The 72,089-nt window shown below is 36.7% G+C and overlaps 5 protein-coding genes across 5 annotated transcripts; 3 read left to right on the forward strand and 2 right to left on the reverse strand.

Moving 5' to 3' along the window:
* Positions 1-18,531: 18,531 nt before the first annotated feature.
* LOC107798305 (putative E3 ubiquitin-protein ligase ARI7) lies at positions 18,532-32,979 on the forward strand. Its single transcript, XM_075243507.1, has 16 exons — positions 18,532-18,683; positions 18,771-18,962; positions 19,871-19,995; positions 20,239-20,344; positions 20,481-20,571; positions 21,162-21,334; positions 22,647-22,751; positions 22,833-22,921; positions 27,353-27,460; positions 27,774-27,864; positions 28,011-28,100; positions 29,416-29,463; positions 29,873-29,944; positions 30,755-30,854; positions 30,955-31,081; positions 32,397-32,979. The coding sequence occupies exons 2-16, from the start codon at positions 18,783-18,785 to the stop codon at positions 32,557-32,559; spliced, it is 1,668 nt and encodes a 555-aa protein (XP_075099608.1). The 5' UTR covers positions 18,532-18,683; positions 18,771-18,782; the 3' UTR covers positions 32,560-32,979.
* A 511-nt stretch (positions 32,980-33,490) lies between these two features.
* Positions 33,491-37,263, reverse strand: LOC107798303 (calcium-dependent protein kinase 24-like). The gene is made up of 9 exons (XM_016621274.2): positions 36,721-37,263; positions 36,101-36,443; positions 35,528-35,651; positions 35,264-35,407; positions 34,942-35,094; positions 34,646-34,761; positions 34,350-34,517; positions 33,954-34,187; positions 33,491-33,832 (listed from the first exon to the last, which is right to left on the reverse strand). The coding sequence occupies exons 1-9, from the start codon at positions 36,900-36,902 to the stop codon at positions 33,686-33,688; spliced, it is 1,611 nt and encodes a 536-aa protein (XP_016476760.1). The 5' UTR covers positions 36,903-37,263; the 3' UTR covers positions 33,491-33,685.
* A 710-nt stretch (positions 37,264-37,973) lies between these two features.
* LOC107798304 (succinate dehydrogenase subunit 7A, mitochondrial) lies at positions 37,974-41,985 on the forward strand. Its single transcript, XM_016621275.2, has 4 exons — positions 37,974-38,132; positions 38,242-38,310; positions 40,430-40,532; positions 41,677-41,985. The coding sequence occupies exons 1-4, from the start codon at positions 38,079-38,081 to the stop codon at positions 41,748-41,750; spliced, it is 300 nt and encodes a 99-aa protein (XP_016476761.1). The 5' UTR covers positions 37,974-38,078; the 3' UTR covers positions 41,751-41,985.
* A 2,758-nt stretch (positions 41,986-44,743) lies between these two features.
* Positions 44,744-46,556, forward strand: LOC107798308 (small ribosomal subunit protein uS13z/uS13y/uS13x-like). The gene is made up of 4 exons (XM_016621280.2): positions 44,744-44,885; positions 44,966-45,126; positions 45,908-46,096; positions 46,239-46,556. The coding sequence occupies exons 1-4, from the start codon at positions 44,883-44,885 to the stop codon at positions 46,342-46,344; spliced, it is 459 nt and encodes a 152-aa protein (XP_016476766.1). The 5' UTR covers positions 44,744-44,882; the 3' UTR covers positions 46,345-46,556.
* Positions 46,557-47,199: 643 nt separating this feature from the next.
* Positions 47,200-54,705, reverse strand: LOC107798307 (uncharacterized). Its single transcript, XM_016621278.2, has 8 exons — positions 54,394-54,705; positions 52,981-53,156; positions 52,837-52,899; positions 52,255-52,321; positions 52,023-52,123; positions 50,443-50,487; positions 47,866-48,336; positions 47,200-47,660 (listed from the first exon to the last, which is right to left on the reverse strand). The coding sequence occupies exons 2-8, from the start codon at positions 53,110-53,112 to the stop codon at positions 47,490-47,492; spliced, it is 1,050 nt and encodes a 349-aa protein (XP_016476764.2). The 5' UTR covers positions 53,113-53,156; positions 54,394-54,705; the 3' UTR covers positions 47,200-47,489.
* Between the last annotated feature and the right edge of the window lie 17,384 nt (positions 54,706-72,089).

Raw genomic sequence — 72,089 nt, forward strand, 5'->3', positions numbered from 1 at the left:
ACAAAGAACGACTAATCCACCATTTTGCTATTATGTGGTGTTTCTCCACACCATATCTCCTCCAAAATTCCATTAAACAGTAGCAAAATAGACATCCCAAAAGCAACACAAAACAGCCCCCAAAATAGTCCACTACAAGTCAAATAACTCGAACTCATAGCTTCCAATCACCGTCATGTGAGTTCTTACTATTAAGAAATGAATTTATCATCCTTTCTTGATATTTAAAAGCGTAAATACAGAAATTAGGCATTTTCGTAACTATTAAATACATTCCAAAACTCAAAATACAAAGAATAAGAGAGGCGATATAGCGGTACTTACGTCGTAGGGATCATTTTAATATTATCGCTTCTTGATTTCGTGCCAGGGATAATAATCTTGTTTGAAGCCCTTGTAGAGAGCTTAAGGGTAAGGTTAGGGGTGTTATTTGGTCGTTATATCTGGAAAAATAGAGAAAGAGACGAGATAAGGGGTGTAAATATCCCATTTTTTTAAAAGTGAAAAAGGTGCTACTTGGCACCCTCGCATTGGCCCTTCTTTAGATGCTTATATCGTTTTATCCGGATGTCGTATGATCGAACGGTTAAGACCGTTGGAAAATGCATTCCAAGACCTTCAATTTGGTATATAATATGTCCCAAAAATACCCCATATAGCACACAAAATGTATTGCTCAAAAATCTTTGTTACATGGCAAATCCTTAGTCGGTTTTTCCGCAACTTTAATCCGATTTTTCACAAACTTTATATTTTCTATCCAAATATCATATATAGCCATATTATGACTTTACACTCATTTAAATTGTGATTAAAAATTCTCATATTCATTACGTCACCTTGGGACGCATAGGGTGTAACATGCAGTATAGTACGTAAATTAACGCGTACCCAATAAATATCTAGCCTAACCCCGGAGAAGTAGTGATGAGGGGTCGGCATCAACACTTACTAGTGGTCTAATCAATCAAATATGGTAAATCATAAACAGATAAGAAGCATAACATAAGTAGCGAGGTAAATATGTGTAACACCCCGAAAAATTTCAAAGTACTTAAGTTTAAGGCCTGGTAAAATTTGCAAAGAAAATAATATTTCATGATGCCAGACTAGGCTTAACCTTTTAGGTTGAACAATGCACAGGAAAGTAAAGGAATATTTTTGCCAGAAAAGTGCGCTTATGCGGTCCATTATGCGAGCGCATAATCACTTTGCGGGCCGCATAATGGCCGCAGAAGTGAGCAGGAGAGGGCTATTTTGGAAGCAGTTATGCGATCGACTATGCGACCACATAGTGACCGCATATGCATGCAGTTCTTTTGGCTATTTTATAACCAATTATGCGACTGATATGCGGCCGCATATGCAACCACATAACCTGTTCTGGAGCTCCATTTTGGGGTTTTTAAAACCAGACCATATTTCGTTAATTACACTCTTTGGGTCATTTTTGAGCTATTATGTGACATTTTAGAGTGAGAGAGGGTGCCCTAGAGTGAGAAGGTGTTCTCTAATATTTGTTCTTCAATTCTTGCTCAAGTTTTGGAAGATTAAGAAGCGAAGCTCACTAGGCCTTCATCCTAGAGGTAAGATTCTACACCCTAAACCCTAATTTCGAAATCTTCTGAAAATGGGTAACTAACAAGATAGTTTTTGGGCATGAGAATTGTTTATTTTACATGCATGTGTTATCAAAGGGTGTAGGAAGATTGTTGAGCTAAAAATGGTAAAGATTGGGTTGTGGGATGATGGAATCCTTCATAAAAAGGACATTGAAACCTTATGCACACCTAGTGTTTGATAAAATGCTGAAGTGAACTAGAACCATGATCATCTTCCAAATTTTGATTCAATTTGTGATATTTCTACAATAGATTGAAGTTGCTAGGAATTATGGAACATTTAAAGTATAAGGAAGATCAAGTAAGGTATGTTGGCTAAACTCTTCTCTTAGAATTGAATCCCACGATATTCATGTAAACTATGTAAGTCCCGAGTGATTCATTATGAAACTGGCTATTCCGAGTAAGATTTGGTTGAAAGAAATATGTTCAACAAGCATCCCAAATGCTTTATTCATGTTATGTTACCAATTGAGGATGTGTTAAAAATATGGGCTGTGCATTAATAATGTTTCGACTTTAAGTCAAATTTAAATGAAGGCTATTATGTCATATTTTGTGAAATATCTCTATGTGCCTTAAACTCTAAATTGCTCACATGTGTAATACACACCTTGATTTGAATTGTATTTGTTGTTGATGATGATAATGATGTTTGAAATTGATAAGGTGAGCATCAAATACTGAATATGGCCAACGTGCCAAGAATGATCTTATAATTATGGCCACTAGTGCCAATAAAATGAAAAGATGTTAAAGTATTATGAAATGTGATGATTGATATAAAAAGGTTGATGTCTCAAATAAGACAGCCTAGTCGATCGGGTCGTGATTGGACATCATGCCGCACACATAGTGGCGATTGTGCTGGAAATTATAATTGAAATGATAATTGTGGTTGATGTCCCTAATGGATAGCCTAGCCGATCGGGTCATGATCGGACTCCGTGCTAAAGATGGTGGTATTGATATTGAGAGAAATTGTGATTGATGTCTCTAATGAGATGGCTTAGCCGATCGGGTCCTGATCGGACTCCGTGCTAAGAGTACGGTGGTACCGGTTTTGCGAATAATGGTATGGTGAATAATGGCACTGGTATTGTGGACAATGGTATATCGATACTAAAAATCTCCCAATGTGAGATATAAAAATTAATTTGAACACTGTCTTGATCCTAAATTGAGGTTTGATGTTGATTAAGGCTTTCATTGATATTATGATAATCTTGTTTGTATTATTTGTCATTCTATTGAGAGGGTGTTTAGTTATACATACTAGTGCTATTCGACGGTACTAACGTTAATTTTGCCAGGGGCGCTGCATCTTTAAATGGATGCAGGTGGTTCCACAACAGGAGATATTGATCAGTGATAGTAGTGCACCTTCTTCCCAACTGACTTGGTGAGCCCCACTTCATTCCGGGGTCATGTACCTTTTGTACTTTGTGTATTCGGTTTGAGGTATAGTCGGGGCCTTGTTGCCGGCATTATCATTGTACTATTCTTTATCTATAGAGGCTCCGTAGACATAGTGTGGGTTGTGTATTTGGTGATGGGGAAAGACAAACTATGCTATGTTGTGGTTGTATTACTTGTCCATTTGAGACTTTAAAAATGGTGAAACTTATGGTAAGAAATTGGTAATTGCAAACATGGTCACTTTATTGTTTAATTAAGGAAAATATATATTCTCTTTATTCATGAATGAGTTTGGGTAGAAGGAATCTAACAGGCTTGCTCGGTCGGGTTCACTCGATTGAGCGTCGGTCGCGCTCCTCGATTTTGGGGCGTGACAAATATGTAACTAACACACTCTTCCAAAATTTCTTTAAACGATATCAATTTCTCATCTCGTATTATACTCAACAGCTCAGAAAATATCCAGTTCCAATATCAAATGAAAAAGAAATACCATATAAAATGCAAAGCATCAATGGAAGGAAACATCTCGTGAATATTCATATTGCTAGCGATATAACGCACAATTATGCTTACGTCGTACGACCAGATCTCAGAAGGAATATGATACAACCGAGGCGATCATCCCGATCCCACCATAACGTGTACACTGTCGAGGGTTGAGCAGCATGAACCATAGATGCATCTATTATACTACTGAGGCGAACAACCCTCTCTCATGAGAGTGTGGTACATAATCCTACCGAGGCATTCGACGCGCTCTACAAGAAAGGAAAGGAATTATCGAATTACGAGACACGAGCTTACGATACAATATATGAACACAAGGTGAGTATAACCTTTACCGTTTCTCAAATGACTTGCCAACAACTCAAGGTAATAAGGCTCGGCCTAATATATATGTACATATTTCTAAATCAAGTTCAATTATAATTTCAATTAGTTAAGGCAGCAGAATGAGTTAAAATATTTCAAATATTACATGGTAAAGTCCTAAGTCTACCCGAGCATAAACATACTTTAGCCATGTACGGACTCTCGTCACCTCGTACATACGTAGCACCCACAACTAGTAGCACATAACAATTACATCACATAAGGGGTAGTTTCCCCCTCACAAGGTTAAACATGAGACTTACCTCGCTCCAAAGTTCCATAACCGGCTCCAACGCCTCTCTTAACTCTTCAATTCAAAGCCAACGATCTGAAACTAGTCAAACAACATGCAATTCGATCAAAATATACTCCAATGCTTATAATTAAATCAATTTATAACAACTCCCAACTCCGCTCGAAAAGTCTATAAAGTCAACCCTCGGGCCCACATGCCCGGATTCCGAAAATTTTTAAAGATAAACTTTACACATAACATTATGAACTCAAACATATGATTTATTACAAATTCCATGTCCAATTTTATGGTAAAAATCCAAATATACCAAATTATAGGTTTTCTTCAAAATCCCAGAAATTTCCAAGTTAAATCCTTATAGAATCCGTGTAATTAACTTACAATATGGGCATAAATTACTTACCTTGCAATAGATGATGAAAATATTCCCTTGAAGCTCTCCAAAAATAGCCCAAACCAAGAGAGAAATGAGTGAAATGAGCAAACTCCCGATTAAAAATAATCTGCCCAGGCCCGTCCTTATTCGCGATCGCAGGAGCACCTTCGCATTGCGAAGGCAAAAGGTCACTGCCTCCAAATTTACTCTACGCGAATGTGACCTTCATGTCGCGTTCGCGAAGCCTACTGACCCCCGCCCTTCCCGATTGCGTAGGAAGCACCGCGTTCGCCAATGCTAAAAGGCTACAGGCCCAGCTCTCGTTCATTTTCCGCGTTCGTATAGGTTCCTCAGGCTCTTCTCTACGTTTTCGACCTCTGTATAGCATTCGCGATGAACAATTTCCACCTTCCCCAAAAATTCTTCTTCGCAAACACGATAACTACCACGCATTCGCAATGAATGACACCAGAACTAGCATCAGTAGCAACAAAACATGGGGAAATGACCTGAAACACACCCGAGGCCCCCCAGACCCCGTCGAACACACCAACAAGTCCCAAAACATGATACAAACCTGCTCGAGGCCTCAAATCACACCAAACAATATCAAAACTATGTATCAATGAGCGAAACCTTTTTTAAAACTTTCAAACTTTGACGACCGCGTCCGAACCATAACAAAACATTCCGGAATGGCGCCAAACTTTACGCACAAGTCACAAATCACGATACGAACCTATCCAAGGCTCAGAATCCCAAACGAACATCGATAACACCAAAGTCCACCTCAAACCAAACTTAGGAAAATCTAAAATATTCAAAATGCCAACTTTCTACAACAAGCGCTGAAATGCTCCCGGGTGACCCGATACTCTACCCGAACATACACCCAAGTACAAAATCATCATACGAACCTATTGGAACATTCAAATCCCTATTCCGAGGTCGTTTACTCAAAAATCAGACCTTAGTCAATTCTCCAACTTAAAGCTTTCGAAATTAGAATTTTTCATCTGTATCAACTCTGAACTTCCCAAAATTTGATTCCGACCATACGTACAAGTCATAAAATATGAAGTGGAGCTACTCAAGGCCTCAAACCGCCGAACGGCGTGCTACAACTCAAAACGACCAGTCGGGTTGTTACAATACACCACACATATTGAATTGGGAAATGGCAGAGAGGCCAACACGTGAAAACTTCTCTACTGGTTTCTTCAACAGCACAAGGAATAATGTACTAACTTTTATGTATTGGGTTATACATATATGATACACTGTAATTCATTGTCATACATCAAATATACAGTTTTTATTTCTCTTTGATACATCTAGGACTGAAGCACTTTTTGTTACATTTGCAGTTTAAAAATATTTCTCCTACAACCGAAGAGCTAAGGAGATTTACTTTGCCTATTGAAGTTAACAATGAGTATCGAAAATATTTGACATCACATAACATGGGAAAACTTCCTATTGATGATAGTGATGATTTTGTCACGCCACCCCCGAAACAGATTAAGGAGCATGTCCCACCAAAAAAACCGTCGGGTGTCCAACCTGTTGATTATGACCGTGAGTTGCAGAAGTTGAAAGCTGATGTTAAACAGGTTTGTATTGGGTTTTTTTTTTGAAAGTTTTGTTAAAAATGTATATTCAAAGTCTATTATTTTTCTTATTTGTTTTCTTTTGTAGCTCCATAAGCAGTTAAAGTCCTTCATGGAATATATTTCTGATAAATTCAAAGAAGTCTTTGAGTTGATAAATTCCAAGGTATGTGTTTCTTTTCCATTGTGTATTTCCTTTTTTTTAGTTAACTTACTGTATTTTTTTAAAAATAGTTTGGTGCAAGCGAAGACAAATATGGTGCACATCCAGAGGAAGACACCAGTGGTTGTCAAGACAATAATGATTTTGTGAGCAATATGGAGTTTGGTGGGAATGAAGATGTTGACATGGATGGTTGTAAGGTGTCTTTACTTGTGCATTCTGCACTTTTCCTTTTTTTTTCTTTGTTATTTTTGATAATTCAATTCTTTAAAAAAAATAGGTCAGTGGAAGTGAAGGCAAGAATGTTCCACATTCTCAAGGAGATACTAGTGCGCATCATCGTAACAACATTGTGCTCGATGCGGCAGATCAGTTAGGTGTCAATATCATAGAAGAATCTTCTAGTGTGAAAGTTAATATGTTCATTGCTAAAGTAACTTTCACACCAGATGTAGCGCATGTTGGCGCTATTGGTGAGACTGCAAATGAGGCAGCAGGGGAGATAAAGGCAGAATCTGAGAAAGAAAAGGCTCCCGAATCTCAAATTAGCGCAGTATGTGTGACTGCAAGTGTGGATGGGGCGGCATGGGAGATGAAGGAACAATCTGAGAAAGAGGTTCCTGAATCTCAGATTGTTCTGTACTAGCCTGAATTACTTCCTGAAGTTTAGCCGCAAATGGAAAAAAGAAAGAGATGTCCTGCAAAGGCCGTGCAATCTCCGTTCATTACTGTATTTGATTCAGGATCCAGTACTAGTGTTGTTACAGTGAAAGAAAAAAGCAAATTTATGATGTTAAGCATCCTTTTCAAAGCAAAATCGAAACTGACGTTAACAACTCTTTGTTGAATGTATTTGCTGCGTGGGTCAAAGAAGGAAAGTCCAGAAAGAAGTATGTTTCCAATTTATGAGTTTTGTCCAGTTTTATATTTTAATATATTGTCATTTGTAATATTATTTTATATAAAATCATTGTATCTCTTTTGTGTATATTTGTTACCATGAATGAAATTTACCTTAACCATGTTAGTGAACTCAAACCTACTTATGATCTTGGTGTATATCATATTGAAGACAAAAAATAGTTTTACACTTTGGCATATAATGGTCAGCCTTTGGATGACTCGATATGTAAGAATTTATTTTTACAGTTTTTAAAATTTTAATTTTAGCTAGTGTACACTTGATCAGGAATCTTAAGTTAGAACAAATTATTAATTGCTATCTTGCCTCGCACAAGAAAAGTAGTGAGCATTCATTTTTCTTTATTTTATGTGAATTTGGTTTGAAAAAGTGTAGTTGCTTAAACCTTACGAGCCTTCAGTGATTTTTTTTTTTATGTTTTGTTTCAGCACATTGATGTTTTGTTCTATTATTTTAGAAAGAAGGGGAAGTGTGACAAAGACCTACCTGTAACATTCACCACCACATATTGGTACTTCGACGAGAAAATTAATGAGTTGTGGCAGGCGTTTACTAATACAGATGGAGATAGTTAAGTGTGCAACCCGAAACATATCATTGTAGAGTATATTCAGGGGTATGTCTTGGATGCCAATATTTCATGGCACACTGTCGCGCACGTCTTAATGCCAATTAATGTTGTGGAACAATGGCATTGGATAATACGTGTATGGCACTATGCGCGGTGGAGCTGCTCATCAAGCCAAAGTTCATAACACAATGCGCAAGTATTATGTGTTGCTGCCTCATTTTTTCGTGCACACGCATTTATATTTAAATAAAAAAAATATCAATTGGTGCATTGGTGTCTACAAATCAAAGGACTTGATTACCTTTTTTGATGTAAAACTGGTTGAAGGACTGCCTCAACAAGTCAAAGCGTATGAATTTCTTTCAACACAATCTGTTTTGTTTTTAGATTTTGCAGTTTGGTATTTTTTATTTTTTTATTTTGTAGTAACTGCGGTGTATTTGCGACACCATTTGCCGAGTATTTCATTGAGGTCAAGGCGCCTCCTAAACAATTCAATGCATATGCACACCGGCACAGATTTGATGCTCTTTTGTGGGATTATGCTAGAAAGAAGATGGAACTGGACGCGCAAAGTGATGATGAGATTATTGGTAGACAGAATAAGTCATGGAAGAGGAAGAAGTAGTTACCTTTGTCATTGTTGTAGGATGAACTCAATAATTTCATTTTGTATTGTGTTATGTTATGTTGTCATTGTTGTAAGACGGATCATATTTGTTTGTGTTTGAATTTTATGAATACTTTTAATATTTGTAGGAAAAATGAGATATCTGCTCTGTTATAAATGTTTAATGAGTTTTAGTGCAATATTGGAGTGTTGCAGTTTAGTTTATTTTGGTGTTTTCTCCATTGATTTTGTGTTGTGAATTCAAGATATAAAAAATATACGGTAGTTTGTGATACACTGTCTCTTCTAGATACACGCATGATATACATACGATATATATATATATATATATGATACACACGTGATACATAGATGATACAGTCATTTTGGATTGTTGCACAATTAGTTTCTTCACAATGAGTTCTGCAGTTTGTTTGCTTTTGAAATATGTATTGATGAAGCCACACTCTTAATTGAAAATTTCTAAACCTATTTGCACAGTTTTCTAGCTGCTATAAATGTTTTCCATTAGTTAGCTTTGTTATTACACAAATACAGACATGAGTAAGAGCCGGTACATAGGTGATACACAAGAGATACATAGATGATACAAATATGATACATAACTGATAAAACTTCTTTTTTAATCAAACAAGTGTATAATTTACCGACACATAGAAATACATAGGTGATGCACAAGAGATACAAATATGATACATAGTTGATACAACTTCTTTTTTAATCAAACATATGTATAATTTAAAAATACACTTACAACACGATTTTAAATGATAGATCAAATATTTATTTATATCTAAAATTCAAATGACATTTTACACTGATACAACCCTTGATATATTGGATTCTTCTAAATCTCTGTGATATTCAGTAAAGTAAAATAACAAGTCATTCTAAATTCGACATATTTCATCCTCTCTTTGGATTATTTCTACAAGTTTTCTTGTTGTGACCTTGTTCTCCACATTGTCCACATGAAATCGACATTTTTCGTTCCCTTTCAGATATTGGCTTGCACCTCCCCTTCCTTGGCCTTCCTATTGATTTAGTCACGTATGGTGGCAGGACTTTTTCATCTAGAACTTTTGCAAGAATTTTCCATGTGCTTTCACTAGGAACCGGATAAATTGGAATTTTATAGGTATTCAATAGGTACTTCATGGTGTAGTACACCGAGCAATACTCAATGTGATCAATGTATTTGTATTTTAATATTGCCCAAGCATGTGCACATGGCAGCTCATCCAACTGAAATCATCTACAGCTGCAAGTTCGTTCTTTTAGGAACACCATTCTCTACTTACCCTAGTCAACTACTGAATATAAGTAACTCGTCAAATGGGTCACCTGCAAAATTTATCAACTATCATTACTGGTGACATAGCAGATGCCCTCAAAACACATATACTGGAGAGCCTACAAGATTCAAAATATCTTAATAACATGTCAAACCAACCAATATTTAAGCAGTGGGGTAGGCATAAATGCTACATTAAATTGAAAGTCTTATACATATGCTAGTAATCGCCTAAAAGTTGAACAATTTGCTTACATAATGACTAATTTCTCGCATGCCTCACAAGAAAAAGATAATAGAGGTAGACCAACCAGCTTTGAACAGAAACAGAAATCCTGAAGCCTCGGGTAATAGAGATAAGATCCTTCATTACTTAAACACTGTAATATTGCTTTTGTTCAAACAATGAATATTAGAAACATTAGATTTAATCAACTTGGTCTCCCTGTGTCGTGCAGGTGGACACTAATTTAACAGAATAACATAAAGGGTTCAAGATATAACAGATCCGTGAATTCAGCATGATAACGTCCCATCGTTCGATCAATTGCCTTATGTACTTCAGCAAAGGCAGTACTGGGAGTTACCTAGCAACATTGAGTGCCTGCATTGATCGACTCTGCAATGTTTGAAGTCATTGTCAATGTTTTGTTGATAGTGGAATGTGCTCTGGATCATCTTTCATACCCAATATTGATTAAGTAATTTTTGACCCTCTTATCAATTCTCTCTACCTCTGCCATGTGGTAATCAAACTTCTCAACTGTGTATGCATTGGCCATAGCAAAGAATATGTCTTTGAACTGTAAATGGTTCTTCTTGTAATTTTTTTACATTATTCCATAGATGACATATGCACACACAGTGAGGTACTTGTGGATACAATGTTGCCGTTGCATTTTTAATGCCTTTATGCATGTACAAGACTATGCACATTCCCTCCCTTTCCCCAAATACATCCTTAAACCTCGCGAAAAACCACTCCCATGAAGCATAATTCTCTGAATCTACTATGGCATATGCGAGTGGTAGGATACTACCTAATAAATTGAATCATATAAACATATTTATTATTCTTATTTTTACCTGTTGGATCTTGTGTGGATGATATCAATAATGTTCCTCTGTATGTCGATTTAAGAAAGGTTCCATCTACTACAATAACCGATTTGCAATACTGCCATCCTTTTATAGACGGATATAGTGCAACGAAAGCATACATGAGCACGTCTTCCTCTATTTTTTTCAAACTTACCACCGACATAGGATTTGTAAGAACCAACATATAAAAGTAGCTTGACAGCTTTTCATATGATTCGCTCGGGTTCCCTCTTAGTAGTTGAACTGCATATTCCTTCGATCTCCACGCTTGCATATATATCATTTGAAGACCATATTGCTTGTTCATGTCTCCAATTATGTCATTAGGAGTGTATATTGTTTTTGGGTCTTTAAACTTGTCTATTAGAAGACTGTCAATGAGTTTTGTTGTAGCTTAACGTTGTGCGTAAGATCTGTCTTTCGGCGGGCATGAGTGCAGTTTGCTGAATTTCCTAACCTTGAAAAGTTTTGCTTTTTTCAGGCTTGAAGACTTAAAACATCAATCGCAATTGTTGTTGATACACACTAGGCAGTACCTACGACAAGGATATAAACTTTTCCATCAATAAACAGAGTGACATGAAATATAATGATATATAGTGATACACACTGCCATCAACAATACTAGATGAAAAAATACAATGACTATACAGTACTACACGGTGACAACCATAACTTAAAAGTGTACAACCACAAACTTACAAGCAGTAACTTATTTTCTGCATAATTATGCTTCTAATATCAACTACGATATACATTGAGATACATAATTACACAGTAAATAATTTGATACCTACTTTCACTTGATCTATGCACCTTAAACTGGAATTTTTCCTTTACTATCGAGTGCTTCATGACTTTGACTATCGTAGCCTTGTCTTTATAAATTTGATTATTCTTCATCCCCAATATCTATATGTTGAGGGTCAGTTATTATTTTATTTTCATCAGATTATGTATCCTGCTAGTCTTCTCCATCCCCAAACTCAATCATATTAATTGTATCGCCATTATATCTCTTATGTATAACTGAGCTTTGTGCACACTCTGAGGAAATCACAACAGGAAAACTTGTATAAAGGATCATATCCATATCCTTTTCACTCGGTGTTATACAAAGGGGATACATTGTAAATTTCGAGCTTTTTTCAGCTCAAGATATATACATACACCCATATTATTGTGTATCACTATTGGTGGAGAACTATTTTGGACAGTGTATTTGATTTCAATGACATTCAATGAAGTATCTATCATAAGTTGTTTCAAAATCACGTCTACAAAATCTTCAAAACTTATATTTGGAGTAACTATTACATCATCGACATTGTAATCTACAAAACTATTGTCAACATTTCATCGGCCACCATACTGAATAAAAAATGGTAAAATTGCCATTGAAGTAGTTGAAATTAGGTCAAAACTCACTAATTCCTTGATTGATTTTGATTGTAGTTCGTAGTTCCTTCATCAAACTTGTATCTATAGAGAAATAGTGAAAGGAAATTGTTGCTTCTACAGTGAAATTAATCAATTTTTGAGTGAACTTTAGAGCTTATTTTGAGATTTGTTTGGGAGAGATTACCGTGATTTACAGAATGTAGGTCTCTGTGAAATTGATATGCTTGAAAAACATGGAAGGAAGTAAAATCTTTAGCGTGATTCCTGGATGGAAGAATCCTTCCTTGCGTGTATCTCTAATTTTCGGTTACTTTTGGTAAGTGTCTAATTTTGGGCTGCGGTTGGTAAGTTTGAGTTTAAATTGGCTATTTCTGTACTTTTCCCAATACAATAATGCAAGTTGTAGAAGACACATTTCCCGATCCCAAAAACCCTGCAACACAAGATTATAAATTTTGCGGGCTAGCCACTTTATGGATCAACTTTTGAAAAAATAGTTAGCGTTTAAAATTTTTGTTGTGTTATGAAAATAATTATAATGTGGATGCCCATTTATTACTCTGCTATAGATAATCTTCCTGAAGAAGATTATTCATTTGGTACTCTATTAAAGTTTATCTACAAGCAATTGATTCATGCAGGTTGCTAGCAACTCAATGAAATAATTTGCAGCAACTTCTTATTAAATATGCAGGTTGCAAGCAGCTCATGCAGACAGTTTACACGCAGCTCAAGAAAAGCCTCACAATTGCTTCCTGAAAAGCCTCGCAATTGCTTCCTTTATTCTATAAATAAAGGAGTTTTCAGTTCATTATGTACACCAGTTTGAAGTTGAATAATATATCGGTTTCTCTCTATACTTGTCTTTACTTTATAGTCTTTATTTTATAACACGTTATCAGCACGAGACTCTGCATCTCGAGCAAATACTTTGAAAGTATCAGAGGTATAAACGTTTTTTTCTAAATAATGTCAAATATTTCTAAACTTAAATTTATAGCCCTGGATATATCGGGCAAAAGCTACATGTCTTGGGTGCTTGATGCTGAAATTCATCTTGATGCGATGAGTCTGGCAGACACCATCAAAAACAAAAATTAGGCATCAAATCAAGACCGTGCCAAAGCAATGATATTCCTACGCCATCACCTTGACGAGAGCTTGAAAATTGAATATCTTACTGTTAAAGATCCAGTCATACTGTGAAATAATTTGAAAGATAGATATGACCACCTGAAGATGGTCGTTCTTCCACAGACACGATATGATTGGACTCATCTAAGGCTACAAGATTTTAAATCTATCAGTGAGTATAATTCTGCTATGTTCAGAATTATTTCCCAATTGAAATTATATGGTGATAATATTACTGATCATGATATGTTGGAGAAAACTTTCACCACTTTTTATGCCTCGAATATGCTCCTGCAGCAGCAATATCGAGAGATGGTATTCAAAAATTATTCTGAACTTATCTCACATTTTGTAGCCGAGCAACATAATGGGTTATCAATGAAAAATCATGAAAGCCGACCTATTGGTTCTTGTCCATTCCCTTAAACGAATGAGACGAACTTCAACCAAACTAAGTGTGGAAGAGGTCGTGGCCCCAATAGTGGCCATGGCCGTGGTCGGGGAAGAAACTATAATCATGGTAATAATAATGCACCAAAGAACCCTCCTCACCACCAGTAGTGGAAAAGGAAGGAACAAAGCATGAAGCGGTGCAAGCAACAAATGCAGAAAATGCATGTTATAGATGTGAAGGAAAAGGCATTGGTCACGTACTTGTCGTACGCCAAAGCACCTGGTTGAGCTTTATCTAGCCTCCCTGAAGAAGACGGCGAAAAATGTTTAAGCAAATTTTATTTCTGAAAATAATTTAGACTTCATGCATTTGGATGTAGCTAATTACTTTACATTCTCGGAAGGAGAAACAAGTCATGTGATCAGTGATGAATATGTAAAAATATAAATATTTTAATTTTGGTTGTTTGTAGTAGATAGTATGGTTATGTAATTGTTGTACATAAATAAAAAGTTATGCTTTGATAATGATGTTTACTATAATATATTTTGTTTGTGTCATTTTGAAGAATATGGATAATTCCCAAATTATATTTGGATCAAATACCAACCATGAAGATATTTGTGTAATTGATAGTGGAACAACTCATGCCATATTCAAAGATCATAAATACTTTTCTTATTTGCATAAGAAAAAAGTAAATGTTTCAACAATTTCTGGTAATATAAGTTTGATTGAAGACTCCAGAAGAGCCACTACATTTCTGTCTAAGGGAACAAAATTATAGACAATGCATTGTTCTCCTCCAAGCCCCGAAGAAACTTGTTGAGTTTTATAGATATCTACCGAAATGGGTATCATGTTGAGATGATAGATGAAATGAATATGGAATATCTCTGTATTACAAAGAATGTTTCTGGGCAAAAGTGCACTGCAGAAAATTTACCAACTTTATCTTGTGGCTTATACTATTCAAAGATTAGTACAGTTGAAGCACACTCTATCGTAAACCAGAAGTTTATTGATTCAAATACTTTTGTGCTTTGGCATGGCCGTTGGGCCATCCTGGATCAATAATGATGAGACGAATTACTGAGAATTCGAGTGAGTATCCACTAAAGAACCTGAAGATTCTTACAAATAATGATTTTTCTTGTGATGCTTGTTATCAAGGCAAAATGATCACTAGACCATCACCAATGAAGGTTGGCATCGAATCCCCTGTTTTTTTAGAACGTATACATGGGGATATATGTGGACCTATTCACCCACAAAGTGGATTGTTTAGATATTTTATGGTCCTAATAGATGCATCTTCAAGATGGTCTCATGTGTGCCTACTATCATCTCACAACCTGGCGTTTGCAAAGCTATTAGCCCAAATAATTCGATTAAGGGCACAATTCCCAGATTATCCTATAGAGGCTATTCGCCTTGATAATGCTGGAGAGTTCTCATCTCAAACTTTTGATGATTATTTTCTATCATTTGGGATAAAAGTTGAACATCCAGTAACTTATATTCATACTCAAAATGGGCTTGCAGAGTCATTTATTAAACGCATGCAATTGACAGCAAGACCACTACTTATGAAAACAAAATTTTCCACTACTGTTTGGGGCCATGCTATCTTGCATGAAGCATCACTTATCCGTCTCAGGCTGACACATTATAATAAGTATTCTATGTACCCCTATATGTAATCAGGAGATCCAGAAGATCATCCATTTACAAAATATAGCAAATCAAATGCCTGATGCATTTACTGATTTGAAAATGATAACTAAGCTACATATCCCTGCATAAAATGTGTCTGTCCGAATTGATGTTCTAGAAGGACCATCTACTAGCATGAGAGCTAATGAACATAAAGCACGCTTGAAGCGTGGTAGGCCTTTGGGTTCTAAGGATCGAAATCATTAAAAATTAAAATCGACAAATTATCAAAATGATACTATAAAGGGATCTCCTGAAGAGACCCAAGTTATGATTAGTTATAAGATTCCTAAAGAAATAAATGAACCCGAGACTCAAGTGAGCGAGAGACTTTTAATAAGTTCTACTATTGATGGGATTAATTTAAATCGATCTGAAATAGTGGTGGATAATATTTTTGCATATAATGTTGCACTTAACATTATGCAAGATAGTGAGGATTTTGAACCTCGAACTGTCGAATAATGTTGACAAATATCCGATTGGCCAAAATGCAAGAGGTAATTCAATCAGAATTGCTGAAAGGGAGGTATTTGGACCAGTAGTCCAAACACATGCTGGTATAAAAACAGTTGGTCATAAATGAGTTTTTGTGCGAAAAAAATGACAAAAATAAAGTTGAAAGATACAATGCTCGCCTTGTCGCACAAGGATTCTCACAACGACATGTAGTCGATTATGAAGAAATATATTCACCCATTATGAATGCCATAACATTTTGATATCTCATTAGTTTAGCCTTATGTAAAAGGCTTGAGATACATCTGATGGGCGTGGTTACATGAAAATCCCTAAAGTATTTAAAATGTCTGAAACAAATTCAAAATCTCGAGAAATGTATTCAATGAGATTACAAATATCTTTGTATGGTTTAAAGCAATCTGGGCGCATGTGGTATTTGCCTTAGTGAATATTTGTTGAAAGAGGGTTACATAAAAGATGTTATTTGTCCATGTATTTTTATAAATAAAATGGCATCAGAATTTGTTATACTTGCTGTTTATGTTGATGACATAAATCTTGTTGGAACTCCAGAAGAGCTCCAAAAGGTAATTAAATATCTTAAGAAAGAGTTTGAGGTGAAAGATCTTGGAAAGACAAAACTTTGTCTTGGTCTGCAAATTGAACATTTAGCAGACGAGATCTTTATACATCAATCTGCCTAAACAAAAAGGGTCTTAAAACGCTTTTACATGAACAAAGCGCACCCATTGAGTACACCAATGGTTGTTCGATCACTTGAAGTGAATAAGGACTCGTTCCGACCCCCAAAAGAGGATGAGGAACTCCTTGGTCCTGAAACACCCTATCTCAGTGCAATTGGTGCACTTATGTATCTTGTTAATGCTACAAGACCCGACATAACACTGTCTGTTAATTTACTAGTAAGATATACCTCTTATCCTACACAGAGACATTGGAATGAGATTAAGCATATTTTGCGATATTTAATGGGAACTCTTGATATGGTTTTATGTTTTTGCTAACAAAGGTAGTGAAAATTTTGTTGGTTATGCAGATGCATGTTATTTATCTGATCCCTATAAAGCTCGGTCTCAAACCGGGTACGTTTACATGTGGAGGTACTGTCATATCATGACACTCCACAAAGCAATCTTTTGTTGCTACTTCTTCAAATCATGCCGAGATAATAGCTATTCATGAAGCAAGTAGGGAATGCGTATGGTTGAGATCAGTGATTCATTTTATTAAAGAAAAATATGATTTGGAATGTGATAAAAGATCCATAATTTTATACTTTCACCAAAATTATTCTACACACATGATCTTCATAAAAATGGTGACTTCGATGTGCAACAAATTCGTTCAAGTGACAATCCAACAAATTTGTTCACTAAATCTTTGCCAACTTCAACTTTTGAGAAGATGGTATACAAGATTGGAATGCGGAGACTCAAATATTTGGAACAAAATTTTTATTAGGGGGAGTGAAATACGCGTTGTACTCTTTTTTCCTTTCTAAGATTTTTCGCATGGGGTTTTTCTTGCAAGGTTTTTAATGAGGCAGTTAGAATTGCGCATTATTAAATATGTGTACTCTTTTTCCTTCACTATGATTTTTTCCACTGAGTTTTCCCTAGTAAGGTTTTAACGAGGCACAATATATTTTAATGAACATCCAAGGAGGAGTGTTATAAAAATAATTATAATGTGGATGTCCATTTATTACTCAGCTATAGATAATTTTCCTGAAGAAGCTTATCCGTTTGTACTCTATTGAAGTTTATCTACAAGCAGTTGATGCAGGCAAGTTGCAAGCAACTCAATGAAATGATTTGCAACAACTTCTTATTAAACATGCAAGTTACAAGCAGCTTATGCAAACATCTTACAAGCAACTCAAGAAAAGCCTCGCACCTGCTTCATGAAAAGCCTCGTAGCTGCTTCCTTTTTTCTATAAATAGAGCAGTTTTCAGTTTATTATGTAAATTAGTTTGAAGTTGAATAATATATTAGTTTCTCTCTATACTTGTCTTTACTTTACAGTCTTATTTTATAATATGTTGAAAGTAGTCACTTTTAATCCGAAAATACTGTGATAATATTATGAATTTCGAATTTTAATAAGTGAAAAATCCAAAAGACACTATTATGATTTAAAACAATTGGCTATTTTCATGACTTTTGAATTTAAGGCTATTTTTTAATTATTAATCCGAAAAAATAGAATTTTTGTTTCCCCCTAATCTCTGTTAGAAGCATCCCACGCTCTGATCACTAAGCATCCTCTAATTTTTTTTCTCTCTAAACTAACCGAAGATGAAAATACAAATTATAACCCTAGTTTCGTGAACTCTAAATAAGTCAATTCATTTTAATGCGTAAAAAAATTAAATACGCAAATATATAATTAGGGCGGCATTTAACTAATTATAGTAATTCTTAAGACTTCTATTACTAGCCTATTTCGGAAAGTATGTTGAAAGGGGAAAAAACAACAATTTTCATCTATCCCCACCAAACTTCTAAAGCCCTTTCCTTCTCTCTTATTTAAACCCCCTTCTAATCAAACCACAGATTCTCACTTCCCTTTGTGGACTTTGGAGTTGGACACGACAACTGTTCCCTTTCAAACATTATTATAACAATTCTACAAAAAATCAATTTCCTAATCTCCCCTTTTCCCCACACCATAATCAACCTACCTTTTCCCCCAATTTCACCCTCTCCAAAAGGTGCCCTACTTACCTCTCGCTTTTAGGGTTTTTTTAGCATCAATTTCATCTGCAATTGGGTGTTCCTTTTGGTTTGATCATCTATAGGTCTGAACTGCGATGGAGTCTGAGGATGATATGCACGATGCTAATGATATGGAGTCGGTGGATGAGGATTTCTACAGTGACGGTGATGGCTATGGCGGTGCTGCGCTGGATAGTGACGGTGATGATGCTGATTATGATTTTATGGGTAATGAATCCGATGATTCCAATGACCAAGCTGTCAATCGTTCCCAGGTTTGGGCCCGTTATATTCCAATGCTTATCACTACTTCTTGTAACTTTCTGAAATTGTTATGTAGAGCAGTAAGATTAAGATGAGGGGTTATTGGAATTGGGGTCTTTGATTTGATTTGGTTGTGTATTTCAGTATGAAGCTTGCCCCTTTACTGTACACCTCGTATATGGGGATAGGATAATAGCGTGCGTGACTCCAAAATTTACTCTTCTTCCTTGTCTTAAACTGTGGAAATGCACCACATGATGAACGAGTAGATGATCTTGCTTGATGGATTGCGGATTATGATGGGTCCCAATGTTACTTTTTGTGTCTGTGTATTTCCAAGTGAATTTCACTATAAAGCCTGCACCTTTATTGTATCCTCGAACTTGGGGATAGAATAATTGCGCCGTGTGACTTCAAAAGTTACTCTTTTTTATTCTCTAAACTATGGAAAGGCATTGCGTGATGAACAAGTAGACAATCCTGATTGATGGGGTTATGGACTTTGATGAGTTCTGATGTTATGGTTTATGTAATTTTATTTTGGACAATGTTCCAACTTTTTAAAGGAATTAGTATATGGTTTGTAGCTTAAATGAACAGTCTATTGGAATCCCAATGAACAGTGAATTGCTGTGTCAGCTATATGTACTTGCTTGTTTTTGTTTTTGATTCTGGTGCAAGTGTGGGACAACTGTATATTCTTAGCTAGTAATCACTTTGATGTGCTACAAAGGGGCTTCTCCTGGGCTAGAGTTGATTTATGACAGCTTCGATGTGTTAGAAGTAGCTTCTCTTAATTTAGGCTCCGATATGTGAGAATTCGCATTTTACCTGTGCTATTTTTGTTTGGTTTCTCCTTCTTCTTAGTCATTAATACCTCTTCGGTTTTGTATTCACATGCTGCTGTTGCAATTTGCAGAAAAATTATACTGTCTTGAAGGAAGAAGATATACGTCAACGGCAGGAAGATGATATAACGACAATTTCTGCTCTTCTGTCCTTACAAAGAGAAGCTGCCTGTATACTACTTCGACGTTATAACTGGTAACCTGATCTTTTTTCCCTTTACGTAGCAACTTAATAGTTATTCTGTGTGCCTTTGGATGCTATTGCTTGTATTGACATGTTTCTGTAGCTTTGACTTGATGAATATCTTTGGAAATGTTAATGGTGCATCATCCTATGCTCTTGTGCTTTCCACTTGTATATGAGTTATGATGGACTTGGTTTTTGGTTTTCCTCCTGCTTGACTTGTTTTTAAAAAGACTAAAACTATGATGATTTTAGGAGTGTGAACAAGGTGCATGAGGAGTGGTTTGCTGATGAAGAAAGAGTTCGCAAGTCTGTCGGTTTGTTGGAGAGGCCTGTTATCCATCTCTCAAAAGTTAAGGAAGTAAGTTCTCTACTATGTTTGCAGAGACAGATGCAATTTTTAGCCAAATGATCAATGATTGCTTGATACTTCTTTCTCTTCCTGGTGACCCAAATCTATATATATTGCTTATTTCACCAAGATATCCTCTTGGCAGGTGGCGTGTGGGATTTGCTTTGACAATTTTCCTCCTGATGGCATAAGATCTCTTAAGTGTGGTCATCCTTTTTGTACTACTTGCTGGAAAGGTTTGTTTCTTGTGGAAGCTTTTGGCCCACCTATACTTTTGCTTTTGCTCTGAAATTGAAGGAAGTGGCTAAATTTTCATGCGCTTTGAGGTTTATTATCCGGTTATTTGTTTTCATTTCTTTTCCCGGGTTAAAAATCCTTCTTTGTTGAAAAGTGTAGCCATCTGTACGTGCAAACCCTAGAAGCTTGGTACTAGTTTTACTTTCCAGATTGTGTCAAGCTAGTAGTAACCATGACCTGTGTATCAATTAAGTATGCACATCTTAAGATCTATTGTCTGGTCATCTTGGAAAAGTGGTGAAGCCCTTGTATTACCAAGCAGCAATCTAGTTTCTACTTCCACTTCATTGATGCACGTGAGGGTGTCAAATATCAGCTTTATAAATGCTACCGGGGTGGCAACTTAGTGTGAGCAATATGTTGAAATGGTGTGTGTGGATCATTTAGGGAGCAATATAAAATTTTGATGCACGTGAGGGTGTCAAATGTCAGATTTTTGAATACTGCCATGCTGGCAACATAGTGTGAGCAATATGGTGAAGTGGGGCATTTATTTTCTTGTCTAATGGTTTTGTCCTTGTTCTGGCAGCTTACATTACCACATCCATTAATGACGGCCCTGGATGCTTAACACTGCGGTGCCCTGACCCATCATGTGATGCTGCCATTGGTCAAAATATGATTGATACGTTGGCATCTGGCGAAGATAAGGACAAGTACTATCGTTACCTTCTTAGATCCTATATTGAAGACAATAGAAAGGTAGGTATCTAATGCCTGCCAGGTTAGTGTGTTCTTAATGCTAGGAAAATTAAGCTATGTTGCTCGGACTCTCCAAAGATGTTTTCGGGTACGTGTCAGATCCTTCAAAAGTAGTGTATTTTTGGAGGATCCGACACGGGTGCGGCAACATTTTGGAGAGTCCACGTAACATAGAAATTAAGGCAAGGCCGTGCATTGAGCTCAGATTGAAAGGTCTCATGTGCTTCTCACATGAGGTCAAAGTTTGGTTTTTAATGAGCTAGGCATATTACGTTGGACATTGCACCATGGTGCAAAAGGATTATTTGTGCATCAATATGTTGTCCATGAATTTGAGTCTCTCATATCACAGGAGAGGTGCTTGTTTAGTTTGCTCACTCACTCTGTATGCATTTATTTATTCAGCATGCGATGAGGAAAATTACTAATTTAGTTGCCATTACTTTATCAAGACTGTGACCAGGAACAATGCCATAATCAACTAATGGATGCTTTTGAGAACTTGCATAGTTCAGATTCTTTTGTTCTACCAGTGATTATTTGGTTGAACCATTGATGAAGTAACGATATGCTCCGTGTGAATTACTCACATATTCTTCTGAATTATATTTATCCGCTGGCCTAAGATTTTCCTTTCGAAGTGGTTATGCTTCTTTTCTACTTCTGTAAGCACATATATATGTGTATATATATGTATATGTATATGTTGAAACAAAGGCAGGAATGAGGTGAATCTGGTAGAGGACCTGCATAACAATTGTAATGGGAACGACATCTGTCTAATTGGCTAATTCTTGTATGTTTCTAAGCGAGATAGTTGCTTAGAGTTCAGTGCTTTTGTCCTGCATTATTTTGGTGATAAGTAGCAACACTAACTACAAATCTCTTGGTCTTTTATCTCACTTATACATACTTTTGCTTCTCCTGCTCTCTTTCACTCTTCCATTTTTGTTTCTGGCTTTTGCATTTTTTTTCTATCTAATATTCAAGATAAGCAATAGTTTGTACATGTTCTTTGCAGTTTTTGCTGCCTTCTGGTATAGATGATCTGTTTTTGCATGAACTTTCTAGTAATGATGTATACATGTAGTATAGGGGATATCCCTTCACATTTATAAATTAATTGATGCTGCCATCTCTGCTGAGTAGTTTGGATCTTCCATGGAGTACTTAAATTATCATTGGCTGTTATATATCACATTGTATTGACATGTCTTTTTTTTTTTTGGGTCGAGAGGGTTCTTCCCATCACTGTTGATTATTTGCCTTATTGGTAGGAGTGTAATATCTTTGTTTACCTTGTTTTCTGTAGACAAAATGGTGTCCTGCCCCAGGTTGTGATTCTGCAGTAGAGTACGATCTTGGAAGTGGAAGCTATGACGTTACTTGCGGTTGTTCCTTCAGTTTTTGTTGGAATGTAAGACTCATCAATTTTCTATTAGCTTTATCTTTTAGTTCATGAGACCGTCATTCTTACTCTTTCATTGTTCCCTTGCAGTGTACAGAAGAGGCTCATCGGCCCGTGGACTGTGATACCGTGTCCAAATGGATTTTGAAAAACAGTGCCGAGTCAGAAAATATGAATTGGTAAGTATTTATCTTATGCTCAGTGTGCGCTCTTATTTCGTCTATTGATATCTCTGTTAGTATTTGATGAATGGGAATTTTTTGTTCTTGAGAAAAAAAAAACAGAGAGCTTCTGTTTCTTTTTGGTGTTTGTTTGGGTAATATATTTGTGCAGTTTAAAGCTGTTGTATTTGATGGTTTGCCTTCTGTTGTTCCTCTCCAGAATGATTAATCTTTTCTGTTTTAGATCAGTACCAAGAGTACTCGCTCCTTTTAATTGTATGTAATAGTGCTTTTGTGGTCACAAAATTTGAGAAAGAAAGGAAGACCATTGGCACATCAAAATATATAGTATAACATACCAAAACTACCTTTAGAAACTTGTGGTTTTCAACATGTCATGTTAAGGGTAAACTAAGAATTTTAAAATTAAAGAGTATTCAAATATAGCAAGGTGTTAATCTTTGTGAAATAGACTAAAACGGAAAGGGTTTCATATAAAGTGGAATAGAGGAGCATAATACCACTTATAGGGGGGAGGGATACTTAGCTGGTGACTAGGTAAACATGTGACACAAGGGTTGGTGAATGATCAATATTTTATTACTCCCTCTATCCCAATTTATGTGACGGTATTTGATTGGAGTTTAAGAAAGAAAGGAAGACTTTCGAAACTTGTGGTCTAAAATGAGCCGTAGATATTTGTCTGCCTATAAAATGATAAAATGGGCAACTTATCAAAAAATATTTTTACTAATTACTAAATACAGAAAGGTGTCCTTTTTGGGACTGACTAAAAGGAAAGATGTCACATAAATTGGGATGAAGAGAGTAGTATATATAAACGAGTACAAGAAGTTTTCATCGTCCTCACAGGGACAGTTATGACCTTTGCCAATAGCATCAAAAGGTGGTGTGTGACGACACCTAGCAACTATTTGAATGTTTTCTCAAATGTTTAGATAGGGGCACCACGTCATTGCTTTTCTCCTTATTTTTCTCTCTTTTTCTCCAATCTTGAAACTTCCATAGCTTCACTTCCCAGTGGCTGTTCCTTCTGGAAAATTGCAGCAATGCGCTAATCAAGCCTTTTTGCTCCACAACCCCTGATCAAGCTTTGAATATGGTTGTAAAATGATAAACATAACATATGCTTATGTAAGAATGGATACCGTTCTATATAGAAAATAATAAATATATAAGAAAAAATACTTTTTCCTTCCTGAGCCTAGGGTCTACCGGAAACAACCTCTCTGCCTAAAAAGCCAGGGTAAGGTCTGCGTACACTCTACCTTCCCCTCCCAGACCCCGCTTATGGGACTACACTGGGTTTTTTGTTGTTATTTCTCTACAACAACAACAAACAACTATAGCTCAGTCCCAAACAAGTTGGGGCGGCAATATGAATCCTCATTCCTTACATTTAGCTCACCATTCTTATTTCATTAAAACCATAAATATGTTTCTATTGAGTTTACATATATAATATTTACTCTTATATATGCAATTTCTCTTAGAGCATATACTTTTAAATAAGAACAAAAATAATTAGAAATTCTATATACGACCTCCATTTTATTTTATGTGGCAGGAATTGGAATACAAGGGTCAAATAATTTAACTTTGTTTTGAAATAAAACTTACATATTTAGAACTACATAAAAAGTACTATAGGTCACGATAGTCGATAATAAAAAATACTTGTATATGAAAAATTGGTCAAATAAATATCTCTTTAACTCTTTAAATAGTAATAGTGCCACATAAGGCAGAATAAAGGGGGTAACAAAGATTTTCAGTTATTAAAGTAAATTCAATCATAGAGTTACATATGACACTGATATTCTCTACACACAAAAGATATGGGTGATTTTCACTAATAGGCTGCTTTCGTGCGACTGTTTAAGTTTTGACACCGTTTAGATAAGTTGTACAAAAATTGCTTGCTTTCTGCAAGTTCTGGAAGTTCTAATGGATGAACAAACTTGCATCAGGACTTGTGCAAAGCTTTTTAAAACTTATTTTTTGTTTGTTTAAGGCGAAATAGAAAAATTGGGGAAAGATATGAACTAATTTTAATTGTTGTATATTGCATACTTTTATATAAAACATCTGATATTTATAGTCAAATTTGAACTAATTTTTGAATTTCTTTGGGTCTTTTTTTTTCAACGCATTCCTTGGAGTCCAGATAGGTTTTTCCAGGAACAAATGTCAATACAGGGCAAATTAAGGCTAACGAAATATAACTGATTATGCACACATAGTTAGAAAACAACTTCGCTCCTCCATGTTATACATTTTATCGACTAAATATGAAATAATTGTAATTGCTCATTTATCTGAAAATCACAACCAAAGGCAAAATTTTAAGCTGACTATCAAAGAATCAAATATTACAATTTTAAATAGCAAAAAACTGAATCAAAAGAAAGAGCAACTACCATGATACAATGTTGCAATATTACAACTTAGTGTATATCTCTTAAAATCTATGTATGTATTGAATTTATAGTTTTAGTCTAACAACAATTCTAATTTATTGCATGCACTAAGCATGGGCTAAAGGTCACTAGTCATTTGTATACTTGTACTAATCAACCAATGGACTTCTATCTTATTTTTGATTTAGAACATGAAATATTGAAGCTTTGAAGAAGCTCATATCCTTGTAAAAAAACGAAGAAGCCCTGTCTAATGAACCATTATGATAGCTTAAGAAAAAAGAAAAGTAGACTTATAAAAAGGATATCTTTCCAAGGAGGACCAGATCAATCCCCTCCCTAAAAGCTAGTTGCCTTTTGAATTCATATAGCTAGGAAAAATATTTTGGATGTAAATAATGTCGTGCAATTTTATCTCTTGATGTGGTTTTTCTGCAGTACCTTCTTCGTACTCTACTAATGAAATATATGATTTATCTACTTTTCCAAAAAAAAATAATGTGGTGCAACTTCTTAGTTTTGTCGACTCTTTATCTTATACATAAGAACCAGTTTTTATAAGTTTGCATTTCTGGATGCCTTATCATTGAAACCATTACCTGCCCCCCCTCTCTCGCACAAAAAAAAAAATGTTGAGTAGAGTTCATCATAAAATAGAAGAGAAATAGTAGTTTTGGATAGTGTTTTTTTCCTTGCGGTGGACCAGAGAGCATGGGATATTCATACTGAGGTATTTTTAGAACAGCCTAATAAGGAGAGAGGGTGGTGACATTCCTCTCTCACTATGAATCTGAAGAGCACTTATGAAGTTGCACAAAAAGCTTCATCGGTTGTTCTCACTGATGAATCCTTTTAAAACAAATGATTTTCGAAATAAGTAGGAATGCATCTCTTTTTGCATGAGCAGCAGCATAGCGAGCCATTTAACAGTTGATAGTACAGGGAAAAAAGAAGGAAGTCGATGTCAGTGGTACTTCATCTTTAAAATGCATGAAAAGACATCAATCATCTGTTACTTCAGTTCCCCAGCTCCTGGAGGCATATCACTGTGTGAAACATGTTCGGACTTCATTTGATAATGCTGATGTGTAGAAGACGTGATGCAAGGTTGAAAATTAGAAGAGGCAGAGGAGTGGGTATAACATGAGAAGCAACTCGGGGGCTTATGAGGATCATTTGGAAGGAAAGACATAGGGGAGCTTCTGGAGAACTCGAACATTCTCTCCCACAAGCTGGTGGGACTTTTTTTTGTCTTTCTCTACACTTTAGGAGGACTTTATGTGCCAATTACTACAGACAACTATGAATAAAGATTTAGGCTTTCGATTATTAACAAGCTCTTCCCTTGCTGTTGAGACAATGATGCTAATATAGTAGAAAAAATATGATATGTTCAACCGTTGTCTCGATGTCAAGGAAACTTGGTCTTGAAGTGTATGAACTGTCTATCTAAAAGAATAAGTTATTAGAGCTATGTTGCTCGAATATGCTGCCGCACCCGTGTTGGATCCTCCAAAAAGCATTGGTTTCGGAGGATCCGACACACACTTGGCGGTATTTTTGAAGATTCTGAGCAGCTTAGCATTTTTGTTTGTTTTAGTTTGTCACCACGATCCCAGACGCGTGGTTTGGTTTTATTGGGTCAAACACGTGGAAATATTTTGCTGATCGATTGCAAAGGGACTCCAATTCACATCTTCTTTGCTCTAGTATCATGTTGATGTACATGAACCGTCTCATCTGAAAGCTTAAGTTGATACTTGATAGAGATAGAACACTTGTATTTTTATTATATGTCTACAACACTTAATAATTGTGATATATATTGTCAACAGAGTGGATAACGTGTTATACTGATCTATATATTTTGTTCAGTGTTTCTTGTTATCCACTGCAGTTTGGGTTGAAATCGTTTTGGTTAATATGCTGAGATCTTACACTTATTAGATCCCAAATAAAAACAGGCTTGTTTGTCTGACATTTAACTTTTCTTTTGTGGTGATTTCAGGATCTTGGCTAATTCCAAGCCCTGTCCGAAGTGCAAGCGGCCAATTGAAAAGAACCAAGGGTGTATGCACATGACTTGTACGCCACCATGTAAATTTGAGTTTTGCTGGTAAGACTTTGACACCTAGACCTATTCTGTACATTAGACTGCTCTTTCTTGAACTTCACTACCTACCTTGTACTCTTTTTGTGGGAGCGCAAAAGAAAAGAAACATATTTATCAACGAACATGTCTTGAGTTTCTACATGATGAAAAGTTTAGGGTGATTTTCGTCGAAAATTATTCTAGGGCATTCATTGGGCTTACTTTTTCAGGGATTTTCCTTGTTTGTTATACATGTTAAAGTAGATGATCACCGGATATACTCATTTTGAAATATGTGGTTACCCAAAGGTCCTTACTCGTGTATTATATCTCGTAGGTTATGTCTTGGTGCGTGGTCAGACCATGGTGAAAGGACTGGTGGATTTTATGCATGTAATCGCTATGAATCAGCAAAACAAGAGGGTGTGGTGAGTTGATTTTTCTGGTTTGTGCATAAATGGATTCTAGTTTATTATTTTACAACCTATTCTTTGAATTTGGGTTTGTTGTAATTGTTGATCCTGAACGTAATAGATGATGTCCTATATACTCATGTATACGTTGTTGCATATAGTATGATGAAGCCGAGAGGAGGAGAGAGATGGCCAAAAACTCTCTGGAGAGATACACGCATTACTACGAACGTTGGGCAACCAACCAATCGGTATGAATAACTCTGTTTGGCTAAAGATTTTCAGTTCTTGTTTATGTGTATAAAAAACGAAGGGTATTTCTCTAGTTGGTTTTATATGTTAGTACTTCCTTTTTCTCTAATCATCGATTTCACCCAATATCCATGGACATTTTTTAATTATTAGTCTTTGAGACTGACTGCTAAAGGAAACTGATAAAGAAGGGGGATATCTTTTTCCTAAATGTCCTTAATGTTGGCCTAAAGGTCTAGTTGGCTCCCCAATGTTCTAGGTTGGGTTGCAGGATACAAAAATGTAGTATGTGAGTCTGCTCCTATACTTTTGTGCCGCATCTTTTAGTCATTAGAACCTGTGAGAGGTGTTTGCCAACTGGATAGGTTTTTGCATCTCTATAGAATTGAAGCAGAAACCATGTTGACACAATGAAAAGGAAACAAGTGAATTTAACGAGTTGTAAAAATCGGAGCTTGACAGTCCACCATGGTCTATAGTGTTAATAACACCAAAATGAATTACAAATACTTGTACTATTCATTTGTAGGCACATCTGCGTTCTGTTTATGCATGTCAAGGGAGTTTGATTCTTGTTGATTTTAAGGTCTCACACCCATAGTAACAGTCGGTCTGCTAATCATCATTCGCCTGTTGAAGTTCTAAACCTCTAACCACCCATACAGATGTCCGTGTCTGGGGCTGTCTGGACCATGTCAAAGGGTTTGCTACCAGCTATGAGATACATTTTTCTTTGCCTAGACCAATTTTAATCCAATCACCTTTCCTTTGATTGTATCAAAACTCAGCTTAATCAAATTATCATGCCTTGTTTGCCGGAGATTTGCAGTTGGCCGAAACATCTCTCTATGAACATTTAAACCTGTCAGTGTTGGTTGAAGCTGCACCAATATTCTGTAGCCCTTTGTGCATGGGGAAGATCTGTTATGGAGTGTGAGAGGAGGATTAGGGTTACGTGGTATTTACCCTGTTTGCTGCTGCTTTCCAGTTCTCCTCTTTGTAGATACTGGAATTGAAATTCCCTATCTACAGTTTCCTTTTGGAATTATTGATGATTGATGCCTAGAATAGAAATGAGATTATCGGCTGATGCCATTGATTTTTATCTCTTGTGGGCGCTCTCTTCTTCTACTGTTTTCTGGAAACAGATTATACACTTCTTGAAAATGGTGACACATGCATTGATTTGTGAAATTGAAAGTTCCTCTTGATGTTGTATACTTCTCGATAATGGTGAAACTTACATTAATTTGTGAATTGGAGTTTACGTTCACTTTTTTGTAAACCTAATATTCCTTGTTTTCCTAATGGCAGTCGAGGCAAAAAGCAATGGCAGATCTGCATCAAATGCAAACTGTTCATGTAAGTAATGATATCTGCCACATCCAACAGTTATTCTTGCTACGATGGTGTACTTTTTTCGCTTATGTGAAGATACTTGAAACTGGGGTGCAGTCGTAAATTTGATCTAGAATCTATCAAGTGTGGCTGTTGTTTGATTTGATCTTGGTTTGCTGTAGGATCAGTGTGCATTACTAATGTACTACTTGGTTTTGATTTATTTTTGATACCTGGTTGTGATTTAGCTCCACTTACTATACACAGGCTAATGAAATGACATCGTAAGAGTCTCAATGCTGAATAATTTGTTTGCTGGAAAAGAGTCTTTTTTTCTCTGCTCTAGTTTATCTCTCAAGGCATAACATTTGTTTTTCGTTGTGATGTCTATTCAAATATGTGTTTAATGTTAGCTTTTGGTTTATCTCTGCAGCTTGAAAAGCTTAGTGAAATACAGTGCCAACCCGAGTCACAGTTGAAGTTCATTTTAGAATCCTGTCAACAGGTGAACACTGCAATCTTCTTCTTCTTCTTCTTCTTCACATTTACATAAGTTATTCAAAATTGCATTCCTCTGAACAATAAGAATTTATAATATGACTTCCCTGGGAATCATTTCATGGTTGGCCTTATCCACATTGGCTTTTCACCCTCGATGTGGTACATGTGCCTGTATGTAGGGAATCATCAGCCTCATCCCATTCCCTGTTTTGAATTGGAATCATCAGCCTCATCCCATTCCCTGTTTTGAATTGGTTGTACTACACTGGCCTCCTTATCCATGATAATGGATGAGGGCGAGGGGAATTGTCTTTCAAAGATAATTCCTGGCACCATACATCCGGGGTTGGGGATTCGTCTTTCAAGGTTAAGTTTCTGCATCACATCAAATGAAATTTGGATCTGGTCCCTTTTGAGTAATACTTTCTTTCTGTCATATTCCTTTCCATATGCTCCTCTCATGAGGTTGCAAATTCAGATGAAAGACATGGAAATAGTTTCTATTTATAGACGGTTTTTGCAAGAATAATTTTCATCCATAGGGCTTCCCATTCGTATGCAATTCTCTACAGCTGTTTCCCGATAAAAGGGTTTGGTTGAAAATGAGTAATATGTGAATGCCTAAACCTACTCATTGGGATACCTAAACTTTTTGATATTGGCAAGCTCATAGTTTTATTTATAGGATATTTTAAGTTGGACATTATCATTCGGTAATCAGTAGTTGATGCTTTAGTTATTCTGAACTTTGGAATTGTTCTTTTATCGGGGCTTGTAATATGGAGCAATTGATGTTTCCCTTTATAAATTGCAGATAGTTGAATGTAGGAGAGTGTTAAAATGGACTTATGCATATGGATACTACCTACCCGAACAGGAGCATGCAAAAAGGCAGTTTTTTGAGTACTTACAAGGTATTTAAAGATTTGATCATCTGTTTTGCTTGTTCTTGATCATCTACAGTGAACTTGTCTCATGCTTCTGTTTCTTTCTTGTATGCGACAATCTGTACAGGTGAGGCAGAGGCTGGTTTAGAGAGGCTTCATCAATGTGCTGAAAAGGAACTCCAAACTTACCTTAATGCTACAGGACCGTCCAAGGATTTCAATGATTTTCGTACGAAGCTCGCTGGTCTAACAAGGTAATTTATCTGACAGATTTGCCTAGAAGCATTAAATATGGAGATTTCTTCAGCTAAGAGATACTCTGCTGAATTAATTCATGAGTTCTCGTTTAATAGTTTTACTTAAATGTGATTGTTATCGAAGATAGCATAGTCCAGGTATATGATTCAGCTTTTGAGAAGTGGAAGTGTTTTCCCTCGTGGTTATTAAATTTACTTGTGCACTTGCAGTCCCTAGGCTGCAGAGCAAATAGGTAGGAGGTTTAGGCTGGTCCAATGATGGTTGATAGTCTTGGTGGGTTGTGATGGGTCATGAGTGGCGGTGCTTCGATTTGCTTTTGGGAGAATTATTGTTTGCGAGTAATTTCTTGATCAGCCTAGATTCATTCAGACTTGGGAAGCATTTGATAGCTACATTGCATAAGGGAGAATTACAATCTTGCCCGAATTGGTTAAATACCGTTTATCATCTCATGTTTGCTAAATGATTTTAAGGTTGAGATGTCTCATTGCTAGTTTGATCCTGCGTTTTATTTGCAATTGGATCACAGTTGGGGCAAGATGAATCTCTAGGCTGGAGGCGGAGAACTAAATGAGCAGATAGATGAGGATGTTAGAGGAGAGAACAAATTAGGGGTTAGAGTGGTGGAATGGCTTGTGCATACAAGATCTAACCATTTATGCTTTCTCAGGCTAACTCTTGCCTTTACATAAATGATCGGATATATTATTACTCTGAAGTTCTTGTTAAGCAATTATGCCATATGCTCAGATAATCTCCTTCAGATGTTACCATTTTAACGCATGTGTAACAGTATTGTCAAAGGTGCATGTGGCACACCTAAGTCCTCAAGCTAGATGCAAAAGTAGGCTGAGTGCTTTGCCTCACTTAGTGTAGCGCTTTAGTTCAAGTTCAAGCATCTAATCACTAAAGTGTGTTTCTCTTCACCCATGAGCACATTTTTGAATAGGGCATCGCTAAACGATAACTATTTCATTTAATTGAAAAATTTAACTCTTTTCTTTATATAATTCTTCATGTTAAGAATTATTGATCTCGAGTTATGCATAAAATTATTATTCTTTTTTTGTTTGCGATTTCTTTCATTAAAACATCGCTTTAATTTTAAACCCTAAATAGACCTGAAAACCCCTTTTTCTCTTTTTACCTCCGATAACACTACTGTGTAACGAACTTATTTGATGTGGTCCCCCCTCTCCTGTGGAAGTCTGCCTCTCGAACATGTGGAAGAGATAGATGATTTTGTGCATGATAGTTCGTATTGATATATTAACATTTTAATGACCAGCTGTTTTTCTGTAATTGCAACAGTGTTACCCGAAATTACTTTGAGAATCTGGTTAGAGCACTGGAGAATGGTCTTGCAGATGTGGATTCCCAAGGTGCTTGTAGTAAGGCACCCAGCTCAAAGAACGTAGCTGGGAGCAGCAAGGCCAAAGGAGGTGGTAGGGGTAAGAGCTCCACTCGGACATGAGACTCAAGCGAATACTTGGATGACTATATACTTGGATGTTCAGATGGGATATGTTAAAAACGGATACTCACAAGAGTCAAACGAGGGGTTGATGATTCTCTAATTGAAGCCAATTGTCAGAGAATAGCATAGAGGTAAAAAAGATCCCCTGAAAATGAAGTTTGCTCTTGTGCATCTTCAAGGGGAAACTAATGGTTTTGTTTGTAAATAGTCTGTGATAGTTAGGTGCAGGACTATCAACTCATCTCTTTCAGGGGAAGTGGGCAGTGGCTACAAACATAACTGTGCTGTTGTTCTTTCTGGTGACTTGTGTATAAGGGTTCCTTGTGTGTATATAATGATATGTGCTGCTTATATATTGTTATTGGAATGCAGATAATCCTTTCACTATTTGAGTAGCATGTCAGTATTTTTAACTGATCTCAGGTCTGTTCATATAACCCGAAAATGTTTTCGGAGAATGACTTGTTTTTTGCCTCTGAAAATATCACACTTAAACTTTTTTCACTATTATAGTAAAGTGATTATAATAGTAAAGTGACGAAGCTTTATCTACTATAGCAATAAAGTCAATTCTACTCATTAAGGTGATCTTATTGTTATAATGATTTAAAAGTTTTGTGACTGTACTGTTATACTGTATGGAGTTTGGTTTACTTTGATTTCACAGAAGGTAGTTTTATGTCTTTAAATGTTATAGTAGGTAAAATCTAGGTATTTTAATGTCACAACAAATAGTTTTCTGACTAGTTGTTTGTGGTAAAGTTCGGTTACCAATTTGAAATTAATCTACACAAACTGAATTCCTTTTTGTAGAAGCAAAACTTTTCTCGATTTCCTAAGAGTGAATTTCGGTTTAAAATAGAAGCTAAAAGATGAGTATAAAAGCTTCTTAGATCTATCTTCTACTTAATAGCAGAAAGATCAGTCATCCCCGAAATATCTTTTGTCATAGAATACTAGCCTTAAAAAAAACAGAGTTTAAAACAAGCCATATGTATACTTGATTAATCAAAGAAGTGGAACAAAACCCTGTATATTTCTTTTCATTTCTTAATCTTCTTCTCAGGTTGATGAGTTTAATTAGCTAGGGAAATGATATAAGAAAAACTCAAGAATGGAAGAGTTAATTTTTCAATTGCATGGATTTGTCTTTGAAAAGTCTCATGCTGAGTGCATTTAGCATTGCTTTTGAGTATTGGCGTGAACCCATCTTCCAATCCATTCCTGTTGACATCATGACCTTGAAATCTTGGTAACTTATCCTTCCATCCTGTGTGTATATATATATATATATATATATATATTATCAAAATGAAGCAACCCGATAAACAAAATAGAATAGAATTTAACTTCTATACACTGACAACATGAGACGTATTAAGGTTAATTACCTTATCCAAATCAGCATCAGATATGATGTCGAGGATCGCTTGATCATTCTTGGGGCCAAGATGATCATCAAACAAAGAAGCTTTCAAGTCTTCAAACTCAATATATCCACTTCGATTCTTGTCAAATTGAAGGAAAGCTTGGCGGAGATGATCGTCGTTGCTTAACCTCTGTAAGTGCACAGCCATTGTCACAAATTCTTCACAGTTTAGCATCCCATTTCCATCTACATCAGCCTTTTCACATTATAACAAAACAAAAATTTCTTAATTAGAAGGTATATATGTGGTATATCAACATATACAGAGTTTATATATAGCTTACAGCATCCATTAGCAATTGGACTTCAGGAGTACTAACAGAGTAAATATAAAAGAAAGCATTATTTATAAGCTTACAGCATCCATTAGCAATTGGACTTCAGGATCAGCAACAGATTGCCCCATCATATGTAGACCATCTTTGAGTTCTTGGAAACTTAGGTTTCCATTTTTGTCACTGTCCATCATATAGAACATTTGTTTAATTCCGTGAACTTGATCTTGTGGTAAGTTATCTGCTACAACCTGTAAATACAGTTATGCGTGAAATATATCAAATTTCACGTTACACTTGTTGTACGTCCAAGAAAGAAAAATAAAAAGAGAAACAAGAACACCAATGAATGACGAGGAATGTTTAATTAAGTACTTACTCTGAGAACTTTTTTCTTGAATTTATTCATCAAAGTGAATTGCTTAATCCTCGCTCTCACCCCTTCTCCCAAACATACGTTAGAGACCTTCTCAGCATTCTGTATCCAGTGATGTTCTTTAAACATCAACAATTGATCAATTAGTTTGAATATTTACATTATCAGATTACCTAAAAGATAACTAATCATCGATAAAAATGTGGAATTACTAACTTGAAAATAAGAAAGATTATTTGCTATGTAACGTATTACAATACACAGGTCTAATAAATTGATATTGTTATAGAAATACTTACCAAGGACTTCTTCAACTGTCAACCTGTTATAAGGATTTGGATCAAGCATTCCTTTGACAAGGTCCTTAGCTTCATCTGATACTCTTGGCCAAGGATCTCTATTAAAATCTATTGTACCCTTTACTATTGCGTGTGCAATTCCTTCTTCGGTTTCTGTGCTAATCACAACCAAGTAACACCATATTTAAGCAAAAACAATTAGACTATTCACAAAGTCTATAAAACGTCACAGAACTACTATTCAATAGAGATTTCCCATTGGAAAGAAACATACAATAAAATATGAGATTGGTGAACTAATTAAGTCCAAATGGTGAATTACCTGCCCAAAAAGGGGGAACTCCACATAACAAAATGTAAAGAATAACACCGGCACTCCACACATCAACTTCTGGTCCATAATTCCTTCTAAGAACTTCTGGAGCCATGTAATATGGACTTCCAACTATTTCACCAAATCTCTGAGCTAAAAGATAATATTATAATGTTCACTAAGATAAGATGCCAAAGCAATTCTCAAGATAATTATTAATTACGACAAATTCAAACACTATAATTTTGGATATGAACTCTTAAAAAGACTTACTAGGCTCAAAGAAAATAGAAAGGCCAAAGTCAATGGCCTTCAACTGAGCATTTTCACTTGTATTGGCATATAAAAAATTCTCAGGTTTAAGATCTCTATGAATTACGCCATGCTTGTGGCATACCTATCACGAATCATAAAAGATTTTGTTTAGCAATTGCAAATTATTGAGCATATAGTTAAGTGCATAAAATTGAAAGAAGTTATGTAAACAAATAGGTGGTCAGATTCACTGTTTACTTTTCCTAGCTAGTATTAAAATTGTTTATATATTAATTATACATGGTTATACACATAATATACATGAAATATACATATATTATGCATCTACCATCTACTTTTAGCTAGTTTAGGGATCTTACACAAATAGCCGATCATATTCATTGTTTATTTTTTTTAGCCAATATACATAGATTATACATCTATTACACATTCGTCGGTTATTTTTAGTTTAAGCGGTTGGGTGGTCGACTATTTTAAGTTAATGTGTTTTTATAAGATGTTGGGTAGGGTGGCTATTTAGGTTAATTCTTCAAAAACAGGCAAATGGAGAAGAGAATACTTAATAATTACCTGGACAACCTCAAGAATAGTCTTGGTAACACGAGCAGCAGCTCTTTCAGTATAATGTCCTCTTGCAACAATTCTATCAAAGAGTTCACCACCTTCACAAAGTTCCATAACAAGATAAACAGCCTCTTTATCTTCATAAACTTCCTTATAGCTAACAATATTAGGGTGTTTAGGCAAATGCCTCATTATTACCACCTCCCTCCTCACATCCTCCACATCTATCTCTGTCCTTAACTTGCTCTTTGCTATTGTCTTACATGCCACATTCTCTCCACTTTCCTTGTCTACACATTGGTATGTTATTCCAAACTCTCCTCTTCCTAACTCCTTCCCAAACTCGTACCTGTTAGAAGAAATAGAATCACATAAATTAAGACGTAAGCATTTGACGTATTGTTTGTGAAAATACATACAAGTCCTTCAACATGCCAGAAAGTCGTTGTATACCGCAAACCAACTTAGACATGACTTCTCTCATGAATGAAAGAAAACTATTCAGAATAATCATCTTATTCCACGAACAAACATGTTATCAGGTTTTACATAAAAACGAAAAATATCAAGTCTCTTAATCCAAGTTTATATATATTACAATTTACAAACTATATATCTAACGATACCTCTTGTAAATGTCATCTCCAGATGGATCCTTAACGACATTTATAGGACGAGAGAATTTCTGGGATTTAGGAACGGATGTGCGGCTGGAATTCTTGGAACAAGTTTCTTGATCAATAGGAGTAGGCCTCATTTTTGTTCTTTTCAAGAAACTTGCATTTTGTACAGACATGCATGTCCCCATTTTTTGGGATGTTAGATTATATTTTTGTTTTCTTATAATGTAGCTTATAAGGTTAGCTTGAATTAACGTAACATCCCAAGGGAACAAAAGATCAAAAGAATTAAATGCAGTGAAGGAAAACAATGAGAGAGAGGAAGGAAGAGGGAGAGAAAGGAAACCCCAATTTTAGGGGAAGGGAGTTGATCAAGTCTTAAGCCAGGGGTATTATGTTGTTTTCTTGCTTTCCCCGGTTTTGTCTCAGTCCCTTTGACCATTTTCCTCTTGTGGCATATAAATGCAGAAAAATTTACAAATTCAGAGGAAGTATGCTATTTATTTTTTATTTGTTGTGTTAGAGAACTAATATATAGTTTCCCATCTAGAAGATTAGCATGCATTTAGTTACTTACTCGTTATCCATAACAATGTTATAATTTTCTTAATTTTCTTGATATCTTATACTATTTAAGACAATCGAAGTTTCAATGATATGGAATAATTAATATAAGATACGAGGAATCAACTAAGTGAGCTTATATACCCTATTAGATCTTTCAATTCCACTAGATCTTTCGATACATAAGTAATCTCACAGCAATGTTTTTGCATTTTGATTGGACGTCGAGTTATTTTCTATAATTCAAAAGCTAGAAAATGAAAAGATGCCAAATTCATCACATTTCACAAAGTTGCACCATTAATAATTAAGACTTTAAAATTGTTACGGAGTAAAAATTCAAAGTAAGAAGCCAAAAATTACAAAGAAGGTAGTAAATGTTAGACTATTCTGATTAAATTTTAGAGAAGATCTTATTCAGATTCATTGGTTACACGATCATACATATCATGTACTTATTGAATTAGTATATCTTAGTAGCTCTGGCTGCCACTTTCTTTCTTTTAGAAAGAAGCCAAACCAACCACACCAATAACTTCAAAAGTTACTTTCAGGAAAAAACAAAAAAAAACAAAAAGAAAGTTATTTTCAGGATTTGTCTGTACAAATTGAAACATTAGGGGGTTTATTGACTCTCTTATGGAAATTAGGGAGTTCTCTGTAAATCACATCTCTTCCAAAACCCCATTTCACAAAAATTATACACTAGCAATTTCCTGTTTGGTGCTGTCTCGGGAGACTCGAATCATCATTTTCTTCTTCTGCGTTTGCTCTCTACCTCTGTCTTGATTCGTGAAAGAATGGCGTTTTTGCTCAACAAAACAGTCTTGTCTAAGCTCCGACTCAATCCTCAGGTTTTTCTTACTTTTCATTTGATTTTTTCTCTTTTTGCATTTTATTAATGGGTATACCAAATGTTTGATGATTTGTTTCTATGAAATCTCTCTTTTAATCGTACTGTAGAAAACTGATGAAACTTTGATGCAATCACGACGTGGAATCCATATCGAACCCGGGGCTCGCGAGAAGGCTGTGAGTACTTGCACTTTACCCCCTTTTATGTTTCTCGAATTCTTTCAAAGATCCGATTCTGCATTAAATTTAGATTTGAATCTTTACTTGGGATGGCTCAGATAAGGGAAATTTTTGTTTTTAGTGAGCTTTTGGTGTACCCCTGAGATTTCTTTTAGCTATTGAGTGATTATAACTTAATCAAAAAGAAAAAAAACCTATTAGCTCGAGGTTGCCAGTGGAAGAAGCTGGATGTCAACTTCTACGTGCATCGTTTACTAACTGGGCATGATGCTATTGAATTTCAAATTTGTTACTATCATTTTTAAGATAAAAGTACTGTTTGTCTATTTTATCGAGGGAACACACACAAGTGATTCTTTACTTGTAGAATTTTGCTCAATTACATCATCTTTAAAGAATACTTTTCTGGATTCAACAGTTACTAAAATTTTGAGTTTGGGAAAATGAAGATGTATCTCTTTCAAGTGTGACACTGTAAATGTGGGTGTTAAGCTTCTCTGCATCAATGTTGTCAAAGGCTCATTTAAGGCGCGCTTAAGCTCTGAAGCTCAGAAAAGCTTAGGGAGGGCGCTTCACCTTGCTTAAGTTACGCTTCAATGTAGGCAAAGCACTAAGGTGTACGCCTCATTGCCCATGAGTTCTATCTTGAATCGAGCAATGCTAAATGACAAATATTATCAGCAAATAAGTATATTAGTTGTTGACAAAGACATTAGGAATGGGTTTGTTTCTTTTTTCTTGAATTACATATGTATTTTTTTTTCTTCCCTTAGTTGCGCCCTTTTTAAACTAAAGCCCGCACTTTACTTGCGCTTTGCGCTTAAAGCCCCAATCGAACTGGAGCGCTTTTTAGAGCTTTTCGCTTTTGACAACACTGCTCCGCACGATTAAGGAGGGAGCAACTCCTTTTATGTAATATTGCTCTGATGTTGGTGTATTGGGAGATGTGTAGGAATAGGCCCTTTGTTCCATATATCTTCCAAATACCTTAAAGCTAGATAAACTAATAGAAAGTCAATGTATTTTCATGAAGTAGTTTAGTTACGTGATCCATATTGTGCATTGTTTCAGAAGAGAGCATCTTCTTTTAAAGAGCTTTAGCTCTCCAAAGGCTTAGGGCTGGTCCTGTATATAGTTGAGTGGCATATGATGTTGTTTGCCTCATTCGATGATACTGTACAGTCAAAATTATAAACGGGCTCATTGATAATTAACCTCTGGAAATGCTTCAAGAAGTTGCATTGTGAGGTTTCTTTCTTTCTTCTTTTTTCCAATAAGTGCCTTCTCAAATGATACAAAGTGGGCTTTCGGTTAATCAAATGTTCATTTCGTACCTTTATTTAAACAAATTAACAAAATTAGAACATCTGATGCAGCTTTTGGAAAAGTGAAGATATGTGACTTTTGATTGATTGATTAAGTCGGAAACCATGTTAATCGTGTTATTGACACTTGTCTTTACATATGGACTTCCACTTTCACAAGTATCGATATCGGTCTAACTTCAAATTAGTTTTGCTTCATTGGTTATATGGTTATATACTTCAACCTGGAGAAATGTGTACCAAATAGGGTTGTGTAGGTCGCAAGAGTCTTTATCAGGTGCTTTTCTTTTTTGCTTTGACATGAGATGGTGGTTTTCCACTGGTAGCGATGAGAAAAATACTGTTACATCTTTCTCTGTCTAATAGTAAGCTAAACAATGACAAAATTTGTGGAAAATGACTTTACACAGAATGCCTTCCATGTTACAGCATGTTCAAGAAGTACCAAAGGTATTTCCTGTTGCTTGGGCTTTTTTGATAAATAAACTCTTCTTGGGACATCTATATTTTATCTAACTCGAGTATGTGTTGCTTGGGATGCGTTTATTTGTCAATCCAATTTTGTTCCCAATATATATGATTATATGTGTGCTTGAATGAGCATGAGTTTTGATGTTTCTTTGTGCATGCTTCTTAATTGTTAAATTATTACATTTCCCTTGGCAAAATGTTTGTCAGCTATTAATTCCATAAATTGGATTCCCTTTTGTACTTACTCAATTGTTTCCATAACTTATTCTAGTATTTTTTTCATCTTCTTTATCCTTGTCAAATTTTTATGTTATTGGCAGCTCTTGGCAGCGGATCCCTCCTTGAAACGCTTTAAGTCGCATAAACAGAGTGTGCGGAACCTTAAAAGGGTGGGAGATGTTCTAACTATTGTTGTTGTAGCAGGTTTGCTAATCTCTTCACCATATACTGGATTTGCTTTATTTATTTTTCTGTTGAATGTAGATATAAGTATCCTAAGGGAGTGAGGATATGCAATCTGGAATTGCGAAGTAATTACTTTATCAAGTCAGTTGACTATGTTTCTTTTCAATAAGATTGTGAATCTCCCCCTACATTTCTAATGAAATAAGGTTTCTTTATGCCCCTCGTTTTCTCCAACTTATAGATATTGAAATAAGAACAATCAGAAGAGTCCCCACAGTACCTTCTTAGTGCTTCTTGCTTATCAATAAAAATCTTACCTTATAAAAAATAATCTTAAGACTCATTTGGCAAACACCGTGGTTCTTGCTTATTATTGATTCGTGGCTTTTAATAGGTGTCAGAGTCTCCAAATAATTTTGATCAGTGTAGTAACAGCCTGTTACTACTGGTGTTACTACTCTGCATTCGTATTTAGTTTGCAACGACAATCAGATTCCAATATTAATTTCATTGGTTTCTCATTCATTTTCTTCAAAGCCAAGGAAAATATTTTAAAACCTTCTTTTATTATCTATTTACCCCCAAAAAAGAAAAGAAAAAAATTTAAAGCCTTCTGTTATGTTGAGTTGCATCCAGATCTTGTTCAGAGGCTGTATAGTCAGTGCAATATATGCTATCAGCCTCCTTTTGCTGCTTGTTAGGCTACATGATCTCTATGGCTACATGATCTCTATGCTGCTCTTAATATAATTTGCAACAATCAATTTCCAGCCTTCATAAGCATTGGCTTCTCATTCATTATCCGAAGCTGTTTAAAGATTTTAAGAAGCTTCTGCTCTGTTTATTTATATCCAGCTGCTGTTATTCAGATGCCATCAGTTACGTTCCTTACAGCATCTTTTTACTGCTTATTGTGCTGCTGTTTTTGCACTAACTCTGAAATCCTGCAAAAGCAGTTCTACTTGCTTTTCTACTGAATAGCATCTTTGGAGCTAGGTAACTCCTGGATCTGAGGGGAGGTCTTGTGATCCTTATACCCTGCTGGATATTTTGCGTGCAATTTACAATTGATATGAATCTTTTTGTAAAATTTCACCATTTTCGTCCGATTGTCTAATACTTTTGAAACCATCATTCTGATCTATCTAACTTATATTTACAGGATGTTGTTATGAGATATATGTGAGAGCTGTTATGCGGGAAGAAGCAAGGAAGAATGCAGAAGGAAGCGCATAATGGCAGATCATTCTGTTTTTACATATTTTCACTGCCTTTATTCTTCGAAACATGGGGAAAATGGGATAATGAAGGATGGGTATCACTAAGTACATGAAACTCGTGTTTTAACTTTTGTTTAGGTTGGTGGTATGAAAATAAGGTGGTTCCAAACAGTTGAGATTGCATCTCAACGCCAAGAACTTTGCATGCAAATTTTGGTTTTATTTGAACTTTATGTTTGAATGCTCTAAAATGCATGTGATGCCTGGTGAGCTGGTGAGATTTTCTCACCTTCAATTATATGGTGCTTTCACTTCTACTTAATGTGACTAACACAAAAGATGGACCTTCAGATCTTGGAAGTAATTTTGGTGTTTGTGTGCACTAATGCAAACTGCCTCATGTATAAGGGGATGGAAAATAATGTAAGCTGAAGGACTTGCATTTGTTTATCTACATAATTTATTTCTCTTGCAAGAGACTAGTCTATTCTGCTATTTGTGTTGTCAATCACATCTTTGCTAGGGGATGATGGAGCTTAATCCATGCTAGTTCTTTGGGGAGAGATTATCTGAGTGTTAAATGAGATTGGTCCCCAATCAAGTAAAATACAACCTCTTTCTTTTTTAATCATCTACAATGGGGTTATTTGCTGGAAGGAAACTTGAATGAATCAGAAATTGAGAAAAATAACGTAATGAAACGTAGATATTTATCGATGAACATATGTCAACAAGTCCTTTGTGTGACATTCAACATGAAAACAATGTGAAGAGGATTATACGTTGAGAAGCAACGTAAATATGAACAACACCATAAATGTATCACTTATCTCTTAAAAGTCATAGGTCTTCCGAGTAGGGGTGTTCATTGTTCACACATTGGTTTTTTTCTAAAAAGAAACCAAATCAAGTAAGTCGGTTTTTTAAATATTGAAACCGAACCAATATGTCAGTTTTTTATCGATTCGGTTTATGTTTGGTTTTTTGTTATTTATTGGTTTTTTCTTAAATATGAGACACTACAAAACACATATTCCAATGACTATATTTTCAATGCAACACTATCAAACCAATTGCTATTTGAGAAATCTATCATTGAATAATTTAAGGACTCGATTAAAAATAAAATTATTTTTAATATGAAATAGATTCTTGCACTTAGAAAAAGAAAATTACCAATCAAACTAGAATATAAAGGTAAAAAACTAGACTAAATGTGTAAACGATTGACCTGTACTATAAAATTATAGAAACTTTGTATAGAATCCCTAAAAATATACATATATATAAGTATAATAATAAATTTTAAATACCTACTTTTATAGTCGGTTTTGTTCGATTTTTTCCGGTTATTTTTTTATTAAGAACAAAATCAAACCAAATTTGATCGATTTTTTTAAAATTCAAAACCAAAACTAAACCAAACAAAAAAAGTATCGATTTTTTTGGTCAGTTTAGTTCGGTTTTCGGGTTTTAACGAACAACCCAACTTCCAAAAAAGAATTTCTAAAATATATTTTTGAGCTCAATAAAAATGAGATGACGACAAAGCAAACATTTTAGTGAAAAGATGGGTGATAAAAGTAAATTAACAGTGTTAAAGATTAGTCGGGCATTTTATTTAGCACAATTGTCTTTTCTAAAGTTTTGAAGGTGAAGCGAAAATTGTTCAATTTGCTATGCAATTATTTTTGATGTATCTGTTCACTAATTATCATTATTATTCTTATGATTTTGAGTTTTTTTGTGGTTCGACATTTCCTCATTTTGTCTAAGAATTATTATCGTTGCAAAACTAATCTTTACTTATTGAGATCTTTATGATGTAACTTAAACTTTTTCTTAAGCAAACAGTGTTTTCTTAAATCCTCTAAACTTAGAGCCCGTTTGGACATAAGAATTTTTTTATTTTTTTGGAAAAAAATTCACTTTTTTCGAAATCAGTGTTTGGCCATAAATTTTTTAATTTTCACTTGAAGATGAATTTCGGAATTTTTCTAAAATTTGAAAAACTTCAAAAGGCAGTTTTTCAAAAATTTTACTCACATCACTCACAAAAATTCAAAAACAACCCAAAATTATATTCATGTCCAAACACAACTCTAATTTTCAAATATCATTTTCACTTGAAATTTTTTTTTACTTTTTCTGGAATTTTACAGAGCGGTGGTTAGACCGGCCATGTTGTATGAGACTGAGTGTTGGCCAGTCAAGATTTCACATATTCAGAAGATGAAAGTAGCAGAAATGAGGATGTTGAGATGGATTGTGCGGGCACACTAGGATGGATAAGATTAAGAATGAGGATATTCGGGAGAAGGTGGGTGTGGCTCCCGTGGATGACAAGACGCAGGAAGCGAGGCTTAGGTGGTTTGGGCACGTGCGGAGGAGGAGCCTAGATGCTCCGGTTAGGAGGTGTGAGTGTTTGGCTCTGACAGTTACGAGAAGAGGTAGAGGGCGGCCTAAGAAGTACTGGGACGAGGTGATCATGCAGGACATGGCGCATCTTCAGATTTTCGAGGACATGGCCCTTGATAGGAAGGTGTGGAGGTCGAGCATTAGGGTTGTAGGTTAGGGGGTAGTCGAGCGTTTCTCCTCATTGTGCCGGCTAGTCTGATAGTGTTTCGTCTAGGACTGCTAGCGATTTTTGTTGTGTTTCGCATTTTTTTTTTGCTGTCTTTCACATTTTGACCTTTCCATTTATTTGTTGTATTTTACGATGCTGATATTATTTTTCTAGTTTCTGTTGGGGTTACGGATCTATTGTCTCTGAGCCGAGGGTCTCCCGGAAATAACCTCTTTATTCTTTCGGGGTAGGGGTAAAGTTTGCGTATATTTTAACCTCCCTAGATTGCACTAGTGAGATTCTATTGGGTTATTGTTGTTATTGTTGTTTTTCTGGAATTTTACAATTCTTATGTCCAAACGCCCACTTAAGAGAGTCAACTGTCGCTATATCAAAACCCTCTGCACTTCCAAGTTCAAATTACAAAATAGTTTCAATAGATGGTCAATTACTATATTGTCCTTTTTCGCATATATACATAAGCTGATACTATTTCACCAGCGTTAGGGTTTTGGGAGTTCTGCATCTCTTCAGGAGTGAACGAAACAGCCGCACCGCAGAGCAGGATTCGAAACCGTAGCAATGGTGAGATTTTTATATTTATAATACGCATATGTATTTGTTTGCTCTTTCGAATTGTTTTTGATTTTGGTTTTGGGGTGCAGTCGCTGGTTGCAAATGAAGAATTTCAGCACATACTTCGTGTGCAAAACACGAACGTTGATGGGAAGCAGAAGATAATGTTCGCAATGACATCTATCAAAGGTATCGGCCGTCGTTTCGCTAACATTGCTTGCAAGAAAGCCGATATCGATATGAGCAAGAGGTTACTCCCTTTTCTTTTCTTTTCTTCCTACTAATTATGTAATGAAGCTCTAATGTTGTTCTCATCATTGTTTTTTGTTGCAACCAAGCCTGTTAAACCTTTTAGGAATGCTCATGTGTTATTGGAGTATTGTGTACTGTTATTTTTGTCTATAATTTTGGATTTAAATCCCCACTTTACCTCGATTTTTGGATTTATTTTTTTATTATAGAGAATGCTTCCTCGCGAAAATAAAAGTGAAAATGGATACCTAAGGATTTTTTCCGCAACCATAATTGGATGTATTCTACGCCTTGCTGTTATTTTTTTGAGAAATAACTTATCGTTGGCCTATGATTGCAAAGTAACCTGCTAGCTATAGTGTAATTGAGCTGGTCCTAACACCACCTTCATTAAAAAAAAGTTAGCCTATGATAGTTCAGAGATTTGAGATTGATGAATGAGTAAAGTAGCTGTTCTTTTACCAATGAATTTAATTAGTAGTTGTCAATTCTAAGCGACCTTTTTACCACGCGACATTTTTGCGCAGAATGTTCTGAACTTTTGTGCCTCACTAAATTTTCGTGCTTTGGTATTTTAGTTCTTGCCAAGTTATCTAAATTTCTGCTACTACTCTTTACTCTAGGGCGGGTGAATTAGTAGTTGTCAATTCTAAGCAACCTTTTTACCATGCATCATTCTTGCGCAGACTGTTCTGAACTTTTGTGCTGCACCAAATACTCCTGCTTTGGTATTTTAGTTCTTGCAAAGTTATCTAAATTTCTGCTACTATTTTCTCTAGAGCGGGTGAACTATCTGCTGCTGAACTCGATAGCTTGATGGTCGTTGTGGCAAATCCTCGTCAATTCAAAATCCCTGACTGGTTTTTGAATAGGCAAAAGGATTACAAGGATGGTAAATTTTCGCAAGTTACATCTAATGCTCTGGACATGAAGCTTAGGGATGATCTGGAACGCCTGAAGAAGATCAGGTTGGTCTTTTACTTCTCTACTTTTGTTGTTAACATGTCATATGTTTTGTTTGAAATTCTCAATTAACTACTATTGGTACAAGTTGTTGGAAAACCTTTCTTGTCTGTGCTTATCCTTTATTTCACTATCTGATGGTGGCAGGAATCATCGTGGTTTGCGTCACTACTGGGGTCTTCGAGTGCGTGGTCAGCACACAAAGACCACTGGTCGCCGGGGGAAGACTGTTGGTGTCTCCAAGAAGCGATAGTCACCTTCCCAGGAACCAATTTTGCATGTTTTATGCTATATCATTTTCATATGCGACAAGAGGGTTTGAATGGACTTAGCTTTATGATTTTGTTGAATGTATTGGATTGAGTTCTATGGAGCAGCATTGCTTTTGAAGGATGTGTTATCTACTTGTCCTCGTTTGTGACTGATGAAGTTCAATTTTCTACACCTTTGATGGTCTTTGTTTGATATTTATCTCGTGGAAAATTTTCAATATTTTTAGTACCTTAATCTGCATGGCATGGTGTATTACATGAAGAATACCCAAGGGGAAATGTTATAACCTTCGAAGCTTGTGTTAAATCCAACAGTGTCCCTTCAGTGAACTCGTGTGCTCAATCAAATACAGTAGTCAGTCACCGGTTGAGTAGAGTTGATTGCTGGAGTGGCCTTTAAAACATTATAGCTCAAATGTCAAGTTGGTAGAATATCAACTTACCGTCAGGGAAAGGTGCTTTTCTTGCTTCAGCATTTGGCATTTGAACCTCACTGGCAGGCTAATCATGATTTATCAAAGTTACTGAAATTATTTCAATGTGGAATGGTGATTGAGCCATTGTCATGCGCCCTTGCTGTCTTAACAATTTTAGGGCAACACTTGATGCTTTAGCTTTGGTATTACTAGTTGAAGATTATGGATAGATTCTCTTTAGTCCCAAAATAATGCATGATAGCTTTGATCTTAACAATTGTATGCAATTACTGTATACACTACCCGTCACACAGTAGGAGCTAGGCATTGACTCATTTATCTCAATAGCAAAACTAGACATACATATTTGACTATGAAACAAAAGAATTGCAAAAGCTTCTTTCAAACCAATCAAAGGAATTAATGATTAATGTGACATTTCAATCTAGTCAAAGTGGAGGATCATTACATCATGTATAAATCAAGATAATGTACATTTAATTTACACCTTCAAGATAAGGAAGAAAAGGTCCACAAGCAAAAATAACTACATAAGTAGACCAACAGGACTCAAAGCCACGTATGCTTTCATCTTAATGCTTGAATGTCAATCTATCATCACATAACGCATGTAAGATAAATAAATATAGAAGCATAAAAATAAGAACAATGTTAGATTAATAAAATTTCGGCTGTTGAAGAAATGCCTTTTATTTGAAAAAGAATTTCCAGATCTCTCTGTCTGTTAGCTCTTTCACTAAATGGGCGCCAAAAACACCTTCCTCGTCTACCACGCTTCTCAGATGCCGTGCTGCACTGTTAAAGCTCACATAATTCCTTTTAGCAGCCAGGTATATTACTCCATAGGGAGGCCTCAGACACTGGTGGTTTAAGAAGGTGAAAATTGTTACAGCACTATTCAAATTAAATCAGTAACATACAGAAAGAAGCACTTGCAAATAGAAAATTGCAGTAACATATAGTCAGATACTCCAATATAGATTAGAAAAAGATAGATGTTGCATAAAATCAGTTAAAGAGCTAAAAAGGGAAACTCATCAGCATGGTTAAATAGTAACGTATTACCTTCTTTATCAGCCCATGTAGCTTCTTGAGGGAGGGCACTGAGTAGGGAAGTTCAGTCATTAAAATTACATCATATCCACCTTCGCCATTGTCTGCATCATTAGCCCTCTCCCATGCTCTGCTTCCAGAGAGCTTCCTAGATCTCCTCAAGGAAGACTCCTGCGCCAATATGCTACCTTCTTGGCTACTACAGCCATCCATGAAATCCTCCTCTGACAAGCTGAGGCTCATCCCTGTTGGTACCTCGGATATATCATTCCTCACCACAGATAAGACTGTAGGGAGTTCCTCCCACTCTCCAGCATAAAAGTGGACCACCGGAGCAAGAATCTGTCTTGAAGGAGTCAAAGGGCTCTCAGGTTGGCGGCTCTGTCTATCACGGGCCTGCTCAAGGTTTGCTAAAACATTAGGGATGGTGGTGCATCTTATAGTTTCTGCACTGAGGTCTTGAAAATGTACTGTTGAAGCTCCCTGCAAAGAAGTTATTTTAAATCAGTTTATTTGAGTAACTTGAAACCAAGAGTCCCATGCAACTATACCCATTAAGTTCACTACAAGTTGGACTTCAGCTACCATGTCATACTCCTATAAATTTGTAATTCCGGCATTTGAATTCACACACTTGTGAGTTGTGACATGAGTTGAAATTTCAACTTAACTCCTGCATCATTTGAGTCCCCCTAGTGATGACAATTACAGTGAGATCCTCAAAGAATGCAAATCGTGGAGCTGAACCATTTAGGCTCTTAAAACTAATTTAATGATAAAAAACAGGACCCTATAAGGTTTTAAAAGATTCTATGCTTTGGGACCTTACACAAAAACCGTTGTTTCCATTGCAGGCCAAGTAGGTTCTTCATGTTCACAGCCTAATCACGAGGAACCCTTTCAAACTGCTCATTAGTGATCATTGCTTAGCGAGAACTAGTCACTAAATATAGAGTCTGGCAAGATCCAAAAGGTGCTCCATTAACAGGGTTATATCTATTTTGACCAGGATATACTTCTGAGCGAAAACTCAAATTTTGAACTTTTCAAATCTCTTCCTTGAAAATCATAGAATTCCCAAATACAGCTTTCGTTATCTACAAGTCGGGTTTGCAAATTTGTGCCGTTACAACCAGTGGCGGAGGCAGGATTTCCGCTAAGGGGGTTCAAAAAAGAAAAAAAGTTAAAAAAATTAGAAGAAACTGTGGCTAGTGGGAGTTGAACCAGCAACCTAGCAAAGATTTTGAACCACTTGACCGTTGAGCTATGCTTTTGAGATGTGTCAAGAGGATTCATAATATAATATATAGAGGTACAAACCGAATTTCGCCTTATATATACAGTGTAATTTTCCGGCGAAGGGGGTTCGGGTGAGCACCCTTCCGCCCCCCTAAATCCGCCCCTGGTTACAACTTAAAAGTTAAAAAAGCATAAAGTTCAGATTACCTAAGCTCAATGCTCCAGGAATGATACGACAGATAAAAACGTAACGCATAGAGTTAAAATATGATAGTTGAATAGAAAAATGTTATCGGGTGTAATACCTGCCAAAGTGAAAAGTAAGTTTTATAAAATGGTTGTTAGGCCCACAAAATAGGAAGATTGAAATAGAAAAATGCTATCGGGTGTTACGTCGAAGAAGGATATCTACCAAAGTGAAAGGTAAGTTCTATAAATGGTTGTTAGGCCAATAATGTTATATGGGGTAAATATCCTCTAAGGTCCACCATATGATGGGTGTTGCAGAAATGCGAATGTTAAGATGAATGCGCGTCCATACTGAATTATTCAAGATCAGAAATAAACACATTCTGTAGAGGTGCAAGTAGCACATTTAGAGGATAATACGTGAGAACATCGCTGAAATGGTTTGGTCAAGTCAACTTCCAAATGCACCGGTTTATACGTGTAAAGCTTAACGATGATGATGCGAACGAGATAGACCTAAAATCACATGCAAGGAAGTTGTCTCAAACAACCCACAATCTCTTAGAATCCATACTGACTTGAGAGTTAGCCATTTGGTTTGCTTAAATTAGGTCCATTAGTTGTTATGAATCTTATAATCTTGTTAGAGATTTGTATCTCTGTAGAAAATGTGAAAACATTGTAGTGTCAAGAGAGCCTAAATTATTGAATATTAGAATGAAACGAGGGCACAAATGAAGTAAGATGGATAGTGAAGATTCATATAGACGACTACAACAAGCTTGAGTTGACGTGCCATATGCTAGTTTTGAATGTATAGCCAAATTTCGGCAAGAAGAGAGGGGTTTATAAAGGAACAGAAAAGGAATGTTAAGACAGAATCCTGGGATACTGACAATTTTGGGATTAAAGGAATTCTTTCTGAAAGTTCTGGTTCAAAATGATGCACATAGCTCGGTGATGATTAGTAACAAATACGGCAATCATGACACGATTTCTCAGAAATCCACTGATTTACTTTCAGCAGTTGATACCCTTTGTGTGCCCAGATTGAGTTTTAGAAATACTTCCTAAACATTTTACACAATGAAATAGCAAATTTAAAATTCAAAAATATATTTGTCCTAGATTTCTGCACAAAGACTACATTAAAGCCGTTACCTTCAAACAAGCGAAAATTCCAGGAAGCCCATGACTGCAACCAAGCTGAAAGCAAAAAGTCAAAAAAAGAAAACAGAATTAACTTCCAGTGTTGAAAGAGGTACATGGGAATACAATTTGGTATGGTTACTTAAACTCCAACAGCTATGAGAGAGATGATAGACTAAATGAAAGCAAAGCTGCAATCTAAGCATAAGCTATAAGCACAAATCATTTAAGCATCAAATCACCAAGAAATGTATTAAAAGGTCAAAGATAAAGATTTCAAGCAACATCAATAACAGTAGCAAAATATATGATGGACTAAGACCCTATTCAATGCTAGCATTATCCCTACTAACCAACAATAATCACAAGTTATTTCAACATGCTTTGTGGCTTTATGGAAAGGTTTCGCAAACAAAAATCTTATGCACTGCCAAGTCACATTGTGAATATATGCGTATATCATGTGCATAAATCTTTTGATCAAATAAGCTACAATTCAAAAGGCACCAACTAATGATGCATCTTAGGGGCCCTATTATCTTGGAGGCAAATAGTTAACTTTCAAAAAAGACTTATGCTGAGGTCCATTGGCACAAAAAGGTTACTCTTGAACCAAAGTTTGTGATTTCTTTCTCCATGAACTTCTACTTGCTCTCAGGCCAGCCCATCATCAAGGTCTTCTGAGGTAATTTAAAACGTTTATACCAAGTCCCAAAAGGTCCATTAGTGGTCCATTTTGATGAATTTTTGTGCTACAGTCAAGTTGGTAGTGTCCAAAAGGAACCATAAAGATAATCCGCTTCTACCCTCTAACACATGCTTCTTAGAATCTGTCAGTGTTGTCAAAGGCAAAAAACTCTAAAAAGCGCTCTAAGTCTATTGGGCTTTAACCGCAAAGCGCACTTAAAGTGTGGGCTTTAGTAAAAAAAAAGCGCAATGAAAGAAAAAATAAAAATACATATGTAATTCAAGAACAAAGTAACAAATTCATTCATAACATTTTCCTTTACAGCTAATACACTTATTTTCCAATTATAATTGTTGTTGTGCCGCTTGATTTACGATAAAACTCATGGGCAATGAAGCTCATGTCTTAGTGCCTTGCCTTATACTGAAGCGCAGTTTAAGCGAGGCGAAGCGCAGTTTAAGCGAGGCGAAGCGCCTTCCCTGAGCTTTTCTGAGCTTCAGGGCTTAAGCGCGCCTTAAATGAGCCTTACGATAAAACTCATGGGCAATGAGGCTCATGTCTTAGTGCCTTGCCTTATATTGAAGCGTAGTTTACGCGAGGCGAAGCGCTTTCCTTGAGCTTTTCTGAGCTTCAGGGCTCAAGCGCGCCTTAAATGAGCCTTTGACAACACTGTAATCTGTTGATACCAAGTCCAAAAATGTGCTACTAAACAGGTAATACATTTATCACATACTCTCTACTTAGCAAAAAAGCTACACGGCATTTGAACAGATCATTGTAGAAATTTTGTACGTAGATTGATGTAGATTCTTCTAAAGATGCCACTTTAATCCAACAATAGTGAATATGAGGTAATAAATAGGTAAATGCATGTAAATCACACGAACAGTTTGAAATGAAGTACCTCAAGCACCCTTTTGCCTCTCAAGCTCAGTTGTCCATCCCGAATCTCATGCTTGAGAACATTAACAAGATCAATTGAGCTGTCCCAAGATTTAAGATGTCCTGTAGTGCAACAGATCAACTTTCGAAGTTAAAATTGATTATTGAATGCCCTTTTACAATTTCTCACACCAAAACCTGTTAGGAATTATTTATTACATTTGGCCTATGCAGAAACCAGCAAGTGTACCTACCATCTGACTTTGAGGATATTGCTTCTGAACCAGTGAACCCAATTATATCAGCGACACTGACTCTACCCTGCATTATATAGAAACAAGTGCATTTCAAATTGAATATTAAAATCGTCAAGCAGCTGAACACTCAGAAAGGAAAAAAAAAGAAAAAAAAAGGAGAGATTTTATGCATATCTATTAAAGCTCAGGATACTGCAGTAGAGCATAGTGAAAAACACAGATCTGACTGTAAAACACTCTCTCAATTTGAAAAAAGAAGGCCATGTTCTAATATTAGGGTCAAATTAACTACTTTTAGGATTCTTGGACATAGTTAATTCTTTATAACAAGATTTTATATATTTAGGAAATGTACAGGTATACAATGACTTCCCAAAAGAAGATAACAACCTTTAGAGCTAGAAATCTCTGTTCTAGGTGGCTTCCAGCTATGTCAGCCACCTCCTCAGAGACCAAGTACAGCTCCCCGAATTCAAAAATGGAATGAGTTATGAGTAGCCACCCACCCTCAAGACATTAATATAGCAACTTCACTCAAAACAATTCGTACCAATAACATAGTAAGTGAATTATTTGTACCTTGAATAAATTGATTCCTTGTAAATCTATAGTCTCACCAGCATATTTGTAGGGATGAGCAGCCTGCACAATTTAATGCACATTTGGACACAAGAAAACTGAAAAACAAAGGAAATTTTTTGAAAACAGCTAAAAAAGGTATACCTTTGATGGAACTATTTCTACAGCTGGTGAGGGAAGATGGACATCTCTGTCGGATATCACTGAAATGTGACACCCTCGGTCTTGAGATATGAAACCAGGCAAGCATTGAGCAAGAAGTGCTTTTGTACGCATTATATCCTATACTCGAGGTATATCAAGCTCACTGAAGAAAGAACCTGTAAATGGCACCATCAGAAAAAATACAGAACAGTTCTAAACTTAGATTCTTTTTTCTTTTCCAACTGAAGAGCATTCAATTTGGATTTGTTAGCCTGTGGTAGAATTCCTCTTGAATCCACGCATGGATGACAAAGTGCGGAGTGAAACTAGTACATTGTATCATAAATCTTCTATAGGACTCTGTACAAGTATCGGAATGTTTGTAATTTCCTAGGGAATTTCTTAGCCAATAATACCTACCTTAAAAAAGAAATAACACTATCTTAATGTGAAAGATGAAATAGGTTTTTGATTCTGCTGAGGATACAATGTTATAAAATCAAGGTCAAAAAAAACTTTGGTCTGTTGATGATTAAAATTTTTTAACTGGAAACTATGTTGTTCTTGTTTATAAACTTGACCATTAGGAATTGAGATCCACGTATGGTTTCGTATGACTTCAATAGTATGGATTTCAAATGGCACTCAAATTGAAGGATCACCAATAAAATAATCACAATTAGTTTAAACTTATCGAGGAAATGCTCAGAGACTAACAACGATAGTTGCAATTTGTGTGTACTTATGTTCAAATTATTTGTATCCGGATGAGCCATACTGTATTCAATCAGAAAAATACCCCTTCCAAATTCATCGTAACAATAAGAGAGAAACAAAGGCGTAGATGTAATAGACGCTTCCGCAATAATAGTACAAAAGCAGATATTTAAGGAAACCTGATAAAAAAATTAAATTCAGCCATTCTCTTGGATTCCAAAGATCCAGAGGTAAAGTTGATTAACATGGCAACAACAACAACTGGGTATCTCTGGATCTTTGGAATCCAAGAGAATGGCTGAATTTAATTTGATTAACATGGCAAACAAGACAAAAATTTCCAACATACAAATCCTTAGTTTTCCAACACTAAGCTGTAAAAACAAGCAACTACTGGAAGAACATAACAACAAGTTCAAAGTTCAAAACCAAAATAAAGTGTGAGTCCCTTTTTTCCCCTTTCTAATTCCAATACTACTCCTATAATTATTATAATTGTTTAAAGCCAATTTAGGGCAAACTATTACTATAATTATCATCAAATAAAGTTCTTAAAATTTCAATTCCAGCAAATTACAGCACTAGAAAACCAATAAAAGCAAGAAACACAAGACCCAAAATTCAAAACTAAATAAAAATCAAAATACAAAAAGGTAAATGGCAATAAGAGCAAGAATTGAGACAAAGTGAACATACCACGGTGAAGAAAATACCAATTCAAGAATGATCTGAACTAAAAATCTGAATTTGACTGCTTAGGCAAAGACCCTTCCTTTACGGTGAAATCAAAGATCACAACACTGTTAAAATATTATTAAATAAAGAAAAAACACAGCAATTTCAGGGAATATAGCATAAAGCCATAAACAATTTTCCAAGTCAAAATAGGAGAACAATACTGAAAGAAAAGAAGCTTCGATTTTTCAGACTGAAGGGTCAGTTGAAGTGGAATATACTAATTTAACCCTTGTTCATATCACTATTACGGATATGACCTGATTGGTTCTAGTTTGTTAAAGTGGCGTTTTGGTAGATATAGGTAAAAAAGTAAAAAATGTTAAAGAAACTAAACTCAAAATAACAATATGAAACAAGAAAATAGACAAGAATGCAGAGAGCAAAAAGATGAGAGCTTCTTATTTCTTTCAGGTATCTACAACATCACTTCTCATCCTCGATTTATAGTATTACATAAATGTATACAAAAGAATACCATAAACATGACATAAAGTATTTGAGATAATGTAGGAAGATCATGAAGGAGATTATGGAGGTATGAGAGTTACAAAAATAAGTATTGGAGTAGTGTGAGTTATGGAGATAATGGAGAAGAGTAGTGGGTGTTATTCATTTAGGAGTTATGGACATCTACCATAATCTAATGTTTCATAACACTCCATGTAACGACCCGACTGACCGTTTTGCTTTTTAGATCCCCGTTCCCCTAAATAAGACTCCAAGTATGTACTTTTTTTGTTTTATGACTTGCGGAGATGGTTAGTTCTGGATTTGGAAGGGTTCGGGTTGAAATCGGAACACTCGGTTCCTTAAGGTTGGCTAAAAAAGGGTTAACTTTGACTTGAGTCAATATTTTGAGTAAACGACTTCGGAATCGGGATTTGACAGTTTCAATAGGTTCGTATGAATATTTTGGACTTGAGCATATGTTCAGATCGAGTTTTGGATGACCCGGGAGCGTTTCAGCGCTTAATATTGATAGTTGGCACCTTGAAGGTTTTAAAGTTCTTTAAATTTGGTTTAGAGTTAGTTTTAGTGTTATCGAGATATGTTTGGGATTCCAAGCCTGAGAATAGTTCCGTATGGTGATTTAAGACTTGCACGAAAATTTTGGAGTCATTCCGAGTAGTTAAAGTATGTTTCGGCGCATTTGGAGTAAGTTGGAAGAACTTGAAGTTCATAAGTTGATTCAATTTGGTTTGGGGTGTGATTCTTAGTTTTGGTATTGTTTTCCACATTTTGAGGGTTTGAGAAAGTTCGTCTCATATTTACGGACTTATTGGTATGTTTGGGCGAGGCCTCGGGGGCCTCGGGTGCAATTCGGGCGATGCACAAGTTGAACTTTGACTCAAAAAGGGCTACTTGTGCACCAGTTTTGGTGTGCCCGCACCTGCGAGCTTTTGGATGTAGGTGCGAGCCCGCATGTGAATGATTTGGCCACAGAAGCAGCTTGGGATCAGTGGGCAAGTGGTCCGTAGAAGCGAAGGGGAGTGCGCAGAAGCAGACTCGCTTCTGCGATGAGGAGCCGCATGTGCGAGAAGGCCGCAGATGCGCTTCCGTGACCGCATAAGCGGGATCACATCCGCAGAAGCGGCTAACGCTGGGCCTGGGGAATTCCGTAGAAGCGGACCTAGTTCAGCAGAAGCGGTACCTCAGATGCGGCCCAGTGACCGCATGTGCAAAATCGCTGGGGGTAGAATGGTCCATTTAATGCGGGATTTAGGCCATTTTGGCTCACTTTCTTTCATCTCTTGGGCGATTTTGGAGCTCTTGGAGGGAGGTTTTCACCTAGCACTTTGAAGTAATTAATTTCTATAAAATGTGAGTTAAATACATAGATTATGAGTAGATTTTAACATGTAAACATTGTGAAAACCATGGGTTTAGGTGAAAAACTTAGGTTTTGATAAAAATAGAATTTAACCACGAAAATGGTTATGGAATTGAGTGAAAACTATATATTTGAGTTCGTGAGGTTATAGTTAACAACTTTCTTTGAAAATTTTAGGAATCCGGGCACGTGGGCCTGAGGTGAATTTTAGGAATCTTCCAATTTGGGTTGGGTAATTATTCTAATAGTTAAATTATGAACTTTTGAACATGTATTGATTAATTTATATAACATTTGACTAGTTTCGGGTCTTTTGGCAACGAGTTGAGGATTTAAAGCATATTTTTGGATCGGGTGTGAGCTTGAGAACGAGGTAAGCCTCTTGCCTAACCTTGTAAGAGGGAACTCATCCCCTTAGGCATATTTTTGTTGTGAATTATATGTGTGGGGAGCTACGTATGCTCTAGGTGACGAGAGTTCGTGCGTAGCTATATTCTATGTGATGTCCGAGTAGTCTTAGGCTTACACCATACTTTGTTTGCTCTATTATGTTGGTCATACATATTAATTGTCTTAACTAGAGCTGAGATTAAGGATTTTAAGATCTAAAGTTTCCCATTTAAATTTCTTATGTGTGGGGAAGAATGGAAGAATTTTATAATAAATTTGAGAAATCTATATCCACTCGCGTCGCAAGTATTTCCGTGAACGAGGTAAAATTTCTCTACTCTCATGGGAGCGGGCCGTTCACCTCGGCAAATTAATAAATGCATCTATGGTTTGTGTCGTTCGACCCTCGGCAGTGCACAAAGTATATACATATATCTTGGATCGGGTCATACGACCTCGGCATAAATCGTGCATAATAATACTTGGAGCCTAATCTTCTTGATATGATTCTTTTGGCTTGAGAGGTTACAATTATTTAAATGATGGAAATTGGCTTGGGATTTATGATTAGTGAAAGAAATATTTGCTTATAGCTTGTTATGGAGATTTATGGTTGTTTACATAACCTATGCTTGTTTAGAATTTCGGTATTTTATTGTTAGTCCATAGTAAGTGTTGAAGTCGACCCCTAGTCACTACTTCTTCGAGGTTAGACTATATACTTAACTGGGTACATGTTGTTTATGTACTCACGCTACACTTCTGCACTAACCGTGCAGGATCTAAAGCAGGTGCATCTGGATATCATCCTGGGGCGCACTCTTGATACATCGAGACTTAGCGACGAGCTGCCTTCCAATCCATTCTGCAACACCCGAAGTCTTTCTTTTGTATTTACTTTCTGTCTACTTATTTCAGACAGTAGTTTAGTATTTTGTGTATTCTACTAGTAGCTCATATACTTTGTGACACCAGGTCTTGCAAATTTTAACTAGTAGACACTTAATGATTTTTGAGTATTTATTTCACTACACTTGATCTTACAATTTCTTACGTTTTATTTTAGTAAATTATCTCATCTCTTACTTTTGTAATAATTAAAAATCAACTATTTCAAAAATGTTAAAAGAGTAGATACACGGTTAGTTCACTGTTGGCTTGCCTAGCGACGATGTTGGGCACTATCACTGTCTATAGGAAATTGGGTTGTGACAACATAGTATCAGAATACTAGGTTCACGTAGGTCTCACAAGTTATGAGCGGGCCTAATAGATTCTTGCGGATCGGTGCAAAGACGTCCGTACTTATCTTCAAGAGGCTATATGGTGTTAGGAAACTACTCTTTCTTCATATCCTATCGTGCAATTGATGTTGTGCTAAGTATCTCTTTCTTATTCTCTCACATATGGTGAGAACGCGCGTAGCACATGTACCAGATCATGGTGGAGCTGCTCCCCCTATCACTAGAGGCTGAGGGAGGGCTCCAACTCGTGGTAGAGGATGAGGATGTCCTATAGTTGCTCTAGTTATGCCAGTAGAGGATACTATTATTGAGGAGCAGGGCCAACAAATCTTGCCCCGGTGGATTTCATGTCCGCACCGGGATTCCAGGAGATCATGGGTCGTGTGCTACAGTTCATGAATTTTATAACTCAGGCTAGTTTATTTCCAACAGACCCAGCCACATCTCAGGGGGAGGAGGGAACATACCCCTACCTCTCAGGCTCCAGGGAATACAACTACCGTATATCAGACCCCGAGCGCACTACCCGTGGGCGTAGCTCAGCCAGTTGCAACAACTATACCTGGGCCCATACCGGCTGTAGCCGGCGATCCGCATAGGCTATTGGACAGATGGACCAGGCAACAACCTCTTGTCTTTGGAGGTGAGCGACATGAGGACCCCCAGGACTTTATTGATCGGTACAGGGACAGACTGCACAACATGAGGATATTGGAGTCCCATGGGGTGGATTTTACTACCTCCAGGTTGAGGGCAGGGCCCGTAGGTGGTGGAAATCATATCTTCTCGGCAGACAAGCAGGTTCTCCTCCCATGACTTGGGACCAGTTCACACGCCTCTTCTTGGACAGATATATTCCACCCTCTCAGAGGGAAGAGTTGCGATTTCCGTTCGAACAACTCTAGTAGGGCCAAATGTCGATAACCGACTATGAGGTGAGATTTTCTGAGTTGTCTCACCATGCACTTATGATACTTTCGACCGATGCAGAGAGATTTCACTCTGCTAGCCAGGCCACTATGGTGAGAGAGGTTGAGATGGGGACTTCTTACGAGCTAGTTATAGAGATAACTCGAAAGATCGAGGGTGCACGTCAGCGTGATCGGGAGTAGGCTACGAAGGATAAGCGGTTTTGTTATTTTGGAGAGTTCAGTGGTGCCCCGGCTGGGGGCATGGGTCAGTTCGTGAGTGTTCAGTCTAGTAGGCCCACAAATCTAGCACCGCCGCCTCCTTGGGGTGCTCTAGTGCGGCCCTACTTCAGCGCCATGCTAGAGAGTTCCTACCGACTGCCAGCTAGTCAGGGTTCCTCCAGTGGGTATTCAGGCCATCTAGGTCAGACTTCAGCTCAGCAGTCCTCCATTCCGAGGGGTTGTTACGAGTGCAGAGATCCTATCTACATGACAAGGTTTTGTCCCAGACTTTTGGGCAAAGCAGTACATCAGGGTCACCAACCCATTATTATAGCACCAGCTGTCGCACCAGACATCCGGCCATCCTAGAGGTAGAGGTCAGACAGGTGGAGGCCAGGCATGTGGCGTTCTAGCTAGATTCTATGCTTCTCCGGCTAGACCAGATGTAATGGCCTCACATGCGGTGATCACAAGTATTATTTCTGTCTGCGGTAAGGATGTTTCGTTACTATTTGATCCAGGGTCTACCTATTCGTATGTTTCATCTCTATTTGCTCATTTCCTGGGTGTTACTCGGGAGTCCTTGGATACTCCTGTTTATGTGTCCACTCCAGTGGGCGATTATGTTATTATGGATCAGATCTACTGGTCCTGCATTGTTACTTTCTGTGGTTATGAGACCTGAGCGGATCTTCTATTGCTTGATATGACCGACTTTGAGGTCATCCTGGGCATGTATTGGTTGTCTTCATATCACTCCATCCTTGATTGCCATGCCAAGATTGTTACCTTGACGATGTCAGAGTTGCCTAGATTGGAATGGAGGGGTTCGTCCGTTAGTACATCTAGTCGGGTTATCTCCTTTCTGAAGGCTCGACACATGGTCGAGAAGGGTTTTTTGGCTTATCTCGCTTATGTCCGGGATACCACTGTAGAGACTCCGACGATTGATTTAGTGCTCGTGGTCCAAGAATTCTTTGATGTGTTCCTTTCTAATCTTCCAGGCATGCCACCAGATCGTGATATCAATTTCTTTATTGATTTGGCTCCAGGTACCCAGCCTATCTCTATCCCATCGTACCGCATAGCTCCGAAAGAGTTGAAGGAGTTGAAAGAACAACTTGAGGAATTGCTAGCGTAGGGGTTTGTCAGACCGAGTGTGTCGCCTTGGGGTGCACTAGTGTTATTTGTGAAGAAAAAAGATGGGACTATGCGGGTGTGCATTTATTACCGCTAGTTGAACAAAGTTACCATTAAGAACAAGTACATGTTGTCGCGTATTAAAGATTGATTTGACCAATTGTTGGATGCTAGGGTGTTCTCCAAGATCGACTTGAGATCGAGGTACCATCAGTTGAAGATTCAGGATTCAGATGTTCGAAGACGACTTTCCGGACTAGATATGGCCATTATGAGTTTCTAGTGATATCCTTCGGTTTGACTAACGCATCGACAACATTTATGGATTTGATGAACCAGGCGTTCAGTACATATATCGATTTGTTTGTCATTGTATGGTTAGATTTTGTGGCATTCTTGGTATATATTGTATCAGGCGAGGGTATTAAGGTAGATCCCAAGAAGATTGAGGCAGTTCAGAGTTGGCCTCGTCCTACTACGGCGACTAAGATCAGGAGCTTCTTGGGGTTAGCAGGTTATTATCGTCGGTTTGTGGAGGGCTTCTCATGTATTGCAACACCTTTGACTAGACTGACCCAAAAGGGTGCTCCGTTCTGTTGGTCCGACGATTGGGAGGCAAGCTTTCAGAAGCTCAAGACCGCATTGACTTCAACACCTGTGTTAGTGTTGCCTTCCGGATCGGGGATGTATACCGTGTATTGCGAATTTTCAAGCGTGGGTTTAGGTTGTGTATTGATGCAGAAGGTGTGAGTTATTGCATATGCTTCGCGTCAATTGAAGATCCAAGATAAGAATTACCTCGTGCACGATTTGGAGTTGGGCGCGATTGTTCATGCTCTTATTATCTGGAGGCATTATCTTTATGGGGTGTTCTATGAGGTTTACACCGATCATCGCAACTTGCAGCATCTGTTCAAGCAGAGGGATCTCAATTTGAGGCAGCACAGGTGGCTCGAGTTACTAAAAGATTATAACATTACCATCTTTTATCATCCGGGCAAGACGAATGTAGTTGCAGATGCCTTGAGCAGAAAGGCGGAGAGTATGGGTAGTTTGGCCTTCATTATAGCAGAGGAGAGGTCACTAGCTTTGGACATTCAGTCCTTGGCTAACACACTTGTCAGGTTGGATATTTTAGAGCCCAGCCGAGTTCTCGCATGCGTCGTCGCTCAATCTTCACTATTCGAGTAGATCAAGGCTCGCCGGTTTGATGATCCGCACTTGTTGGTTCTCAGAGAGACAGTACTACAGGGTGATGTCAAGGAAGTTACTATCGGCGACGATGGTGTTCTGCGACTCCAGGGTCGCCTATGTGTTCCTAATGTTTATGGCTTGGGGGAGAAGATCCTAGATGAGGCACATAATTCTCGGTATTCTATTCATCCAGGTGCTACGAAGATGTATCGCGACCTGAGGCAACATTATTAGCGGCGTTGGATGAAGAAGGACATAGTTGAGTATGCGACGAGATACCTAAATTGCCAGCAGGTCAAGTATGAGCATCAGAGGCCAGGTGGCCTACTTTAGCAGATGACTATATCTGAGTGGAAATGGGAGCACATTACTATGGACTTCGTAGTTGGGTTGCCGGGGACCTTGCGGAAGTTTGATACAGTTTAGGTCATTGTCGACAAGTTGACCAAGTCGGCACACTTCATTCCTGTTGTGACCACGTATTTTTCAGAGAGGTTGGCCTAGATTTATATTCAGGAGATTGTTCGGTTGCATGGTGTGCCCATGGCTATTATATCATATAGAGGCCCTCAGTTTACTTTGCATTTTTGGAGAGCAGTACAGAGTGAGTTGGGGACCCGTGTAGAGCTCAGCACAGTCTTTCATCCGTAGACCGCAGTCGGAATGGACAATTAAGATTTTGGAGGATATGCTCAGAGCATGTATGATTGACTTCGGAGGGCAATGAGACCGATTCTTGCCTTTGGCCGAGTTTGCTTACAACAACAATTATCAGTCCAGTATCGAAATGTCTCCATTTGAGGCTTTATATGGTTGGCGATGTCGTTCGCCCATCGGATGGTTTGAGCCCGGCGAGGCTAAGTTATATGGTACTGATTTGGTAAAGGATGCCTTGGAAAAGGTAAAGTTGATCCAGGAGCGACTTCACATAGTACAATCCAGATAGAAGAGTTACGCGGATCAGAAGGCACGTGATTTATCTTTTATGGTGGGCGAGAAAGTTCTCTTGAAGGTGTCGCCGATGAAGGTGATCATGAGGTTTGGAAAGAAGGGCAAGTTGAGCCCAAGGTTTATAGGTTCATTCGAGGTGTTGAGACGAGTTGGGTAGGTTGCTTATGAGCTTGATTTACCTCCCAATCTATCTGGAGTTCATACGGTTTTCCACGTGTCTATGCTCCGGAGGTATCATGCCGACAGGTCGCATGTGTTGGACTACAACACGGTTCAGTTAGATGAGAGTCTGGGTTATGAGTAGGAGCCAGTTGTCATTATTTACAGACAGGTTCGCCAGTTGAGGTCTAAGAAGATTTTTGCAGTAAACATTCAATTGAGGGATCAACCAGTCGAGGAGGCGACTTGGGAGACCGAGGAGGACATGCAGAGCATATATCCACACTCGTTTAGCACTCCAAGTATGATTTTAGACCCGTTCAAGGACGAACATTTGTTTAAAAGGTGGAGAATGTAATGACCCGACCAGTCGTTTTGCTTTCTAGATCCCTGTTCCCCTAAATAAGACTCTCCGTATGTGCTTTTACTGTTTTATGACTTGCGGGGATGTTAGTTCGGGATTTGAAATGGTTCGAGTTGAAATCTAAACACTTGGTTTCTTAAGGTTGATAAAAGGGCTAAGTTTGATTTGAGTCAACGTTTGGAGTAAACGACCTCAGAACCGGGATTTGACGGTTCCAATAGGTTTGTATAATTATTTTGGACTTGAGCGTATATTCGGATCGGATTTTGGATGACCCGGGAGAGTTTCAGCGCTTAATATTGATAGTTGGCACCTTGAAGGTTTTAAAGTTTTTTAGATTTGGTTTAGAGTAGGTTTTGGTGTTATCGAGGTCCGTTTGGGATTCTGAGCTTGTGAATATTTTCGTATGGTGATTTAAGACTTGGATGCAAAATTTAGAGTCATTCCGAGTAGGTTAAGTATGTTTCGGCGCGTTCAAAGTAAGTTGGAAGAACTTGAAGTTCATAAGTTGATTCAATTTGGTTTGGGGTGTGATTCTTAGTTTTGGTATTGTTTTTCGTGTTCCGAGGGTTCGAGCAAGTATGTCTCATGTTTACAGACTTGTTGGTATGTTTGTACGAGGCCTCGGGTGCAATCCGGGCGATGCACAGATTGAACTTAGATTCAAAAAGGGTTACTGCTGCACCAGTTCTAGTGTGCCTGCACCTGTGAGCTTTTGGCCGCAAGTGCGAGCCCGTAGGTGCGTAATTTTGGCTGCAGAAGCGGCTTAGGATCAGTTGGCCAGTGGTCTACAAAAGCCAAGGGGAGTGCGCAGAAGCGGACTCGCTTCTGCGATGAGGAGCCGCATGTGCGTGAAGGCCGTATATGCGCTTCCCTGACCGCAGAAGTGTGACCGCAGATGTGGGATCACGTCCGCAGAAGCGGCCATCTCTGGGCTTGGGAAATTCTGCAGAAGTGGACCTAGTTCCGCAGAAGCAGTACCGCAGATGCGGTCTAGTGACCGCATGTGCGAAATCGCTGGAGGTAGAGTGGTCCATTTAATGCGGGACTTAGGCCATTTTGGCTTACTTTCTTTCATCTCTTGGGCGATTTTGGAGCTCTTGGATGGGGGTTTTCACCTAGCACTTTGATGTAATTAATTTCTATACAATATGAGTTAAATACATAAATTATGGGTAACGTTTAACATGTAAAAATTGTGAAAATCATGGGTTTAGGTGAAAAACCTAAGTTTTGATAAAAATGGGATTTAACCATGAAAATGGTTATGGAATTTAATGAAAACTATATATTTGAGTTCGTGAGGTTATGGGTAACAACTTTCTTCAAAAATTTTAGAAATCCGGGCACGTGGGCTCGGGGGTGAATTTTAGAAAACTTCCACTTTGGGTTGGGTAATTACTCTAATAGTTAAATTATGAACTTTTGAACATGTATTGATTAATTTATATAAAATTTGACTAGTTTCGGGTCGTTTGGCAACGAGTTGAGGATTTAAAGCATATTTGTGGATCAGGAGTGAGCTTGAGAACGAGGTAAGTCTTTTACCTAAACTTGTAAGAGGGAACTCATCCCCTTAGGCGTATTTTTGTTGTGAATTATATGTGTGCGGAGCTACGTATGCACTAGGTGACGAGAGTCCGTGTGTAGTTATATTCTATGTGATGCCCGGGTAGTCTTAGGCTTACACCATACTTTGTTTGCTCTATTATGTTGGTCATACATATTAATTGTCTTAACTAGAGTTGAGATTAAGGATTTTAAGATTTATAGTCTCCCGTTTAAATTTCTTATGTGTGGGGAAGAATGGAAGAATTTTATAATAACTTTGAGAAATTTATGTCCACTCGCGTCTCAAGTATTTCCGCGAGCAAGGTAAAGTTTCTCTACTTTAATGGGAGCTGGTCGTTCGCCTCGACAGGTTAATAGATGCATCTATGATTTGTGTTGTTCGACCCTCGGCAATTCACACATTATATACATATATCTTGGATCGGGTCGTACGACCTCGACATAAATCATGCGTAATAATACTTGGAGCCTAATCTTCTTGATATGATTCTTTATGATTAGTAAAATAAATATTTATTTATCGTTTGTTATGGAGATTTATGGTTGTTTACATAACTCATGCTTATTTAGAATTTCGGTATTTTATTATTAGCCCAGAATAAATATCGAAGTCGACCCCTCGTCACTATTTCTTAGAGGTTAGACTAGATACTTACTGGGTACATGTTATTTTTGTACTCACGCTACACTTCTGCCCTAACCGTGCAGGATCTGAGGCAGGTGCATCTGGACATCATTCCGACGCGCGCTCTTGATACATCGAGACTTAGTGGTGAGCTGCCTTCTGAGCCGTTCTGCAGCACCCGAAGTCTTTCTTTTGTATTTACTATCTGTCTACTTTATTTCAGATAATAGTTTATTATTTTATGTATTCTACTAGTTGCTCATACACTTGTGACACTAGGTCTTTGAAATTTTGGCTAGTAGATACTTAATGATTTTTGAGTATTTATTTCACTACACTTGATCTTACAATTTCTTACTTTTATTTTAGTAAATTATCTCATTTCTTACTTATGTAATAATTAAAAATCAACTATTTAAAAAATATTAAAAGAGTAGATACACGGTTAGTTCACTGTTGGCTTGCCTAGCGGCGACGTTGGGCGCCATTACGACCTATAGAAAATTTGGTCGTGACACTCCCCTTGGATGTCCATGGATAATATGCCTCGTTAAAACCTTACTAGGAAAAAAATTCTGTGGGAAAAAATTTTAGTGAAGAAAAAAGAGTACACATATTATGTAATAGGCATTACTAGCTGCCTCGTTTAAAAGGTTGTCAGGAAAACCCAAGGGGATAAAATCTTAGCTAAAGGAAAAAGAGTGCAACGCGTGCTATACTCCCCCTGACAAAAATATCACTTGATATCTCAGAGACGATGAATTCCAATCTTGTATAACAACTTCTCAATTACTGAGGTCAGCAATGCATTGTGAAGAAGTTTGTCAAATTACCACTTGAATAAATTTGTTGAACATCGATCATGTCCTAAATCGAACTTTGGTGAAATATGCTCTATTTTGTCTCATTCGATAGTCCTTCTTTCAATTGTGCTATGCATGCAATATCGTCTTCAACGCAATTAGAATCTTGTTAATATCATAATGTAGCAGTACCCTTATGTGCAAATAGATTGTTTGAAGAACGAACTTTAAAAAAATGCCTGCATTTGCAAAACCAACAAAAGTTCGACAGTATTTGTTAGAATAAACAAATCGATATCAAGGATTCCTTTTGCAATATAACACTAATGGTATTTCAATATCTCCACATAAGAGTAAAATTATATCTTGCATGCATACTGTTATACTCATGATTTTAGAAAGATCATCGGTGCACTAATTGCACTACACACAAAAATAAATCATGTACGCCATGATTGCTCTAATTCACATAAGGATTTGCTTAAACTTTATTTAATAAATTTCTTGGGAACCTTGATATGCTTCAAAACAGTTTAAATCCTTTAATACTTTTTATATACGCATATCAAATTTTTCAGATATTGCCAGACTCAAATATGAAGGAAACTGCATCCACCATAAGAGAACATGTTTCCATATCATCAATGCCAGGACATTTACGAAAAATCTTGTGTCGCCCCAGTGCTTTATACTTTCAGGTGTTAGGACTATCAGTCCAAAACTTTCCGTTTTCCAAGTAAAGTCAATCTTGATTGCGTATTTTTTATTTTGCCAATCATTTATCTGTCCAAATTTCATGACAAATTTGAGCTCAAGATCCTCGTCAATATTAATAAAGTTGAGCGCAACATTATATCAACAATATCATCGACGATCACTTTAAACCGTTTCTATCATCACTCAATAAAGACATAACTTATCGAGATCTCATTATTTTCAGGTATCTGAGCCTCTCCCATGAGGTCTTATAAAGTGTTATGTCATGGTGCTCTTATAAAGAACTTGCCTAAATATTATGACCATCTTTAACATTATCCTCTCTCCTTCTTCAAGGAGATTTATCTTTGGAACCGATTAGTCTATTATGCTTCATGCGTGCCATAAACTCTTTCCATCATGAATTTTATTCTATTTTGAGCATTAGCAGCTGAAATATGATATTTATCTTTGGGTCAGCACATGCCGCTGGCAATATTTTGCTAATGAATTATCACTTGAACTTCAATTTCACATTTTCTTATACGAGGATCTAGATGTACTTATAATAATTCATTCCACGTATCACTTTTGCATCTGCCTATTTTCTCCCCCAATGTTGGGATCACCAACACATATCCCAACTTTCTTTGAGAACCCATCTTTATGCATTATGGTAGAATAATTAAATCATATAGCACATTTATATTTCTAGATGAAAATTATTTACTTCCTGACCCTGAACCAATTGTGATAGGGAGAATTTTTCATAACTTGTTGGCTAGATGCGTACAAGTGTTGTTGTATAATAAATAATATATCTCATACCAAATTTTTATTTGAGAGTTTTGTTCTCATAACCAATGGTTTAGCTATAATTTGAGGTATACAACTTCTGCTAAACCAACTTAGATTTAAACTAGTATTATCAAGATAAATCATCATAATTTATATTGTGGAATTGTGCTCTAGTAATTTGAGCAATCAACCTTGCAAAATCTAAATTGCAAGTTGATAACAAACGCACATGTGACCATACAATAGATGCATCTATTAAAATCATATAATAGTAAACGGTCCAAATGGCAGGTGATTGGGCCCATACATATATATCACCTTTTATTCGTTATATATATATATATCACCTTTTATTCGTTCCAAAAATCAGGGAATACAATCCCAACCCCAGCTGGTATAGTAATCAATTTATCATGAGAACAAGTCGTACATGAGAATTTTCGAAGAATCTCCTAATTCTCCGATATATGACAATGTGTATTTTTAATCATTTTTCGCATCATAATTGAACCGGGATGGCCAACCGGTCATGCCAACTGATGTTTATTTTAGTAAACATCTAATTTATAATGGCATGTGATTCCATCATCATGCTTATACATCTGTGGTACAAATAGAAGAAAAGTCGGGTAACCTTTCATATTTACCCGGTATGATTATAGTAATATGAAGATAATCAATCTTCCTTTCATTTATAGTCTCAATATGCCAACCACTTTGGCATTAACATTTGAAACTCAAAAAATTTCTTTTGAGACTTACTACAATATCAATGTCATGAACAATTTCATTCATCCGGATAGTAACAAATTAGTTCTTCTGGAGCTCTCAATTGATCTTCTACTGTCAAGATCTTTTGCCACACCATCTATATGGTGAATGTCTCCTTCGTGGAGGAAATTATATCATAATAATTTTCATGGTCAAAATCATCATAAGCAAAATCATTTATTGCTTTAATTTGGCCTTTAATAACTTTTTATAAGGCATAGCAAAATATTTTTGACGTATCACATGTACACGACCAATGACATATTCTTGTAACCATAAAGTAATGTTCATTATCTTCTTTCTCTTAAACCTGCAGTAGAGGTGAATTGTAGTATTTATTAAACCATGCATAAGCACGTTCTTATGTATAATTTGTATCATATATATATTTTCATATTCACTTTCAGGAATGAGTCTGCATTTACGATACTTATCACAAGTCACATTTTCGAAAATGGACAATAATCATATGAACAGACCACAATGATACATATTTCCTTCACCTTTGAAAGATTATTTTGAGAACCCTTATTGTTCTCTTTTTTACATTTATCATAATGATGACTATTATTATTTTGGTCTTTGGCACACCCACATTCATTGGTCAACCACTTATCTTCATTTAGATTTATTATACACTGCTATCACATTCACTTAAAGAATGTAGCAAATCAAGTGGGACAAGGTTCATGCTTTTTCATGAAAAATACATTATTTTTCCTTAATCATCATTATATCATTAATATGATGCATTGTGACTCAAACCCAATGCCTTACCCAAATAAAGACGTGTAAGACTATAATGCGTTGGGACTCAATCCCAACTCTTATCATCATGTGCATCAAAACTTGAATTCGATGTCTTGCCTCAAGCCTTTAAAAATACTGCCAATTTATAATGATTACAGGCATAAAACCGATTAGTACTCTAGTGGTATCATATTTGCAGGTTCATATGAACTAATAGTATAAAAATAGTTATTCTACACTACATAACTAATAGATGTGGTTATAGATGTGGTATCGGTCAAAACTTGGACATCGATATCTCTATAACCCAACGCAATTGTCATGTCCGTTAATTTGAATTAAACAAATTAAGTAGTGCACAAATATGATATAAAGATATCATAATAACTTGACAAAAATCGTAAATTAGATAGTACCAAAATATGTCTAAACCGTCAATATGTCCCGTTAGTGTATGGTATACATCATAAAATTATACAAGTTAATTAGCATGGATTAAAATGTACTAAATGCATGTAGCAACTATACTGATTAATATGAATACTCTTATTACACGAAGGTCTTTATCATGAAATTCTAGTAACAATTTAGCTATGTGATTTGACATGCTACATAACTAGTATTGTAAAATAATACTTATAACCTATTGAAGGATTATATTCGGTCATTTATTTGACCCACTAGAAGTGAAAGTCCCCAAAAACATAAATTGAAGAAAAGAAATCATATGATGACAAATGGCATCGACAAACAATGTCAATGGCAAAAGAAGCCTCAGTGTTAGAGTCTTAGAGAAACAAACCTTAGTTAATGGTTCAACCATTTCATAACTTTTACCATAACTCACCATAACGTTTGTTACCTTTGTATTTTTCTGAGAAAACTGGATTGCCTTGAGCAGGAATCCAGCGGCGACAGAACAAAAATGAATAGAGGCTCAATCACTTGGTGTTTATATTTTGTGTGCAAATCGTACCGATAACGTGTTAAGAAATTAAACTCAAAATAACAATATGAAATAAGAAAATAGACAGGTATGTAGAGAGCAAGAGATGAGAATTTCCTATTTTTTTCAAGTGTCTACAATATCACTTTTCATCCTCTATTTATATTATTACATAGAAGTATACAAAAGAATACCATAAACATGACATTAAGTATTAGAGATCATGTACGAAGATCATGGGGGAGATTATGAAGGTATGAGAGTTACAACCAAAAATATTGTAGTAATGGAAGTTATGGAGATAATGGAGAAAAGTAGTGGGTATTATTCATTTAGGAGTTATGGAAATCCACCATAATCTAACGTATCATATCAAATTATTTTTTAATTTCTCGATGAGAAAAACGAAAGTTTGAATTTCTCGCTAGTCGTGAGAAAGTAGCGGCGTCACTGGATGGCCGCGACTGTCCGTGTACAACGAGACATCCATTTGATCACGTGGATGGCACGCCTGCCCACTCATTCTTTTTTTTTTTCTTTTCTATTTTACCACTAAGTAAATTGTTATCGATTACTTATAGGGAAAATGGTCATATATATCCCTCTATTAGTTAAAATAAGTCATATATGCTCCTCGTTATACTATTCAATAAAAAGAGTCCCTACCGTTTGTTCCAAGAAATTAAAATACCTCTATGTTGTCTTGTCCCAAATTTAAATTAAAAATATCCACATGTCAGCCTGTTACTAGATGAACTAATGTCACGTCCCGGAATTCCCACCGTCGGGACCGTGATGGCCCCTAACATTCCACTTGCTAGGCAAGTCGACGTTAGAGAGTTATTAAGTCAATCCTTATTCGATTCAGTAAATAACAACAAATAAAGCTAAAATGAAATACAATGAGTGCGGAATAATATAAAAACTGCATTAATTACTACCACCTGGATCTGGAGTCACAACTCACAAGCTATTATGATTTACTATAAACAGAGTCTAAAAAGGGAAAATACACTGTTTTGAAGTAAGGAAACAATAAATGATAACACTAGGAAGAGACTCTGAGGTCTGCGGACGCCAACAGATCTACCTTGGGTCTCGTGACAGCAAATCCGAGCTGCTAAGCCTCACGATCAGCTAGGGCCGATACCAAAATCTGCACAAAAAGTGTAGAGTGCAGTATCAGTACAACCGCCCCCATGTACTGGTAAGTGTCAAACCTAACCTCGACGAAGTAGTGACGAGACTATGACAAGACACCTACATAACAAACCTGTGCAATTTAATAGTATATGTACAAATAACAGCTAAACATGTACTATTGGGAGGGGGAAACATGCTGAGGGGAATACGAGATAGAGAACTACAACAGAATGGTAACTTGAACAACCAATATACTATGAACCAATAAGAACAAGTAAACACAGTAAAGGAAAAATATGCACGGCATCACCCTTCATGCTTTTACTCTCAACCTCGCCATAAAATCAATAGAAATGACACGGCATCACCCTTCGTGCATTAACTCTCATAATATAGCACGACATCACCCTTCGTGCATTAACACTCACAATATGACACAACATCACCCTCTGTGCATTAACACTCACAATATGGCACGGCAGCACCCTTCGTGCATTAACACTCTCCCTATGGCACGACATCACCCTTCGTGCATTAACACTCACAATATGACACGACATCACCCTTCGTGCATTAACACTATCCCTTACCATAATGCAATGAACAAATAATAACGGGGAGATAGAATAACAAGTAAAAGCCTTACTTCAACATTTGGTTCCACAATATCAACCTCAACTTCGGAATCAATACTAAATTATCACCAGAAGATCCGTAAACATGATAAGAACGATCAATTTAACAATACTAATCTAAACACGGAAAACATAAACAAATGGAGCTATAATTGCAAGAAACCAAGCCCCACCCACATGCTTTAACCCGACTACAATGCATAAGTACTCGTCACCTAACATATACGTTGTTCCCCAACATTTAAGCATATAGCAAATAGACAAACAAGTTCTATTCCCTCAAGTCAAGGTTAACCACGACACTTACCTCGCTCCAAAGGCCACTCAATGCTCAATTACAGCTTTTCCTCTAGAATCCACCTCCAAACCACTCGTATCTATTCACAAATGACTCAATAATATCAAATATTGCTAAAGAAATTAATTATATTGCAAAAATTTAGATTCCCCAAACTTTCCTCCAAAAAGTCAGATATTGACCCCAGGCCCGCTTGGTCAAAACTCGAGGTTCA

The sequence above is a fragment of the Nicotiana tabacum genome, chromosome 22, assembly GCF_000715075.1.
Source record: "Nicotiana tabacum cultivar K326 chromosome 22, ASM71507v2, whole genome shotgun sequence".
NCBI lineage: Eukaryota > Viridiplantae > Streptophyta > Magnoliopsida > Solanales > Solanaceae > Nicotiana > Nicotiana tabacum.

Excerpts from the sequence above, each read along its gene's own strand:
- LOC107798305 (XM_075243507.1), top strand. The coding sequence starts at position 18,783 with ATGGAGTCTGAGGATGATATGCACGATGCTAATGATATGGAGTCGGTG. Across the intron at positions 27,461-27,773 it reads TGTAAATTTGAGTTTTGCTG|GTTATGTCTTGGTGCGTGGT; the intron begins GTAAGACTTTGA and ends TATATCTCGTAG. Across the intron at positions 31,082-32,396 it reads AAGCTCGCTGGTCTAACAAG|TGTTACCCGAAATTACTTTG; the intron begins GTAATTTATCTG and ends TAATTGCAACAG.
- LOC107798303 (XM_016621274.2), bottom strand. The coding sequence starts at position 36,902 with ATGGGGACATGCATGTCTGTACAAAATGCAAGTTTCTTGAAAAGAACA. Across the intron at positions 36,444-36,720 it reads GGAGATGACATTTACAAGAG|GTACGAGTTTGGGAAGGAGT; the intron begins GTATCGTTAGAT and ends TTCTTCTAACAG. Across the intron at positions 35,095-35,263 it reads AGTTCCCCCTTTTTGGGCAG|AAACCGAAGAAGGAATTGCA; the intron begins GTAATTCACCAT and ends TGATTAGCACAG.
- LOC107798304 (XM_016621275.2), top strand. The coding sequence starts at position 38,079 with ATGGCGTTTTTGCTCAACAAAACAGTCTTGTCTAAGCTCCGACTCAAT. Across the intron at positions 38,311-40,429 it reads CCGGGGCTCGCGAGAAGGCT|CTCTTGGCAGCGGATCCCTC; the intron begins GTGAGTACTTGC and ends TGTTATTGGCAG. Across the intron at positions 40,533-41,676 it reads AACTATTGTTGTTGTAGCAG|GATGTTGTTATGAGATATAT; the intron begins GTTTGCTAATCT and ends TTATATTTACAG.
- LOC107798307 (XM_016621278.2), bottom strand. The coding sequence starts at position 53,112 with ATGCGTACAAAAGCACTTCTTGCTCAATGCTTGCCTGGTTTCATATCT. Across the intron at positions 50,488-52,022 it reads GAGGCAAAAGGGTGCTTGAG|CTTGGTTGCAGTCATGGGCT; the intron begins GTACTTCATTTC and ends TTTTGCTTTCAG. Across the intron at positions 48,337-50,442 it reads GAATTTTCGCTTGTTTGAAG|GGAGCTTCAACAGTACATTT; the intron begins GTAACGGCTTTA and ends ACTTCTTTGCAG.
- LOC107798308 (XM_016621280.2), top strand. Across the intron at positions 45,127-45,907 it reads GATATCGATATGAGCAAGAG|AGCGGGTGAACTATCTGCTG; the intron begins GTTACTCCCTTT and ends TATTTTCTCTAG. Across the intron at positions 46,097-46,238 it reads GAACGCCTGAAGAAGATCAG|GAATCATCGTGGTTTGCGTC; the intron begins GTTGGTCTTTTA and ends TGATGGTGGCAG.